We start from the raw sequence: 50,630 nt of genomic DNA, 5'->3' as shown, positions 1-50,630 counted from the left end.
TTTCTCGTATCTTCTATGTAATAAGATTGTCGAAATTCTACCGAAACAAAATCCACATTATCTAGCTAATCTAAACTCAGGGCATTATTAATTAGCCACATGACATGCTAACTGGGACTAATTAACACCTCAGATTTCTGTTTTGGAGTTGAATATTCAAAAGGTCAAGCCCGCAAATATGCCAGCGGTCTCTAGTCTTTGTGCATGACTTCACTGAATAATCTTCTGTTGGTCAAAATTTCTCTTAGCACGCTCGATTAGCGTACTAAAAGGGAAAGGAAGAAACCTTTGGGAAAGTTGTGTCACATTGCTCCAAACGCTAAAAGTCGCTCAAAAGTTGCCGAGCACAATCGGGGCAGACCTACCCCAGGGGCTGGGTATTGACCAAGACGTCTGCTTTCTGAGGCGACATTAGAGGTCTTAGGGATACGGGATACTTAGGTAAAAACGTTAACGGCATGTTGGATACTCAAAACAAACCTTCCGTCCCCCCCCCCCCCGACCCCCTCTACCCACCCCGCTAATATGGCCTTGTTTCTGATTCATCAAGCTAACGAGTGCAACATATTAGATTAGATTACTGTTATTTGTCTTATTTATCCACACTATTAACAAAAGAACACCACTTCGGTTTTTTCACCGACCTCAAAGCCTTGTTTTAGTTATCTCTGACAGACTTATTTAGTCAAAATAAAATCATTTCTCTGCTGAGCTAGTAAAAAGTTTTTTTTTTTCCTTCCGTAAATAGGTTGCTTAAACATCTTGAAATCTATGGAACTATCTCGATCATCGAGCCTCGTTTTCATGAAGTCAGCCGATTGTGGAAAAGCGCTTGTTTTCGTTGCGTGGAAACGAAAAATTGATTTATACATACGTTCTAAAAGCCACACTGGAGCGTAAATCAACAGCCACTCATCGATATCAAATGGGAATTAATTTGTTTCCTCTACACGCATGTTATCACAACTCTGTGATCCTTCGTGACTTACCGTAATCCCACTAAATTTTTATCAATAACTTCGTAATTAGCGAATATTATTTTGAGAGAAAAGAGACGGTTTTTTGAAGTGTTAAATTGCAACAATGCCCGTCTGTCCCGAGGGAATAACTTATGCTAATCAAATATTGATTAGCGTTATTAATTGAAAGGAACGACATGTTGCCAAGGTTATTGAAGTGTTTCCATGGGGCTCTAAATGCAGTCCACAGAGCGTGATGCCCTGTTCATTTTCTCGACGTCTACGGTTTTTTCCAGGTTTACGGCGTGTGTAAGAACAAATCCTCATGAAACGCCGCCTGAGACATGAAGTTGAAGCGACGTTGAAACAACAACGCCTGAAATAGATGAATAAGAAAACAAGAACATCTTCCACTGCGTCTGAAGGAACAACCGTGCGATTGCAGCACTCCACCGCGGCCATTCTAGTCGGATTATTTACCTTGTTGGTTTTCTGTTGTGGTTCCGTCGCTGGTGAAGGCAATGCATCTTCGATCTCCAGCGAGGATAGCTCGGTTTTTCCAGCGTCAATTAGGGCTGTATCGACCGCCATTTCCGGCTATTCGAGTCATTCGGTGGGAGTAAACTCATCCTCCGAAAATGGTAAGTATAAAATTCATTTGAGGTCAACATTGGGTATGATTTTCCCTTGCGAACAAGTTAGCAGTACCTCTTTGTAACTTGCTGACTAAAGATTGTTTGTATCTTTATATAGAGCTCTGTTGTGGCGTTTTAACTTTTAATCAAAGTAGCAAGCGGTCAATAATTTTCTTATCTAACCCGGAGGCCTTGATACGTCGACAGCATATGTTTTACTGAAAAAGTTTCGTTGATTCGTTTAACTGTTTGTGATTGACAAACTTTTGTTGGGATTTTATCCGCTGCTTTCTTTAAAAGTGAATGCTTTAGGGAAGATTAGTGGATAATAACAATCTCATATCGCTCCGTGGACAATACAATGTTTTGATTTCGCAAAGTCAAGTTGATATTAACACGGCGGGTTCTAATTACACTGTCGTCAGTGAGTGCATTTCACTAAGAATTTGCATACGAAATTGATACCCTAAAATGTTCGCATTCAAAATTTAGGAGTAGAGCCACTATAGATGAAATGTTTGGTGTAAGTCATCGCAAGTATTGTCCATTATCTTCTGAAAGTCCCTGGTTTGAAAGGCTCAGGGATGCAAGGCACATTTTGTGTTTGACTTTATATAGGACTGCGCAAATCATATGCCATTTATGTGCAGTATATGATGGCCAATTTCCTACCAGCGACGGAAGAAAATTTAGAACTACAACAGGAGAGACTGATTATTTTAGAAATTACATTGTGTTTTTGTTATAACTACTGTTAATGAGTCACTGGAAACATTGAATATGAATGTCAAGGTGATTGGTTGTCAACGATGTATAGGTCTATTCAAAAGATCAATTTGAATTATTTCAGTGGAACAAATCCACTGCATCATCATTGTATAATTTTACTTCGTACTTATGCATGATCACCTTGGCAACTTGTTTGTCGAAAAAAAAACCCAGAATATTGGGCGTCTAAGCGATCACAAGTGATCGATTTCAGCTTTAATAAACTGGCATGAAATGTACATGAATCTGGCAATGGGCTACATGTTTTTGGCCAAATTCTAGAACCTGTCGATCGTGTATTTACCATAGCCACCGTTGAGTTCCTAAAGTATCAACTCTCGTTCCTGTTGGATTGTGCTGTGTAGTACGGAGTCAACAACCTTCATAGAGTTGTTATTTTCAGTATTAAAGCTCAAGTGTGTTTGTGACTACTGTTTGCTAAATAGATCACAATTTAACATTTGAATATCTCAAGAAATTTAACTGCAGAGCCCAACATGCCTGAATACACATTTGTTCCGATTGAAAATAACTTTAAAAGTTTGTAGAACTTGAAAAACAAGTCGATGTTAAGAACATTTAAGAAGTGATAGCGTGAGGAAAAACTAGAAGGGTCCAGTCTTGGTTCAGCCTTGACTCGAATTTTACATGAGCTTACAAAGGTGTATGTACGTAAAATAATGCTTTGATTAACATTAAAAAAAAAAATAAATGTGTTAACCTAGTGGGTCATCACAATGACCTACCTTTAACGTGCAATAAAAGTTTCTTATATCGTACTAATCGAAACAAATTAAAATTGCATGTACAACCACAGGTCGTCCACGCTCCTGGAGACCCGTGAACATTTTAATTGCTTAACGCAGCGTAAACATAAGAGTTTGTATGAATGATATATGGAAGGAGGACTGAAAACAGTAAAATTAACAAAACTCGCTAAAACCGCGTTGAAACGGCCCAGAAATGCCACGAAAACACAAGTAGCACAGACAGAAGAGTCAAGGCAACTCATCCTTATTGAATTTCTTTGCCATATTTAAAACTGTTTTGAAACGACACAGCTGAGAGTGATATATCAAAACGTCGACGGCTCCCGGGAGACTGGGAGACCTCTGGTACAGCCTATTTACCGCAAGGAAATTCAGTTTTTCTTTAAAAACGATGACTGAAGTTGTATGATACTAGTAATACTGTGGAAAACTCATAACACCGATTTAAGGAAAAATTAACATGACCAGCTGTGTATGTTCAATGAGTTCCTATTTAATTTATCACAATTTTATCATTATTTTTTTCATTTCATTTCATTTCACTTTTTTTTTTTTTTTTTTTTTTGGTCTTTTGCTAAACCAGTCATAGCAATATAATCTGGATTATTAGTCTCCCTTTAATGATGTTGTAGCTTTAAAATTTACACTTCAACGTAAATCTTGATGTTTTCCAGGAGAATCTGTTTAGTACGTGTATGTTTTCGTTTCGTTTCAAGCGAAGGAAAACCTCGACCGCTGTGGTGATGTCTTCTTGGATATCAAATAAGCAAAGGAGCTTCGGCCCTCGCTATGTTTTAATACATTTCGGAACTTTAATAGGACTTTAATTGGGAGGCAGATGTCCCCTGCACAAACAATAAAAAGTGAATGTGCCGGCCTATTTATAGGTGATTCATTCTCTTACCTTTATCTTCTCTTGTCTTGTTTTAAGCACTTGCCTGTCACCCATATGAGTACTGACAATCAATTCTACAGGTTTGTAGGCGCTTCTCTTGCCTACATGATAATTCGCTGCTGATTGTAAGCGATCTTCACTCTAATTTCATTCATTATTTTGTGTTTTGATTGTTATTTTAGAGTAGGTAAATTAATGTCATAATGTAATGTATAAAGTGAAATGCATATTAATAGTTAAGTATTACTACTTAATATTATCATTAGTCTTACCCACTTTAATTACTAATTAGAACACCTGGTGTGTAAAGCAACTCGTTATAATGGACGTTCGTTGTTGTAAGTATAGCAACAATGGACAACTAGTGGACCTACTACAAAATTGGATTAATTTAGGTTCACGTTCTTTACACAAATCCCCGATTTGTGTGAATATTTAATCGACAATGTGACTAAAAATGTGACTGAGCAGCACGGCTAATGCAATTGTGTTGTGACCATGTGCAAAGTGGGGATCATCAATCATTTCGTCGAAACTGTTACAAGCACTCATTGCAAAGCGCGCTTTTTTTCGTAACGAAGTGCTTCACACAGTTACCCTACACGAACAAGTTATACACCTATCTGACTCTTTATGTAGACTAACCTCAAACTAATGTGTAAAATAAAATACTAATGCAATTGTTCTAACCATCTCATTTCAGTCAATAGCACCAGCACAACCACACCCACTTCACTTCTGAACAAGACCTACATTCTCACCATTCTTCGATCTTCAAACTTTCCTATCGTTGGTTCAACGGAGCCGATTACAATGGCGCTATCATTCGTTACCACCGCGGCACCCATTACTCAAAGCGTTGGGGGGAGTGTGCGTTCGCTGTTAGAAGCTTCGTCGCTTTCGATCACCGGATTTACCGAACCGCTTACATTAGCGTTGTTTACGAGTAGTTCATTATCTGGGAATCAAAGCAACGCTTCCTCATCAAGTAGTAGTGACAGGAGTTCTGCCACCATAGTGCAGTTAAGTTCCAAGGACACAAACCCTTCGAGTTCCTTGCAAATCATATCGCCTGTAACGCAAGATGTTGTTGGGAGTTCGGCAGGAGATATCAGCGCAACAAAAAGCATACTTTCGAATTCTACAACAATTTCGGGTGGCTTATCTAGCAATTTATTTACTTTGACTTTGTCTATAACCAATTCGTTGTCAGGGCATCGAAGCAACTCTTCCTCTATGTCACCGCGTAGCAATGGCATTGCTTCACCTCATTCCTTTCAGTCAAGTATTCAAGAAGCAAGCATATCAACTTATTTTCAAGTTCGAACGACAATAATGCAAACGATTTCCACGGCAACTGGGAATTTCGTAGGTACTATAGATTCTACGGAACTGATACTTTCGAAATCTGTGACAGTAGCCAGTTCTTTAGTTCATAACTCACATACAAGGACATCTTTCGTTGTCAATAATTCTTCGGCGTTTGTCCACGAAGGTGATTCCACCGAAACACTCCTTAGCACTGAGCACGAAGGGAGCTTTCATTCCAATGCAACTCCTGGAACAACCAGTGGATCATACTCAGGTAGCCAATTGGAAACTTCAAACGAAAGCCACCCGCTAACCTTGCGTACAGACTTGGCGTCGTATATCTCCTCAACTATGTCTACGCTCATGACAACTGTTCATGGATCTAAAGCTCCCGCGTCGGATGAGACGGCTACTCACAGTTTATCACCATCCATCTCAGTCTCCGAGCCGAGCCGCATTGGTGTTCACTCATCTTTTGCCACGGCCGTCAGTAATTCACCTCTTGGAAAGGGCAGTATAAAAACTCTACAGCTTAATCAAACGATGCATAGCACATTCAGAAACTCCAGATCCTCAGAAACCAGACAAAGTTCCGAGTCCATGTCATCGTCCAATCGAGTTTCAGTTACGGAGATATCCACCTCCGACTCATCCAAACAGACACCTGATGTCTCCTCCGTTGTGACGTCGTATCCAACTGGATTTTCACCTAACACTTCTGTCAAAGACAAAGGGCAGAGTTCAACTGCATTATCTTCATTTACTGGACTAGAGACGTCAATAAAGCAAGCAAGCCTATCGCAAGCGGAAAGTACTGTAAATAATTATTATGTGTCATTTCCAAGTTCACCTGGCATTGCCAATTCATTACAACCACTTTCAACATCTAAAACTCTATTCGTGTCAAATGGGTCTCTTACATACAGTAGAAATTCGATGTCCACCTCAGTTCTCATGGCAACGAAATCACTCTCTGCTTCATTGAATGTCCCGCAGGAAACAGCTGGAAGATCTAGCATTTCGCCTGACTCAAGTCAACCAATGAAGACTACGCCTCATTCTAGTCAAGTACTACCCAGTTTGTTTTTTCAATCAGCTACGGCAACGAGACAGTCCCCTTACGCGTCCATTGCGTCAATCTCGTCTTCTATTGTGAACACTTCTTCGTTAAACTCCACTTCAAATTTTACGACGACTGCCGTACGTCCTTTGCCGTCGTCCGAGTATAAGAACATTTCTACTATGGGAGTTTCACTTCTGAGAGCATCTACAACTCTAGAGAATACAAAAGGTTCCGCGTTCACGTCATCCTCTTTTAATGTGACCGCCACCACCATCGATTTCACGACCCAAGTATTCGTGACAGCAACTATTACTCCTTCAGGCAGCAGCTCGGTTGCCTATACACTCGGACTATCTCTGAAAATATCGGAATTCCAAACTTCCACGTCCTATATTTCATCAAAATCACCAGAAGATAAAAGCATCGCCACTGTATCAGATCTTACGCCATCTGTTCTGCCCACGAGTTCTCCATACCTGGTCTCCTCTACACATTCAACCGGGCCTCCTTTGAAAAATTGGACAGCTTCGTTTTCCCAGCCTGACAGCAGGGAAGGTTCTGTTACAGCCACGTTTATCAAGAGGCCATCGACGTCGTTTACATCAATTACACCAATATTTAAGACATCTTTCTCAGCAGAAAAGATTACATCCGATTTCATACCTACGTTAACGCTACCAACAGTGACCATGGCAACCTCGAAGTCAGATTCGGCTGCCTCCCAACTGGTTTCTACGAATGCATCGCGAATGATTCCCTATTTGCGAAACTCATCGAAGACTGAATCATTCTCTGTCATTAGTAGTTCGGTTACTATCAAAACGGTGTCTTCATTCTCTGTCGTAAATACAGCTTCATCCCGGTCAGATCAAAACCAAACGCACACTTCCAGTACGCTTCAGAGGTTTTCACTGGCGACATTTGCAGAAACTGCCTCAAGGACAGCAAGCCATTCAGTTTCAGTGCATGGAAGGTCTTCTTTTTTGCATGAGAAGTCTAGTAAGTTTCACAAATCCGAAACAAGTAACTTTAAATGAATAAATGTAAAAAAAATGTAAAATGTAAACAATGAATAACAGTAATTTTAAACCTTAAGTATTTTATTGTTAATCACTACTTGAAGAGTGCATGTTAGACATATTAAAACTGACTTTATGGGTCAATACTGCAACAACAGTTTAAAAACAGCGCTAAAAATGTTCTAATTTGGTACGCTCTTCTTCAAAATCAAAAAAAAAAAAAAATACTCTGAAATAGTTAACCACTGGGGATTTGCTAAATGCAAAAAGGAAGCAAAGTTTTCAGTGATGATTGGCTTTGTTGCAACCCTCTTACATGAAGCACGTTGCAGACCCTATTACCCGTATCACGAGTCATCATTGACTTATTAATTAAAGTGAACCATTATGTGAAACGGGCTCTTATCTACGGTGATTCCATAAACATCATTGTTGGGTCGCTGGAAGTAGGTCTATCGGTTACCATGTTCTTGTGTGAGACTCTTAAGTGAAAGTGTCCGCCGTTCAAGATCTGGCAATGGGTTATTCTATTAACTTTGTTTTATTATCGGATTCTATAGGCTTGGCTTCAACCTCGAGAACTGAATCTTCATCTGAAAACCAGAGAACAACAGCGACAGTTTCATTGATAATTACCACAGCAACTCATTCGTCTCAACCTCATTCATCAAGTTATGTTCCGGCTCTTCAGACCACAGTTCAGTCCCTGTCGTTGACGACTTCATCACTCTCTTCACCTTTCACTCTGCTATCGCGAAATTATTCCATAACCACAGCTGTGGATTTATCACTTAGTCGGACGCTTCTGTCAGAAGTTGGATCTGTTAATGTGTCAACAGCTTCGTCCCTGGAGCTGACACGTATCAGCAAGGAAACGTCAAGAAGACCTTCCGTAAACTCTACACAGCAATCAAGAGTTTTGTCCACAGCTGCCAACTCCTTTCAAAGTAAGTTTCAACAAACAATGCATACACTTCGCGTAATGTTGTCTCCTTTTAGTATATATGGCGAGAAAGAAGCGATGAAGTTTTGTTGCAGAATTTTAACATAAGAGGGGGCTAGAGTATAACTAAACTCTGACACTCGCGATCCCTTGTAATCGAGTGTGTTAACTTCAGAAATGTCAGGAAAGTAAAGTCGGTACTAATTACTTCTTACTCGCAGCTGTAGAGAATAAAAAAGAGTTATCAGTTGAAGTTAATGAAAGTGGAAGGTTCTTGTAGTGTTTGTTTCTTCGCGTCAAATCTTGCAGGTTCGCTCTCTACGTTGGCCACAAACTCTTTGTCAGGGAGTCAGGAAGTGACAGCCACCTTGCTCCTCACCTCTTTACCTACAGAATCTTCACCAGAACGGCCGAACTTTACAGCAACAGTAGCATCCTTAAATGTGTCAGCAACATCTTTGTTCCAAACACACCAATCAGCAGTGCCAACCTTACCAAGACCATCCTCTACAGAATTAGTCAATACCACTTTGTTATTCAATCGTACTTCAAGTGTGAACATGCCACAAAGCCAGAGTTATCTGGCAACAACACTTTCATCTCGAACTTATTCACCAAGTGATATTCCTGTAGTTACCACAGGTTATACGGTGGTTTCGTCTTCACTTCAACAATCCACTCCAGAACATAGTAAATTATCGACGCTTGCCACAGCTGTGAAAGGTTCACAAAACCAAAGTTTCAGAAAAACGGTGCTATCTGTGAATATGTCTGCAACGTCTTCAGTCCTAGTCCAATCATTGAGTAAAGTCCCAGTCGTTACCACAAGTTACATGGCGTTATCTGTTACACCAAGATCATCCACCCTAGGACAGAGCGATTTACTGACACTGAGTGCGGTCAGTTCACAAAGTCCGAGATTCACAGCAACGGCAGCAAGTGGAAATGCATCAAGGCCACTGTCGTCCCAAATCCTTTCGTCAAGTGAAGTTTCAGTTGAGCCCACAAGTTACATGACACCCTCATCTACTCTGTCATCCATACCGTTTAGAAGCGCTCTGGAGGAAAGTAACTCATTAATGCAAACAACAAGTGTGGCTAGCGGGACGACACCCACACCCTCATCGCGAGTCTATCCATCATTGACGGCAAATACAAGTGTAGAAACATCGCCAAGCCAGAGCTACACCACAGTGGCATCAGTGAATGTGTCTGTAACACTTTCATCCAAGATGATTCAATCTAGTGAGTTTACCGCTCTTACTAAAATCTCGTCTACAATAAAATCATCCGTTTCAGGCCGAAGTGTTGTGGTAACGCAAATCTCAAGATTAGGAATATCACAAAGCCAAACATTTACAGCTGGATCAGTACTAGCAACAACAACAACAACAGCAACTTCATCTGTAAATTTATCAACGAAAGCCTCGTCCCAAATGGCTTTTTCAAGTGATGTTACTATAAGCGCGACAGGCTCTTCCCCAATAACAAAATCCAGTTCGGTCGCCGTTGTACCTCCAGGCACCTTCGTACGCTTCGTAATCAGCGTTCCTTTGAATCAAAACTTGAGTGATACAGCGAACCTGACGAGAGGAATTCTTACTGTATATCAGAACGGCACTTTGGATGGAATAACAGGGAATGTTTCTGTAAACGTAAGTAAAAGAAAAAAAATTGTGAAGTACTTTCTGCAGTCTACTGAGTCAATTTTGCGGATATTTTGCGCTACTGCTTTGTTACATATTGAAAAAATGATTCCTCTCAGCGTTTTGGCTAGCAGTGGACATTATTATATATCCACCACTAGCAGCCTGCGTCCGGGAACAATTTGTTTAATGTCTGTTATGTGCGGATGACAGATAAGGACGCTTTTCTAAGCATGCTTGGGCATCGCCATAAATTTCTTTAAAATAGTAATTACAAGTTGTGTTACGTATTATTACTTTAAATCTCATTTCCAGGTAGTTTACCAGTTTCATCGAAATTTTAATTAATATATTTATTCAACTTTTAATCTGTACAAATACATCAGTATGCATTGCGTTCCAATGTAATGCAATGCAATTCAATGTATTGTAATTAAGGCAAAAATCATGAAACCACTGCAGGAATTGTTGTGTGTTAATCTCAATTGTATTGCTTTTGTTACGTTTAGATCATCAGCATCGACAGGTCGTCTGCTCCGAACGCTACGATGTCCAGCGTGAATATAACGTTTCAAGTTCTCAATGCTACGGAACCAGTTCTTTCTTATTATGTTATTCAAACTATTAAGCAGGCGGATATCACATTGAATCAAACCCTTGGATACACGGTACTACTTCTTTGTCTGTAAGAAAAGGCATAATCTCACTAGGATCAAACTAGTCAACAGATTACCAGGGATGCGTTTACAGTTCGCCCGTTGCGATTTATATCAATGGGTAAAGAATAGGCACTGCGAGGATTAAGAGACCACGAACAGAACACGGTGATCCCTGTCAGCACTCAATACCGAGTCCAAGTTACTGCTAATTTATTAGGCCAACCAGTAGCTCGTTAATCAATGTTGAAGTGATATATCAAAAACGAGTTTTATCATATTTTCTAACAGCGAGATGAAAGTTGAAATTATTTTTGGCGAACTTCGAGGTCGTGGAACTGTGATGAAACAATCTGTTTTGTTTTTATTCATCTTCTCAGTAGAAACTAAAACTGATGAGAAAACTGAGAAAAAATTGTAGAGTACTAAGCTAATTCGATATCTAAACCGCAGGTCATGGTTATGATTTTGTGTGTAACAACTTTATTTTTTCTGGGTGATTTTTTTTATAAAGCTATTTATTGTTATTGTTTTAGGTTGTACAGGAACCTTTCATCGTTTACCTTTCCCTGACCTCGTCCTTTTCTACAATGCTGGTGACCTCTTCGATCTCATCATCATTCAGTTTAACAAACGCCACTTCGGCGGTGAAGGACTCGAGCATTCTGGTAACGGTTACCTCTAGTTTACCTGCAACCGTCAAGGCCACAGCTGTTGTCTATACGACATTATCTCAACCTGACCTAGTAACATCAACACGCGTTCAGCGAAGTTCGTTTTCACAATCGAACGCTATATCTTCGTCCGGTTACCTTTCCCATACTCCGCAGACGTTGCATTCTAGCAGTATGTTGTCTCCAATTTCAAGTTCTGTCGCAACAGAGGAGAACAAAACAGGTATTACAAGTCATTTCCCGTCAACAGTAGTGAGCCGTTCATCTGTAGTTGAGAGCCCTTCTACCTTAGTAATTTCCACTGGAAATTTCACATTTGCATCAAGACGCTCGTCACATTTTGTTTTATCGACTACATTATTGAACGAAACGGCATTTACAATACCGTCGCTGTCATTGCAGTCGATCAGTTCAAGTGAAACACTGCATCTGCCAAGTGGAAGTGCGGTTCAGCAAAACTCGACGTTAATGCTGACACCAAGTCAAAGAGTGTCCTTGGCCCCATCGAGTGTTTCGATATTGCCGTCGACGGGAGTGAGCGTTAGTACCCTGTCACCAAGTTACATGTCAGGACAATCTGTTTCGTTGGTCACATTGAATTTCACCGTTGCAGCAAGCAAAACTTCAACTCTGATTTCCTTGACTGAAGCGAGAAACGGTTCCGAATCAGCCAGCTCTGTAGCCCTAAATGGTACTGTGGTAACATCAACCCAAGGAAGCTCTGCCTTCAGGAGCATGGGTTTGAACGTTACTTCACTGGAGTTGTCTGCTTCATCGATGTCCAGAAGTAGTGCTTTTGCGTCGGTAATACCTACGCGGTCATCAATATTGTACAGCGTCACTTCAACAATCGATTCCGTGCCATTCAGCTCGTCGTCGCTGAGTACAAGTATAGTTTCACAGTCCTTCATTTTACAAAACACGTCTGTTGGTATTTCAATGCTGCCAACTACTTCCACGCCTATTAAAAGCTCACGAACTTCAATTATCTTTCCCAGCACTTTGTCTTTAAGTCTTTCACAGCCGAGTAGAAATTCGACAATGTCATTTGGACATTCTGCGTCGATATTGAGGAGTAGTTTCGCTGTAATTAGCCAATCATCTCCCGTAATTAGCACTGATGGGATCGACGATTCCAAGACGACCATATCCCTTTCAACATCACCGGCCTCGAATGTTAGCCAAATGACAACATTTACGATGGACATGAGTGAAATATCCACATACACGCCGAGTTCAAATAGGTCTTCCCCGCATTCAACACCTTATTCGACTGTGTTGAGGCCGAGTCAAACTACAAGCTCTGTCTACAGTGGGTCGTTGCTGACACCAGGCGTATCTAGTATGGAGTCATTGCAAAGCATCACACCAAGCGGCTCTACCCTAGGTACCTCTCTGAGTGTGGCTAGTATAGGCAGTGCCCCTTCATCATCTATGAGCATGATTCAAACCTCAGGCGTTACGACAAATTTGTCTCGACCACTAGAAACGCAAACTTTAGTTGTTGACGGGTCCCCATCTGTAACGTCTCTTGAAACTACAATACGTTTTTCAGAGGCATTCACACCAAGTCTACCACAAACAATAGTCACCACTTCTGGTAAAAGTATGAAACGTAGCATTACCTCTTCACCTGATCTGAGACCAAGTGTATCAGTGGCAAATGTTTCTACTAAAGAAGGAGTCTCGATTTTCCCGATTTCTACAGTAATCCATACAACGCCAATTACAGTGACGACGATTAAAGTGACACCAACACGACAAGTGACTTCACCTCCGAGCTCTGTCGAATACCGTACAAGCAGCCTTACAGCTATTGCCACCCAGGAAAGTTTATCCAGTCGTCGGTCTGTAGATGCAATCAGCTCCTCCCTAGCGAGAGGTTCAATGAACTCGACATCTTTCGTCAGCAGTGCCAAATCTGTGAGGACTATTTCTAGTAGAATTGATGTACTTAATTCGTCATCTGCATTATTTTCAAGCAAAGATCGTTCAAAGATCATTTCATTAAATATTACTCAAGGGACCACCCAGAAGGTCTCTGATACGACTCTAGCGATCACATCTTCGCTCCTGAAATCAACCACAGTAACTCCATTAATCGCAAGTTCGTCTGTAACTCTCTTAACGCCAGTTACCAGATTGAGGACTACAGTTTCAACAGCTCAAAGTTCGGCTGGGTCCACAGTAATTTCGTCGGTTACTCCTTCAAGCTCGAATTTTTCTGTTCAGATGCCAAGGTCTACTAAGCGTATCCATCCAAGTAGTAGCTCCCTTTCAACAAGAACAGTTTCTGAAAGCTTGTCGGTAACTGAGAGTAGCAAGATTTTACTTCATACCTCTGTACTGCACGTTAAATCTTCGTCGATTGATTTGAGGTCGTCATCACTTAAAACGCCCCCTACGTTGTCGACGGTGAGGGGTGTGATTACTTCTTGCCAAGTTTTAAAACCTACCAGTGTAACGGGGACCCTATTAAAAGTGTCAGATGTATCAACTTCGATTATCTCCACTTCGAAAACGACGACAATGTCGTCTGACCAGTTGTCGCCCAGCACTGTTGAAGATGTTTCAACGCTGACACCAGCAAGAAGCTCTTTATCCTCGAAAACGTCGTCTGTAGTAAGCCCATCAACAGGACCACCCACCGAGCCTGTTCGTCCGACGGCGAATACGAATAGCAGTGAAGGACTTGTCGGTTTACAAATACTTGTACCCGAGACCGAGGATGAAGGTAATGCTTCTTTCCGTCAGGTAATTGAGGTGAGACTTGCAGCAGCGTATAGGTGGGGACAGGAAAAGGGAAGTGAGCGGAGAAAACGGGACCTAACGTGGTACTGGAGAAGATCTACGGTTAATTTAGATACCACGCGCGAGTTTGAGTCGTGGAAGAAAAGTGCTTTATACCAAGTGCACGAAAAAAGAGGCAGGCGATTTAAAAGACAAGAAGACAACATTACTGTACTGGTAAGAAACAAGCATATAATATATTTCAATTCTTCCAGTATTTTAGCACTGCGTTGACTTTATCCTGTTTCGGTTTTTCAACCAGAATTACCGAAAACTGAATCAAACAATACGTATTTATCTTTTTATCTAATAATAAATATATTAGATTTAAAATACTGTACTCAATCTTGTTAATTCATTTAAAAATAAAGGTTGTCTTCTCTTGTATTGTAACGGCATTATTAAATAATTATCATTTGTTTGTCTCGATGTTAGGGGTTGTGGTTGAAAATTATGTTAGGGAAGCTTAGTAGAGAAATCTTGAAAAATCACTCCCTTCCTTTTGAATACAAAAGTTCCTTATCACTTAAATGGAGTGCCCTATAGACTGATATAGCCCTCCATGGTGCATCGATAAGTAAGACGCGTTGTAATTTACATATGATGATCAGACTTCAATGAAACCCAACAGACTCTACTCACTCTGGTTCTAATCTCTCATTTTATGTTGCGTATTTTTTTATTTTGTCTGGAACGTTACTCAACGTGCTTTGTTTGTTTATCACCACAGGCAGAAACCATAAGGCGGGCCAAGCCAATCGTAGGAGAGGAAGTTGTCGACATAGAATACCGGGTTTTCGAAGGACTTGAAATGGTATCTGCCGAAGATGTTGTGGACACAATGAACAGGCTGAGTGAGGCTGAATTGGTCGTTGCCTTGAAATATGCGGTGGGTGTCATACATTTGTTAGCGTTTTTGTTTAATTGCAATCTTTGTTTCTCGTAGATACATATGTTGCCTATAGTTTTTGTTTGTGTTGCTTGTGTTTTTATGTTGTTTATTTTTTGTTTTGTTTTGTTTTTTTTTTTAGGGCGGGGGGCAATGTTAATCGCAATATATTGCTCCGCCCTCTTGTAGTGGTAGCATCAGAGTAGATGTCTTGTGTAGGAATCTAATCGAACTTAAGTTTTCAAACATTCTAGGTGGAAATGTCCACGACAATTTCACAAAACGTCGCTATTCATCCCTATTTTGATCATTCCTAAAGGCGTTCCATAATTTGATCTCCGTTAGAAAAAATAGAATCCATAAAATTCATCTTAGTTGAAACCATAGTATTGTTTTATTCTTTCTTTCAGATCACGTTGAGACCGTATGTCGTGAAAGAGGCACCTGTAGAGCCTACAAACGCTCCAAGGAGAGACTCAAAATGGGCCACTCTTATCCCAGCTATTGCTGTTCCTGTAGTGGTGGTCCTGTTTCTTATCTGTGCCTTTGTATGGACCAGATTTGCTGCCAAGAGAAAGAGGGAACAGAAAAAAGTCGAGCCGTTAAAGGTCATTCTCTTTATCAGTTTGTTTTAAGTTATTAGAAGCAGGAGGTAGCGTTGCGTTGTGGTTAGTGCGCTGTAATCTGCTAGGTTCCATATTGAAGCCTGCACTCAGCTACTAGATGGATTTGTTGTGGGTTAAGCATTGTTTTTACATCGCCTCCCTCGCGCTTTCTAAATAACGAACTGGTCTGCCTTCTGCCTCATTATGTTCATTTGTAATTGTTTCTTTTATTGAGTGGCTTGCCTGAGAGCCGACTCTTTGTGGCTCTTCATGTAGGCCTGTTCACTACTAGAATCCTAATTTTAGTAATAATTTTAGTTCATGTGTTAAAATGCCGGAGATGCTACCGTAATGAAGTGGTTTTCAGCGGTTAAATTTTGATCTAACCCGGTGAAACAGCAGTTCATGCCGCACAACAATATGGAATTTTAAACATGGTTTGTAATTCTGGAGACCCATCGTTTAACTTTTATTTATGTTTTTTTGCTTATTGTTGATATTTTTGATGTTGTCGTTGTTTGAATACAGGAGCAGCATTATGAAAGCCTCGAGGTGAAGGTTACGTCCTCCCATGATGTTATTCCGCCTAAAAATCTCCAAAGAGCTCCAAGGAAGAAAAGATCAAGGTTTGTATATCTGATAGTCTAGTGTACAGTACTATATGTGTAAAACGCACCGGCAATGGGACAAACAGTTAACCCCTACTATGCGTTTCCAAAGAGTGCTAATGGTTACCTAAGGTTTGTCATTTGTTTGTTTGCTCATTACTAACGTTTCAAACGTTGGTATCATTTTTCTTTACCTTGCCTGTAATCAGCATTTCCAGCACAAGCAGCAGTGATGTTCCCTCCAAGCGTCCCAAAGTGCCCCATCCAGATTACTCTCCGCTTGGGGGTCCAGTCAAACATAATCATCAATACAGAAGAAGAACAGACATTAAAGATGCCGATCACAAACCTGCCAAGAGTAAAACCCCTCCTAAAGACGACAAAATTGTGAATGGACACATCAGACACGAACATCATGTCAAAACGTCTGACGACGCGCGGAATAGTATTGAGGTACTTGAAAATATTTTCTACGCAACAACCAGATGTGATTTTAATACGAAAAATTAGGAACTAATTGGCTGGCTATTTTTTTTTTTCTTGTTGTTGTTGTTGTTTTTTAGCTAAGTGATAAAAGCAAAGGTATAATAGAACAGTAGCACAATTTGTGGTACTCAATGGTACTCCGCTTTCCTTCAGCGTGAAACGATTAGGAGTATTACTACGCTCCCCTACCTTCCCCCTCCTCCACTTTGCCTGGATGCAATGATATTTCGCCGTAAGGTTACCTCGAACACTCAAACTTAAAATTCGCCGGTACGCATTTATACACCTGGGTGAAGAGGCAATTTGGGATTAAAGTGACCTGCCCAAGATCACAACATCACGAACCCGACCAGAACCCGAAACACGAGAGCTCGATACGGAGTCTGGCGCACAAACCATTTGCCACTCCGTTTCCCGCATTAAAAGAAATACCTTTTTCAATTCTTTTATTCAAGATGGGGCACTTAGCAGGCGTGGTAGAGAACTCTCCGCAAATGAGAGACGAAAAACTGGCCACCAGTCATGGTCGCGAAGAGTTACCAGTACGTTTTGCAAAGCTGCCACCGCTTATAGAGACTTCTCTAGTTGGACGAAAATCGTCGATCCCGGAGAAAGTAGTACAGGAGAACAAAGAAAAAGAAAGAATCATTGCTGAATCGGGCGTCCCGCAGGTAAAGTGCTTTCATTGCGTTACAACCATTGGTTTATGTGTTGATTATTGGTTTATGTGTTGACATGTTAATTTTTCCTGGTTGTTTGTTAAAGAGTTTTAACTTTTTCAGGCAAAGTTTTAAGTAACTAACTCATTCAATATGAAAAAGTAAACTTGATTGCTTCGTATATAACGAAACAATTACATAACCTAATCTACAAAATTATACTGACGTTCGATTCTTCAAATATGAAAGACAAAGTTACAAAAATTATATCTTTTGAAAACTGCTTTTAGTTTCATCAATCCGTAAAAAATTGATCAACTCGTACATGAACCTTAAAAATATATATATATTTATGACCACTCCCCCATTAAGGCTTTTCAGGGTCAATGGAAATAAATAAATAAAAAAAGACTGAAACGAATAACGTAAATAAACGTAACATGGTTAAAACTCCCAATTGGCAGGTGGGAGGCCACTTGGCTAATTACACGTGTGGCCGAGGTGCTGCTGAGAACAGCACCAGCTAGTAATCAGAGCGGGACTTACAGCCACTATCTCCGGATTTCATGTCCGGCGTCCTAACAACTCAGCCACGCCGCCTCTTATCTCTGCCCCGGCGATTCACTTTAAAGAAGCTGATCTTAAATAAACATAAATGCCGTATTAAATTACAAATACATCGTGCCATGCTAAAACAAGGGATTACGTTAACGCAGGCAATGAGCTCATAAATTAAATTAGTTTATATACAAAACGATGGGAGACCTTGTATATCTATCTACAGGCATGGTTGGATAAAATGAAAATGATTGAACTTCAAAATATAGTCGCTGCTAACGATGCGGAACTAAATGATGACGGAGATACTCTTAATCTCAAGGTAAACTTAATAGTTTGAGTTTATGTCTTAAAATCATTGAACTAAGGTAATAACGGATGTGTGGTTAACTGAATGTGATGGTAATTTAAAAGGATTGCGGATTACTAAATCCTTATTTTGCTCTAAAAAAGTGGAACGCTTCTCGTGTTATTTCCTCTCTCTCTATCATGTAACTAAACTGATTAAGAACTCCCATATTAATCAGGAAATAGATAATAGCGCGCGTGCTTGCCCAGCCTGACACGAGCGCAACGGAAAATTTAAGGGAATTCAAAATTTTGCCTTCATTTGATCCACAGGTAAGTGTTTACTTAAGAGTTAAGTACTTTCGAATTCTCCTTGACCTTCTTGAGATGTATGAAAGCAGAAAGCGTTTATGTAGCCTTTTGCAAAACTAGTACCTGACTTAGCCAATCAGTACGCACGTTATTTGGTCAAAAATTTATAAAAAGTAATGCTACATGCAGCGAATGCCTCTACAATATGCCGCTTTCTTTATAACGTTAGGCCAATGTTGAAAGATGGAGGAACAAGATGCGGCATCGAGAAAAACTGCGACAGGACATGAGGGAGAGGGAGAGGGAGAGAGAGAAGAAGTTGAAGAAACTCGAAAACGATGAAAAGGGAGACAACAAAGCAAAGAGAGAAGACATCGACAAATCAGAGGTAAACTCGATCATATTTGAACAATAAACCAGTTCCGAGTTCACGTTTTCTCTTGATCGAAATAATGAAGTTCATTTTGTAAGGTGATAGATATGTGATTTACATGAAAGTGGGCGTGTCTACTGTCAGTATTGAGCTCATTTCCAGGCAAAACCTCTAAAACGGCCAATAGACAAAACCTTGCAAACGAAAATAAGTTTGATTTGCATGAAAGTGAACATGTAGGCGGAACACATTTCATATGAATGGTTTCGCACGAAAATTCGTTTTGTTACGGAGGCAAAAGGTAACTCAGAAATAGCCTATTTGATCATGCATTTCGAAAACTAATGAGACAAGCATGCAGTTTAATTTACGTATGCAAACAGTCAGTTACGCATTTCTCCTCCTTTGTTAATTTAGCTTCCTTCCTCTTGTAATCATTGAAAACTTTTTAAGTTCAAGAAGATATACAAGAGAAATAAACCTCTACTCAATAGTTTATAATAGTTTTAACCAATATGCACAGTCAAGCATATAAGTATCGAAGTGTTCATTAAAGGAAATCATCGCCAAAAGGAAATTATCCAACGCTCGAAACCGTGTACGGCAAAAGGAAACAGAACTGTAATGATGAGAGGGTTTCTTTATCCCTTGCAGGGTATGTCAACTATTTCACAGCGAAGCCTTACAGCAGAGTAAGTCACTATTTCAATTCATGTTGTTGATAGAAGTATTTTTTTTTTGTTTGTTTGTTTTTTCCTGTTGTTGTTGTTGTTGTTTTATTTGATGAATTTAGTAAAAATCCGTCCATCCATCCACATGTACAACCATCTTTGTGGCCCATCCATCCATCCATCCATCCATCTCTCCATCCACTTAGCCACCCACCGCTTTCTTTCTCTCTGCCAAACTGCTTGAATAATCAATCATTTGAATAATTTAAACAGCACTGTTGCGCCTCAGCAGTACTATTACATGATGAGTGATGCATTTTGTTTATGTTTTATTAATTCCGGTTGCTTTATTTTTGTCTTACCAGGCGTAAACGAAGGTCTCGGTTAGACCGCTGGAGAAAACATCGGGTAGGAACTTCCAGTTCAAAGGGCACGAGTAGCAGTAACAGCAGTAGCAGCAGCAGCTCGGAGAGTGACTCGGAAGGAAAGGAGAGGACCGAGAAAGGAGAAAAAGAGAAAAGAAAACGAAGAAAGAAAGAGAAAAGGAAAAAGGCAAAGGTACGTGTATCGAAAATTCAACCTTGTTCAAACTTTGCATAGTCTACCCTAGTTTAAAAGCCTCTACTTATTGATAGTCTGTTGACAAAACCTCCATTTACTTTGTAGGTTCCACCCCTCGCAGCAGGCCAGTCCGCGAGAGCTACTGCGGACGAAGCATTACGGGAAACAGCTTGGACGATCAGAGAGACGCCTGGTGTACGTCTTGTATCTGTCAAACCACACAATGAGGTAAACAAGCTACTTAATTGTGTACTTATTTACTCGTAGACAGGGTACGTAATTCCCTGAGTTGCCATTAAGTTTGTGAGGCTTTTCTCCTCGCATACACGTACCTTGCTTTAGAGAAAAATATAAAGTAGATGGAGAGGACGTTTGTATACAACTGATTTAATGACCTCACTCACTACCTCTCGGCTACGGCTTTTTCCTTTCGTCAGGGCTGGGAGCAACAGCAGACGGAGCCTGCGTACATACCGAATGGCGTGCCAGCTCACAGAGTTCAACAGCCACGTCCGGTAAGCGGGCTAAAATAAACTTTCGTAAAATATGTAATTGAGTATTAAAAGGGAGTGATTGTCAGAATTACTCTTCTAAGGGTACGTCGCCTAAAAGAAGCTTTTTCTCCTTCAACCACCACATCGCGTTGGCAGAAGCTGAATAGCAATTTTGAAGAGTTCGTGAAAAACTAGGATCGGTCGACATAGAAAAACGAAAAAACATATTTTATGTCAAGTCAGTTCAAGTCAGGATCTTGACAGAATTGTTTTTTTTGAACAGGTTTCCTCACGATCAAAGCAAAGAGAACGAGTTCATTACCTGTTGGAAACTGGTTATCCTGTTTATCCTGTAAGGTCCACTCCCATTGTAGAACCGACTGCAACAAAATACCCTGAGGAAGAGGTTCAGTACGAGGATATGGAAGGTACGGTGTACATTGCTTGTGAAGCCAAGAAGTAATGGCAAGGATAGGAATCGTTTTAATTCGATCCCCTTCCTTTTTTGTTTTAAATCGTTAGCGTAGTTAGCTTTGGTGCCCGAATTCGTTTTGAGAAGATGGTCTCTTATAACGACCATTGACTGGCTGAGCAAGAGTAATTTACTGCGTATTGGCTTTGAACGATACTTTTAAATCTTTTTCCACTTTGAGATTCGTTTGCAGCGATGGACGTGGCAGCTTTTGAATCTTGTACATGTAAAAGGCCTAACTGTCTTGCAAACGTGGTACTCTGCACACAACATTAACGCTCGCCGTAGTGGACACTAGGCAGCGAAAAAGACCCCCCCAGGAACACTATAACTGTCCCGGGGCCCGTTTCTCGAAAGCCCCGGAAACCTTTCGGGCCCGTAAAGCCATTCTTAGTTCATCCGTATCTAAACACGGAGAAGTGTATACCCCTGAAGCTTCTTGTATGAAGGAAACCTATGTTCATGTTAAGAAAATGTGAATAAAACAGCTCTGTAATCGTAGGGTTCGAGGTTTTACTATGGCTTTCCGGGCCCGAAAAGTTTCCGGGGCTTTCGAGAAACGGGGCCCCAGACCTCTATCTATATTGGCCTCTTTAACGCGCAGCTAGCTCCTGCTGCTTTTTCTGTTGTTTACCTCGTTTATTTAATGTCTAGCGACGATGCTCCAGGTTTGCTTCAAAGATAAACATGTTTCGTTCTCGTTCTGTGTAAATTAGGTTTGGATCCCTACATACCTCAGTACGAGCAAGACATATATCTTAAAGACGATAGCATTCCAAATGGTCCTCCACCAGAACCAAGGCAAGCGTTCGTTGGCCCGACATACTACGAAGACGACCACATCTATGAAGAGCCTGTTTACACCCCTGCGTCACTTCCTCAAACCCGCCTCGTAACATCTCGACAAAACCAAACGCGAGCGCTGATTCCAACGCATTATGCCACTGGATATGTAGGAAGGCCTAAAGGCCGACCTACCTCGGCATCACAGCACCCCGGGACAGCCAGGCCAGCTAGAACCAGACCAATCTCTGCTAGGACGGAGTCAATGCCACGGTATACTCCCTCGCCTGTTCGCTCTTCGCCTCCGGACCGAAGTGCTGCGCCACCATCTTTGCCGGTAAGAGTCATCTCGCCTCTTTTTCGTCACGTGGCAAATTAGCTTGCCACGCGAGCAACTGTTTTCTTCTTCATCTTCAGGTAGCTCTTTCCTAGTCCTTGCCTTTCTTTGAATTTTGATTGTATTTTCCGGGTTTTTCAGGGTTCCCGTTACATGATAAGTAATCGTCCTACCGTAGCTACCGCTCCACAACCAAGCATTGGTACTTCTCCGCGTTATATGGTAGATCCTGAGCGGAGACAAGAACCCCCCAGCTCCTTTGACGGTGCTCGAGTTATTTTATCTCGTGCTCAAGCCAACGTAGATCGCTTTGAACAAGACAGCAGGCTCCACGCCCCGGATGAACCCGACGCACCACCAGCATCAGAACCTCTGTACGCCACGCCACAAAAGAAGACTCAGCCACACACACAGCCCACCATACGACATGCTCGAGCTCCACTGCAAAAAGGGAACTTGCAAACTAACAATTCCCGATTAGATATGTCGGCAATGGAACGTCAGGAGTTAGAGGCACAACTGCTGGTATCGCGCGCCTTGGCTCGCGCCAGAACAAACGTAAGAACATAGTATTCCTTACATTACTCCGATTAATTGGTGTTTTTGATTCTGCTAAAGAAAAGCAAATGTAAAAAAAAAACGAAGGGTGGCTAGAGTGCTAAGACCCATTGTTTCAATTTTCACAAATTAAATTCGACGTTTACAGCCCGAGAGAACTAGTGCCTTGATTGGTCGGGGGCGTTTATTTCCCAGAAAATTGTCAGACTCTCCGAACCTCGGTGGCTATGTTGACAAACAGCAAAGTGGTGCGATCACAACATGTTGACGAGGCATGTGTTGAAGCCATGCTACTTCTGATCTGAAAGTACGATCGGAAACCCTCCGGTTGCTAATGTTCTTCAACCGTTTATCGCGCCAAACGGTTGTAGCGCTTTGACTAAAGAAAACCTTTTTATTGTTGTCTGTTTTTATCCTAACGTTCTGTTTTCGTACAAATCGTTTTGTTTCTCTTTGTTTTATGACATCGCCACACGCTATTTTTGTTATCTTTTTGTTGTCTATCTCCCAATTGTAATGATGTATCTTTAGTTGTTTAGGATAAGGCAAAAAAAAAAAAAAGAGTAGAACAGTTACATATTAGTTTACAATTTTAGATATAGTTCATACACATTTAACGGCTGTAAAAATACGAATCGTGTTGGCTGCCTGTAAATATCAAGAATTAGCAAAGATGAAAGTTATAAAGAGAATATTTGAGCTTCTTTTATACATGAAAAGATCTGCTTATTTGATGAAAGATATTTTAATAACATTAATGTATGAAATGATTAATTTATGACTGAGACGTTAAAGATAATTAAAGCAGAATAATAAAACAGGTGATGGAAATAGATTAAAGATGTGAATAAAATTTCTTCAATGATATATAGTTTCTTGTGTTTCTGACATTCCTTTTTTGCTTCATTGAAAAAGAGAGAAGTGAGTTTAAGCCTGGAAAGAGGTCTCGTTGTAAAACACTGCACGGATAAAATTGCGTTATGTATTAACCAGCTAATAATCATCGTAACCTTACTAATTGAAGATGTTTCTTTAACTTCAGTGTAACTAGTGCAAACTTTCTAATCATTAAAAGATATAATAATTTGATATTAATGATATTAATCATTCAAATCTATTGTGATCTAACTTAGCATTTAACAGCGGAGAAAGGTGTAACGTGCTAATACCAGAAGCCCTTAACTAGAGACTAATGCTAATGAATAAGTTAAATGATCACGAGAGATGATCAGCTGAACAGAGTATTCTCTACAGCCTTTAAGGTAAGACAACATGTACGTCTATGTTTTGCATAATAATCAAATATCAAATATCGCATATAAATTTCGTTGATACATTTAGAGTGTAGTTCTCTGTAATGTTAAGGTTTTATTTGCGTTTTACAGCAGTACGTAGTTTTGCCATCGAAGTCAAGCTATCGATTTATTTTGCGACAAAGCAATGTCTAACTATTCAACCATCAATTAGAGACAAACGGATACCTTAAGACAAAATTTAGGTTTTAAAATGGGCAAAAATATTTCCTAGTTTACTAACTGTCTGACTGACTGACTGACTGACTGACCGACCGATTGATTGATTGATTGATTGATTGATGGATTGATTGACTGACTGACTGATCCTGATTGAACGATCGATCGATCGATCGATCGATTGATTGATTGATCATTTCTGATGTGACCTTGTTTTCTAAATTTCTGCAGAAGACGAAGGACACGAAACAGCAGGATACTACTTTGTAAGTGGCTTTTTAGTTCCATTACCATGTCAATTCATTTTTTGGTGATGTTAAGTTAAAAAAAAAAAAAAAAGTACACGATCAAAGACTGTTCTACAACAACTAAGAACTGCCAAAATGAACTAATTTTGTGAAGCTTCTGAAGGAACCATGACAAAATATCATCTTTCTGGTGTCCTTTGCTTCACCCAACCGCTTCCTTGAAGCTACATTTTTCTGAGATGGAAGCTAGGTAAACGATCGGCCCTTTTGGGCAACTGTTATTTATCATGTTTATGCTTCCTATGCAGGAAAACCCTCCAACTTGTCAAGAAGAGAATTGTGCAACATGCACTTAAGAAGGAAAACAAGAAAAAAACAAGCAGCAAAAGTAGTAGCAGCAGCAGCTCAAGCTCCAGTACAGACGAAAGCAAAAAGGAAGTAAAGAAATCAAAGAATCAATTAAAAACGAAATCACCAGGCAAACAAGCGGTTGTACGCCCTCTTCCAAGCCCGCCGCGTGTTTCTAAAACATGAGATGTGGCTGTTAATTTGTCAGGTTATTTACCATGAGTGAAATTCAAAATATAAAGTAAAAAATACAATATAAATATATATATATAAGAGCTGTTATTTATTACCAATTGTACTCAGGACGAGAAATAAATATTTTAAAATAATCAAATCTGTCTCAGGCATGCATTTACTGGGATCATGCGAGAGCCGAATTCAAAAAGTTCAGATAACGCACAGATAACATATTTAGACTCGAAGTATTTGCATCGTTTTTCAAGGGAGCTTTTGCTGTTGCACGATTCTTAAGTTTTTCGGACCTTTGTGGTTTGCAAAGTTCTTCTGAGTGGTGGTTGGCTAATGGGTGCGTGTAAAAAATAAAAAGAAAAAACACTGTATGGATGAAGTGGCTTAAAAGAACAGCTACCCGAGCCACTAAGCATGCCGATAACCGACCCGCTAAACTGAAATCCCTCGCTTTGGCCTCAGTTCAAACTTTAGGCAGGCATATCGCACATTCTTTTATTTGCAGAAAAAAACGGAAAATTGAATAATGCTGGTGGGTTTTTGGTCGAAAGTTAAAGGGTTAAGGCTGGGTAAAAAGAGAACAAAATTGGAATCAAAAACTGGTAGACGCTATGGATTCAACGACTCTTTTTAAACGGTTATGTCGGGTAGTAGAGTGATATATGAACCAAACTAAGTCTCCCACAATTTAGTCAAAAACATATTACAAAAACGATATTTCCCGCGTAGCACTCGGTATAAAGGATAACAAATGCTGAGGAATTTGCCAGAGTGCTCAAATGCTGTAACGACAGACAGAGGCTTCTCTTAAAGTTCATCAGTGTTTGTTTCTCAAAAATTAAGTATTTGAGGACTCTTTACACATTTCTGAGTATTCTCTAAGATGTTTCAACATTTTCTAAATCTATGTTTTCCAACATAGATTAGGAGAATAATGAAGTTGAGAACAATTGGAAGGTGATGTGCGAATCCAGCTCAAGTTCAGACAGCAATATATATCAAAACAAAATATGAAACTGATGGAAACTTTTATTTATAATAGAGGCAAACTATACAATAATATTTCATCAAGTCTTCATACAAAAAGCTAGAACCATCCTAGATCAGATAAGTGGTGAACGTAATAAATGCTATCAATGAGATCTCTTTTTACCCGGCTAAATTAAACTAGACTTTGTCTTCATGACTAAAAATACACAGCAGGTTAATCTTCTGGCATCTTCTGATCCATGTTTTTCCATTGCATTGGAGTAAAGACGCTTTTCCCTTTGATCATTGAAGCGAACCAATCCCCAAAGACCCAGCCCCTCCAGACTTGGGCGGCACCTCCCGATCGTCCACAGCACAGCACCATGAATACACTCTCTGAAAAGCAAAACGTACATTGGGTAAGAAAAGAATAACAGACAAACCTCGAGTGCCATTTGTAATTACTCTTTATAGACTCGAAGAATGGAAGTTTACCAGGTTTGTCGTTATTGACAGTTCGCCAGTGTAAAGGACCGATCAATTTGCCAAAATAATTAAAACACACGCTAGAGTTTTTTAGGGTCGATACTCAACTCATATTAGAATTCTAAATTAGTTCTGGTGTTTAGGGGGATAAAGCAAAATAAATTTCTTTTTCATTATTTTGACCATCGGCGCCAAGTTAACGTTTGGCCTAAATGTATGTTCCTTGAACAGGGGCTGGAGAACCTCAAAATTGCGAGTCAGCTGGAAAAATGCTAATAAAAGCACTGATGGATAAGATTACATACTCACAATTTCATTGAAAAAAGCATGTAGTATCTATCACATTTTGAATGTCGCACGGTCTAGGGAACAATGCTGGATGGTTGGCCTGAACGCAGACACACACACACATTCGTTCATGTTAACAAAACAAAATATAACGAGATTAAAAAGGTAAGCGTACTGTTAACATTGTAAGGCTTCATGGCTTTTCCTTCATGTTTAAGTTTCAAGTTGTCAGCGACGTATTTTCCCTGAGTTTCAGCACCGTAAGCGAGCTTGATTTCAGGTACATCATTACAGTCACCAATAGCATAAACATCTGGTACGTCTTTTACTTGAAGGAATTCGTCAACACTGAGACGACCTAGCCGGTTCATTTTATCCCCTGTAAGAGAAACCAAAACCGACATACTGTATGTGATGGTATAACTACACTGTACTCTCTCAAACTATTGCCGGATTACAATAACGAATAGAATGTTTAACTCATGAGAATAAACACTAACCCAAATTGTTCTTGTATGCTTCAGTGTTGACTTTTAACCCAGTACAAGGAATGACTAGGTCTACTTTCATCTTGGTTCCTTTGTCTGTTACAAGCATGACGTTCTGAAAACCCTTTTCTTTCACTTCGTCCATGTTCACCACTCGTTCTCCTGCATAAATAAGAGAAATGCATAAATGAGCTAAAAAAAAATGTCAAGAACTACAGTTGTCTACAGCTTGGTGATCTGAGGTGGAAAAGACGAATGCTTAGTCAGTTAGAACCACTTTATGCCAATTCACGCCGGTATCAACATTTAACGCTTTAGCGTTCGTGAATGAAAAGAAAAAGTCACCTGAAAAGTTTGAGAGGAATTTGGGGGAAACTAGCCTGGTGATTATTTTTCATTGGAAATAGGTGCCAATTGTTCAAGATATGTGAAGGAAAAATCACAGTCCATCTTATAGATATCTTTTGGAGTATATAACAAGGTGGGATATGTAATCAGTAACACAAGAGTACTTTTTTAAAAGACTCCCAAACTTCTCTTCTATATTCTACAACGTACCGAGAACCATGTTGACGCCTAAACTGGTAAGCTTGGCCTTTATTGTGGACTGGAAGGACTCATTAACCTCATCGTTGACCAAGTTTTCCCTGGGATGAATCAGATAGACGTCAGCCTTGTCTTTATAGTCCTCCATGATGTCTCCCGCTATTTCCACGCCGACAGCTCCACCACCTACCACGCCTATTTTCATGGCGTCTTTAACCTGGGTGAAAGATTAGAAAAAACGACGAAGATCGCAACTCGTTTGGAGTGAAACAGACTCTGTTAAGCTCATTAGTGATACTTCAAGTTAAAAGTGAAAACCTCAACATCATAACAGTGTCTGGAAATATGTTCTTGCGTAATAATATGGATTTTAATTTTATGATTTCATATCTCCGTTTCCCTCTTAAGGTAGAGTTGAAAGTGTGTTTCATCACATTTGGAAACATCTCGAATGTCTTCCATCAATCAAGGTCCTAAGGTCCTAGAGGTTTTCTTTCTACTTTTCCTACTGAAGAGCTGTGGGTATCTTAAACATGCATTCAAAATTTGCAACATTTACCGTGTGACAGATCGTGAGCCATACAAAACGTCTGCAAAATTGAAATCACTTACAAGCTTCACGTAATCCTCGTATCTTTGCACAGCCTTCTCCTTGTTTACATCTAGTGGAAGTTTGGCAGGAAATGGCCCCCCTGTGCCAGTCGCAATAATGAGATCGTCATAGGCAAGTTTCTCGCCACTTTCCAGCGTAATCACCTTAATGGATGGATTGACGTCTACAACTTTCCCTCGCTTGAAGTTCTCACCAAATGTCGGTTTGTAGGGAATTAAACATTTCTTGGCAAAACCTGTGATTTCCAAACAAATAAATAAAATATATACATATAATAACCTCAATTAGAGTTCAGGCAAGAAGAATCGGTGCATTTTATATGTTGTTAAGTATTCTCTAAGCTTATTTTATAACCGTTTCCTTAAAATAACAATACAGAGGACAGATATCGTCGCCTATTTTAGACCAAGTTCCGGATAGCAAGCTTCATATGCCGGTGAACTTAATGCAAATGACCAAAAGCTATTGTTTTTGCTCATTTACTCGTGACGTCTGACACCACCACATTTTGTCCCTCTTTAAAGTGCACCTAACACCAAACATTTTTTTTTCCGCTAAAATAATGAAGCTTATTTTTTGGAGTAATTTGCCGCAAAAATTTTTTGATTTGGTTAAATCCTCGATTTTCCATGGCTCGTCAAAGTACGTCAAAATGCCGCCATCTTGGTTCGCGACCGAGGGTCAACGGGGCATGGGCCGAGCGCCGGATGTGACGTAAAATCGAGAACACGATGATTCTGTATTTCGCACATTTACTTGTTTTTGCGGGAAGGGCTGCGAATGTAGTTCGAAAAAAATTCCAGCTAGGTGTGTTGTAGGGGGATGTAACAACACAAGAAACATACAGGAAGGTATTGCGCTTCATACCATACCGTTTTATGGCGATGATCGTCCTGAAGCGAAGAAACGGAGAAAGCGATGGGCCGATTTCGTGAAGGCGAAACGTGCGAAGTGGGAGCCGTCTAAGAGTTCGGTGATTTGCTCTAAGCATTTCAAACCAGACGATTTCGCTCGACGCCTGGACGTTCAGGAAGAGAATGGGTTCTTGCTGACTCCATGGCTTCAGCGAGACGAGTTTCGGATGAGCGCTTTTCCATCGCTTCATGCAGCCGTTGTTGCATCTGAGAAACAGCAGTCAGTCAGTGGAGCCGAGAGAGACAGAAGAATGGTGAGATATTTTACTGAGCAAATGTTCTCTGCCTTGATATATCAGTTTCCTTTCTTGTTCAACTTTTTAAAAAAGAAGTATTTTTTGTAGACTGTGAAAGCGGCAGTTAAGCGAAATGTTGGATCAGCAGCGACATCAGATGAACCGCAGTCGAAAATGGCAAAGGTTTGTCAACGTGAAACACCGGAAGCTATTGCTAGCACAAGTGGAGTTTCGTCCGAAGTACAACAGGAACCACTGGCCGAACCACCAGTGATCTTAAATGATTTGTCTGATCCATCTGAAGCTCAGAATAACATCAGAGTGTCAAAATTGTGCCCTTCTAAAGGTGGAGAATAGGAAACTGCGAAATCGAGTGAGGGCATTGGAAGAAAGTCTAGCAAAGCGGAAGTCAGAAAGTAGGAAAGCTTCACAGAAAAGGTAAATTCGATTCGAAATGGAAGTTTAATATTTGAACATATACACTCTATATTATTCAAGTGCGCCTTAGCGATTGAAGTTTGAGGCTCTTTAAATAATAGTTAAGTGCGGATTTTTGTGACCAAAGTATCAAGTTTGGGGAGCTGTTTTCGTCTGTTTTGCCTACTATTGTACTAAATCACCAAACATGTGGCATGCTGACTGCAAAATGAATTTTTTCAATCACCAAATCACTTTGCTGTTTCCTTCTATCTCTTTAGAGAAATGAAGCTGGAAGCAGTCCAGCCATGGAATTCATGGCTTTCAAGCAATGCATGGATTTCCTGATTGGATATGGACTGCTCATTACCACCTTCATATCAGATAGGCATATGTCCATTGCCAGCCACATGAGAAAAGTCCTTCACAAAATTACGGATTATTTTGATGTCTGGCATCTAAAAAAAAGTGAGACTGATTGCATTATTCTAAAATGACCCTTGCTTCACCCTGGTTTTGTTGTTTCAATAATCATAATAATTTGTGCACTCATGTTACTTGTAGTTGTTAGTACCTATCCAATTGCTGTAAATGGGAAGGTATTTTGTTCTATAGAAACCATTATGATCATCATCATTATAGATATTATGTCATTTTGTTAAAAGTATATGAACTTTCCTTTTCTTGAAACAGAAGTACGCAAAGTATTGTCCAAAATATCAAAAGAGAAAGCTTGCGAGGAATTGGCGGAATGGATAAAGCCGTGCGTTTAACACACTTCCACTGGAGTGCCACCTCGACATTCAGTGGGAATGGAAGGGTAATTTGGGCAAAATTTAAATCCTTTCTAAGTCATGTGGTGAACAAACACACTGGTTTGGAAGACCCATTGTTCAACAAATGTGGCCATGGAGAAATTCAACCAAGGAAATGGCTAAGAATTGGTATGTTTAGAACCCTCTTTATTTGTAGATATTATCAACATTCAGGAACATACAATGGCCTGGCCCAAAACAATTTCTAGCAGTATATGTATCTGTTTCTGCACGAATTCAATTGAACTTGTAATGTATTATAGGTCCATAGAATCAAGAATCAAATTTTAATTATTGATACCTTGGTAACACAGGCATATGAGATTGCATATCTGGTGACTAAATACTCTGGCAAATGGGGACACGTTGTTCTAGAAACATTGATGGGAATAAATATGTTTCCCTCTTTGCCCAGCATGGGAAACATTGTTCTGGCCCCAAAAATGTTTCTGAAAAATATTATTTCTTTCTCTGTTGGATGGTAATGATGATTATTGTTATTGTTTTTACTATCATCATCATCGTCGTCGTCATCATCGTCGCTGTTGTCGTCATCATCATCATCATTATTATTATTATGGTAATGATGATGATTATTATTGTTATTACTATCATCATCATCATCATCATCATCATCATTATTATTATTATTATCTACTTGTCATTGTTTGCCAGGACCTTAGAACCCATAAGAACCAATATTTCCTAACAGTAGATGTTTTATCGTAGTTCAATCAATTTTGTTGCCTCTAGGGACTGTCGTTTATGCAAAATTATGTGCTGCCCTGACAAATAATGCATTGGTTAAAGGGATCAAACAAGCTTCTCCCCTGGATCAAACCAGTTGTTTGGAGGGTTTCCATTCCGTCCTTAACCACTTTGCGCCAAAGATAATTGTTTACTCTTACATTGGGATGTACTGCAGGTAAAATAATGTGTATCCCTCGTTCATGTAAATTATTTAAGTTTTGGTATATGACTGCTGTTGCTTTCATGCACATGCCCTCACTACTCCAGGACCAGTTGGTCACATTGGCTATCTGACTTATGTTTTTTTTTAAATCAGTGATTATGCTATTATTTAACATCGTATAGGCATATTTTAGCTGCTGTCCACTTCAACTTCAACCTGCACAGAGAGGTAAAGCAGAGGGGGGCTATTGGAGATGAGAGGCTTTAAGTGTCTTATCCAAAATTCAAAAATGGAGAGGCAACTGTCCGAGATGTAAAAATTACACAAAACTTTGGTATGTTTTACTTTGGTATGTACAAAAGATCTCTATGTAGTAACAGATACCGAGGGAATGGCAACCAATCTCTTTGTTATGCTATTTTACAGATTATGTTGAGGAAATATACCAGACATTTCTAAATGCAAGCAAGGATGACTTGAGGGATGCTGCCACAAAGCTGAATGAGAAGACTCCTGCTCCCATGAACAGAATGCTGGAGAAACAGCCTCGAGAAGAGGCTATCCAGAAGAGAGTGGAGAGGAAAAAGATGACTGCTAAGGATGTCCCACCCACCACACCAGGTGAATTTTGTTCTTTTTGATTGTTCATTATCACAATACCAAACTTTCCATCACCCAGCTGAACATCTTAATAACATAATTTCTCAGTACAACTGAAAAGTCCTTTGGGTTTGGCCCACACTGACACTACCGGTATTTGTCATACAAAACATTGTTATTAGTACGAAACTAAATGTGTTCCACTAAGTAGATAACAGTTGTTGCCCTTTTCTTTTTCTTCCTATCAGTGTCTCAAGTCCCAGAAGAAACTAGTAGGCGAGGTAAAGAATCTACTAAAGGGAAAGGACGCAAACAAAGTAAAGAAACAAGCAAAGGAAAAGGACGTTGTCAGCAAGGCAGAAAGGCAACAAACGGAAAAGCCAGTAGAAAGCCTACCAAGAGCAGAGAATCATCTAAAGGAAGTAGAGGAAAGAATACAGAATCAATTAAAGGAAAACAAAAAAGAAAAAAGAAAAAAACAATCCACTAAACTACATGATTTTATTTTGTTGTCCAGGTTGGTTGCTATAAGTGGCAAGTGAAGGGACACAAACATTGAATTTTCCACTTGACAGAAAAAATAAAAAAATAAAAAAAGCAACTGCTTCAAGATTGTTACACAGGATTTTATTAAATAGAAACACTTTGTGTAATAATACACAATTCAACTATAATTGACTTTTCCAAGCTTAAGCTCAAAATGGCTTTTTCAAATTTTTTTCTGGGCCATTATAATCAAGCCCAGAGTGTCGTCGTGAAGGCATTTCTCGTATGGTCATAAGGCCTACATGAAGTAAGCTTGCATTGCCTGTGGTTCAGGTGGCCACTTAATACATGGTTTGTTTCCCTAGTGTTCTCAAGAGGACAGGTTTTCAAAATTCACTTTTCTATGCATCAATAATTCAGTTGTTCCAAGACTGAAGACGACTGATATGTTTTTGAAAAAAATGCCATATTTTTGCAGTACTTTACAGCTGTAGATCAGTTTGTGTTGCAGTTTGTCAAAAAAAATAATCAAGTTAATATCAAGCACACTCTAGTCTTCTTCAAATTCCTCATTAAGGTCAAATCCTGCATAGCTTTCGTCCTTTTCAACTGGAAATTCCTTTCCAATTGCTACATAAGCACAAGCAGGTAATGGAATCCTCTTGTTCCCCAACATCCCGTAAACCAGCCTCGAGAATTCTCGATATGAAACACTTCGTAAGAAACTGAAAAAGATTAATGGAACCAATTTTTAAACATAAAGTGCAGCAGTGGGCATTGTACTGGGGTGGGGGGGGGGGGAGGGGTAGGGTGGGCAGGAGGAGGAGTAGAAAACACAAAAAAATAACAGTATTATTTGAGGAATACTAAAGCAAGTTTGTAACAGTGATACAGGACTAAACGGTTGTAACGTTATCATAATTCACACTCGACTAACAAACATTTGCCATGACATAACCCGCCTCTAGCTATCCGCCACCCCACCCCCACCCCCCCCCCCCTCTAACTCAGGAACTTTGCAATGAATTGTTTATAACTGATCGTTTTTACAACTCTTCTTGTACATTGGAAGAATCACTGTCAACAAAATATTCCATGCGTGCATGTTAAGAGGTATTCGAAAACATTTTTATACAGCCTGGCTGACTAACCTTCCTTCGCTGCCAGTTTGACGATAGGTTTGCTTCCCTTTTGTTTTGTATTTGCCCGCTGCTAATCTTAAACTCCATTTCTGAAGGCAAACAGGTTTAAATCCTGGGTGTTCAGTGACACACTTCAAGGTGACATCAGCGCCAATATCTTCAAGAACAAGAGCACTCTTCATTGACTCTTGACAACCTTCTAACTCACTACAACAATAACATTCGCTGATGTTTTGAAGAGAAGCGACGATACAATTTCCACACTTGCACCTAAAGAACACAAACAGTGTGTCAAGGGATCGTCATTTTGATATAGATTGAACGAATGAAGTTAAATTAATTCGAGAAAGTGAACGGACTTGAGTGTTAATACAGAAGTATATTTTAATGCGAGATCGAAGAAGGTGAGAAAATATTAAATAAACACGCGCCACGCGCTAAAGTCTTACCATTCGTTGACTTCTATATTGCCTTCGAGTCTGTCATTCAGAGTTCGTTCGAGTTCTTTGTCAGCATCCACCTCCTTCCGGTATTTGACTGTCCATTCTTCGTTGGCCAGAGGGTCATCAGCATATAAATCAGCTTGGTCGTTATCGCTTGAAGTTTGCGATATTGACAAGCGCGACTCGTCATTCTCTTCGGTTCCTACTTCAGCGATATAACAAATTTCAGAGTCTTCTGAGTCGAAACTCATTTCGGAATCCGACGAAGTAGAAGACATTGTTCGTAAGAACAGAAATCTGTAGACTCTGGACCCCCAGCGAAAGAATTGAGATGGAAAATGTCTTCGACACTCGTGCGATTTAAAAGACCTGACTGAGACAGCTAAAGCGTTTGTTCTCGATTTGACGTCACAGCTTTAACTCTCCCCAGATTTCCCATGCGCGGTCGCGAACCATCCGAGACTCGATTTCGACTGGGCATACAAAATCGAGGAGTTAACCAAATCAAAAAATTTTTGCGGCAAATTACTCCAAAAAATAAGCTTCATTATTTTAGCGAAAAAAAAATTTTGGTGTTAGGTGCACTTTAATTGACGATTTTTCAAAACTTTGCAAGGGGGCGGGGAGTTCAATCTGGAACCGTGCATTTTTTTTCCACTGCAGCCTAGCCTACGTGTAGTTGTACCCGACCGAAGATTTCCATCCATCCCACCCCTTGTTATGTGAAGGGTGTCTTATTCTTCATTAATTTTATGAAAAATTACAAAGAAAAATTCCATCACAAAGTGCTTTATTCTTGCATCTTTCTCTCTTAATGGCGCGAAAATCACTAAAGACTGTACCTGTCTCGACAGATGATCTCTGTGCGCCCATATTATGGTGAAACGCATCTCTGGCATCGATTAGGGTGACCTTGCACTGATCCTTCAACTTTTTGGCAGCACCAATTCCACCATAACCACCTCCGACGATAATAACATGGGTGTCCTTAAAATCTTTCAGGTTTTCATCTCGGGCGTGGACAGCTGATGGTAAGATTAACAAGTATTAAACGACTAATCACGGATGGCAGTAGCAGCATTTATGATTGGTCGTCGTCGACTTCAACAAGATGTTAGATGCAAGAGCAGGAGAAAATGGAAGTTACATGGTTCCCTCTTTTCAGTTAGACTGACAGAAAAGCGAATTGCCAGATAGACACTTAAAAACTAGATTGTTAGTACTTGGAAAATACAAACAGTTATTATGAAATTAATAGTTGTTATGACTGCGAGCGAGGGTCTACTGGTTTTGACCGTTTGGTTTATAACAACAAATCGTGTCACTGACGGCAAAACATGCCCGTCACGGCTACGCAGCTCAATAAAGTTGAAACGTTTTGCTTCACTTTAGCAGCGCAGACAACATTCATGATACCCGCCTGGGATAATGAAATGTGCTAATTTGTAGATGTTATTGTTCACGTAAATATTTTTCGGTACAAAGCCATGCCAAGATCGTTTATATAGTTATGTAATGCAATTAATGGTTCTCTAATATGATTTTACTTGAATCCCTCAAGTACCTTTTATCGTGACTTCGAACGAGCTATTTCGAGTCCCACTACAGACTCATCTGACTTTGTCAATAAATATGCAGTTCCTAGAAAGCGCTATGTAATACAAATGCGCATATTAATTCACGCATGTGTTTGTTGTGTTTTACAGCAAAAGTGAAATTGCATTATGAAGCAAAAGCCTTTTTTTGTCCGCAAGTTTAGCGCAGCCAAAAACATTGCAAGCGGATAATGACCTTCTCTGTCTGCAAATATAACTACAGCAAAAGCTGGGAGTTCAACATCATAAAATGTCGTGAAAATGTTTTTAAAACGGAGAATTTGCTGTTTTGCGTGACAATTTGATATTATTATTATTATAAAGGTGTGCTGAAAAGCCGAGTGACATTGTAGGTCACGAAAAGGTTTATTACTCCCAACGATCACCTTGGCCACAATAAGATTCTAAAAAAAAATTCCAAGTTGACACCTTACAATACAGTTACCAAGACTAACGGATGAGAAGTCTAGCCAGAAAGTCTTTGTAACCTATTCAATGTAGAAGAGCATGTTGTTTACAGCAGGGCCGGTGCCTGTTTACATATATTCACATATTGTGTGAATGTTTAAATATATAGATTGAAACTATTTTATGTAAATGTTGGAATATGTAATAATTTAATTTCTCTTATATACCGAACGAAAGTCTCGTCGATGATCAGCGGCGAGGTAATTCTGTCTGTAAAATAAAGGAACCAAAATCTCACCGATGTTCAGCGGCGAGGTAATTCTGTCTGCATAATAAAGAACCAAAATCTCGCACATGTTCAGCGGCGAGGCAATTCTGTCTGTATAATAAAGGAACCAAAATCGAAAAGAGGTTCTATGTAAGTGTTAATTTTATTTTGCATATGAAAGTAGTATTCATATATTGAGAACATGGCGAAATTTTTGCCGGTCTGTATATTGAAAGAATCACATAATATGTGTTTGTCTGAACGCCGGCGCCGGCCATGACACACGTGATCGATTTAATGCTAAAGCACATGCAAATTACAATCACTTAATTTTGCTGCAATTGATCTGTTTTAGCCCTCTTTCCATTGGTTGACACTACAGCAAAATAAGGTCTGGTCAAAAGAAAACCACCCTGTAATGTAGATATACCAAAGCCAGAAGCTAATTCATGTCTTTACCTGTGGAATAGTGAGCTTGGTATCCCAATAAGGCCGCCGATCCCGCCGCCAAACCTGTAGCTAAAAATGGTGCTGCATTTCTCAGGCAAGCCGCTATCATTCTGTTTTAACCAAGAATGGTGAAACCAGTGAAAGTAAGAATCACGGGCGAAAACAAAACCCGTTCGACACGCGAAGGTGCTACTGTTGAATATTCATAAATATTCAAATTATGCGAAAGTGCCGCTGACAAAGAAAACAAACTTGCGTGCACAAGTCACTGCCAGACGCCGCCAGATTGAACAAAAAGAGAGATAAATCAATGAGGACTGAAATTGTTGGCAGAGATGACAATACAAAAATAAAACGATGGGTGGATTAACACCTCAGACCCGGTTTAAACGTCGCATTTTACATGCACCGAATCTAATTGCTGAATTAACTGCATGTAAAATGCGACGTCTAAATCAACATGACGAGACACAGGGAGCTTCTACTGTAAGTACCGCAGAGAAATGGTATGAAATTTTCCTAGCATTCCTTATATACTCTCACTAGGGTTCTTCATCTTGCAGCCAGGGAAGGCGTCATAATCTGTTTCAGTGACATGTTAATGATATCAAATAAAAAATAAACCAGAAAGGGCCGATGGAATATGAGACAAGCTTTGAAATGAATTCACGGCGATATTAATAGTGTTTAAAAGTAAATAGTGCGTTTGAACCCGGGGGGGAGTACTTCGGAAATTTCTCGGTGGGGATGTGCCGCTGGGACCCTGGAGCCCTTAGCCTATACCAGAGCTAATTGAGCTGAATTTTAATTTGCTACCCTATATTACATATATATTACACAACATGAACCTTCCTCTGCTTCTCCCCCTGAACCAAGTTCAGATCTACGAACTGAACTTAAAGATAACAAAGTGCCTACGAATGGATGTTGGGCGCGGCGAGCAGACGTAAATGTCTTGTTTACCCAATGAAAGCCATCACAATAAACTCTGAACTTGCATCGAGATGCTTGTCCGGACGTAAAGGAGCGTTTGATTAATCAATCTAACACAGATCTTAAGGAATAAAAACCCAGATGATCTGGAATACTTGTCTGAGTATGTCGTTGGCAGTGGGAGCCACGTGCAGTATTATCATGCTCGGCAATTGAAGTTAATGTGTAGAAAATATCGCACAATTACACAGCCGAGGGCAAAAAAAGAAAAAAAAAAAAAGCGCGAGGAGAAACTTAGTACATGGAGCTAAGACAGATTATCAGTGCTTTAGTAGACCATGCACGGCTACCAATCGCTTGGCCAATCGCTTGGCCGATGGCTCGTACACACAACGAATCGTAAAAGTGCGTAAGTAACGACCTCCGAAAGAAGTGAGCCCACCCCCATCCCCTGAAAATAGAGCAACTAAGGTTCAAAAGTGTAATTATTTTTCCAATCAATAACCTGAATAACGGACGATAACCTGATGACGATTCAACTAGGGAAGGTATAGCTTATTCCACGTGGTGTCATGAAGCGCCCTGGTAAAACAAACCCCGCAAAATTTCCATCAAGTAACAAGAAGGTACTAACACGACCTTGTCTTCAAATTGAAATTACTAAAATTGACAACTTTGCATTATTTTAAACAGGAACGCATAAAAAGAACGTTTAATCAAATTGAAATTAAACACTCGACAAGAGCATTTAAATATTTATAAAGCAGACTAACGTAGCAATGCATCATGAAGAATAAAAATAGTTTAAGGTATCTTACATCACGGTCTATATATAAAGTGCCCACCCATGTGCCAGCAACATAAATTTGAAATGGATTGAAGAACATGTAAACGATTTATGAGAGCTCAATGTTTTTACGAATTACACCCACAGACTTCCAGGAACACAGCCCGGTTCTCATAGAATAATAATAATAATAATAATAATAATAATAATAATAACAACAACAACAATAAAACCAGAAAGAGATAATTACAGTAGAAGTCATTTGCGTCCCCTCATGGGGTGAAAGATTCTCGCCCATATCAACTTTCTTTTCTCTTGTAAGTTCTCGCGCGTTTAGAGATGCGCCACACTCGCGTTTTAGGTGCGGGAATCCCAACCAATGCTTACCCAACTTTTTAAAGGTGCTACTTTTAGCCCTCCTCCAAATCTACACACGTGTATTTCACTTGTGGAAATCTGTGGATTAGGACAGTGCTTGGGTGAGTGACTCTCGCCTATATCAACTTTCTTTTCTTTCGTAAGTTCTTGCTCGTGTAGAGCTGCCTCACAGTCCCGTTTTAGATGCGTGGATCTTAACCAATGCTTTCTTAACTTTTTAAAGATACTACTTCCAGCCCCCCTCCAAATCTACACACGTCTATTTTACCTGTGGAAGTCTGTCGCTTTGGACAATGCTTCGGTTAAAGATTCTCGCTCATTTATATCATTTTTTCAATCAAGTGTTTTCGCACCTTTAGCGATAGGGCAAACTCCTTTTATTTTTGTTTTGTTTTGTTTTTTTTTTCTTCTTCTGGGAATCCCAAACTATGCTTACAAGGCCTTTTAAAAATGCTAGTTTTGCCCTCCCCGAAATCTACACAAGTGTATTTTACTTGTAGAAGTCTATCGATTTGGACAGTGCTTGGGTTAGATATATCTTCCCATATCAATTTTCTTTTTTCCCGCGTGTTCTCGTGCGTTTAGAGATGCGCCACACTCGCGTTTTCGGTGCAGGGATCCAAACCAATGCTTACCTAAATTTTTTAAGATGCTACTATTAGCCTTCCCCCAAATCTACCCACGTGTATTTTACCTGTGGAAGTCTGTCGCTTTGGACAATGCTTCGGATAAAGATTCTCGCGCGCTTATATCTTTTTTACACTCGAGCGTTTTCGCGCGTTTAACGATGCGGCACACACGCGTTTTTTGTTTGGGGATCCCAAACTATGCTATGCATAAAACGCCTTTTAAAAATGCTAGTTTTGGCCCTCCCCCAAATCTACACAAGTGTATTTAATTTGTGGAAGTCTATCAATTTGGACAGTGCTTCGGTTAGATATTCCTTCCCATGTCAATTTTCTTTTCTCCTGCGTGTTTTTGCGAGCTTAGAGATGCGCCACACCCCCGTGTGCAGAGGTACCAACTGAATACTTACCTTACTTTTTAAAGATGCTACTTTTCGCCCTCCCCCAAATCTATACACGTTTATTTCACTTGTGGAAAACTATCGATTAGCATAGTGTTTGGTTTGGAGATTCTCGCCAAACTTAACTTTCCTTTCTCTTGTAAGTTCTCGCGCGTTTAGAGATGCTCCACACTCGCGTTTTAGGTGCGGGGATCCCAACCAATGCTTACCTGATGTTTTAAAGACGCTACTTTTAAATCTAGACACGTGTATTTCACTTGTGGAAGTCTATCGATTTGGACATTCCTTGGGTGAGAGATTCTTGCCACTATAGCTATCAACTTTCTTTTCTCTTGTAAATGTTTTGCGCGTTTACCGATCCGTCACACTCGCGTTTTAGGTGTGGGGATCCCAACCAATGCTTACCTAACTTTTTAAAGGTGCTACCTTTAGCCCTCCTCCAAATCTACACACGTGTGTTTCACTTGTGGAAGCCTATGGATTTGGACAGTGCTTGGGTGAGAGATTCTCGCCTATATCAACTTTCTTTTCTGTCGTAAGTTTTCGCGCGTTTAGAGATGCGCCACACTCACGTTTAAAGTGCGGGGATCTTAACCAATGCTATCTTAACTTTTTAAAGATGCTAGTTTTATCTCTGCCTTAAATCTACACACGCGCATTTTACTTGTGGAAGTCTGTCGCTTTGGACAATGCGTGGGTTAGAGATTCTCGCCCATTTAAATCTTTTTTTTTTTTTTTTTTTTTTTTTTTCCACTCGCGTGCTTTCGTGCGTTTAGCGATGCGGCACACACGCGTTTTTTGTGTTGGGATCCCAAACTATGCTTACAAGACCTTTTAAAAATGCTAGTTTCGCCCTCTCCCAAATCTATACAAGTGCATTTCACTTGTGGAAGTCTATCGATTTGCGGAGTGCTTTGGTTGGATATTCTCGCCCATATTAACTTTCTTTTCTGTCGTAAGTTCTCGCGCGTTTAGAGATGCGCCACAATCGCGTTTTAGGTGTGGAGATTTTAACCAATGCTCACCTAACTTTTTAAAAGTGCTACTTTTAGCCCTACCCCAAATCTACACACATGTTTTTTACTTGTGGAAGTTTATCGATTTGGACAGTGCTTGTGTGAGAGATTCTCGCCACTATTAAATTTCTTTTGTTTCGTAAGTTCTCGCGTGTTTAGATATGCGCCACACTCGCGTTTTAGGTGCGAGAATCTCAACCAATGCTTAGGTAACTTTTTAAAGTTGCTACTTTTACCCCTACCCTATATCTACACACGTGTATTTCACTTGTGGAAGTCTGTTGATTTGGACAGTGCTTGGGTAAGAGATTATCGCTTATATCAATTTTTTTTTTCGCTGGGAAGGTCTTGCGCGTTTAGTTATGTGCCATACTCGCGGTTTTGGTGTCGCGATCTTTAACTATAATTACTGAACGTTTTAATGATGCTAGGATTTGGCCCATTCTCAAATCTACACACGTGCATTTTACTTGTGGAAGGCTGTCGCTTTGGACAATGCCTGGGTTAAAGATTCTTGCCCATTTATATCTTGTTTTACTCGCATGTTTCCTCGAATTAGTTTAGAGTCCCTTGGACTCTGAAATATCGCCCAAGTTCCTGGAAATCGACTCAAAGTAGGTCAATATCATGCTGCACGCAGCCCGGTCTCGGCGACTTTCTAGAAACTAAGAGGCTATATTTCGGCCAGACTGCTCATAACGAAGCGTTCAAAAATATTTCATCTGTCCATTTCACTAAAAACCAAAGTCTTTTCGAGTTAGTTTAGAGTCCCTGGGACTCGGCAATATTGCCCAAGTTTCTGGACATCGGCCTAAAATTGGTCAAAATCACGCTGCGCGTAGCCCAGTCTCGGCGAGTTTCTAGTCATTAAGTGAGTTAAGGAGGGGATATATTACGGCCAGACTTCTCATAACCAAGCGTCCAAAGACTTTTCTTCTGTCCCTTTTACTGAAAACCAAAGTCTTTCGAATTAGTTTATAGTCCCTGGGACTCGGAAATATCGCACAAGTTCCTGGAAGTCGATTCAAAGTAGGTCAAAATCACGCTTCGCATAGCCCGGTCTCGGCGACTTTCTAGTCACAAAGTGGCTATATTTCGGCCAGACTTCTCAAAACCAAGCGTTAAAAAGTTTTTCCTTTATCCTTTTCACTAAAAATCAAAGTCTTCGCGAATTAGTTTAGAGTCCCTGGGACACGGAAAAACCGCCCAAGTTCCTGGAAATTCACCCAGAGTTGGTCAAAATCATGCTCCACGTAGCCTGGTCTCGGCGACTTGAAGCACTCTCCAAATCGATAGACTTTCACAAATGAAATACACGTGTGTACATTTCGGGCAGAGCTAAAAGTAGCATCTTTAAAAGGTTAGGTAAGCATTGATTGGGATCCCCGCACCTAAAACGCGCGTGTGGCGCATCTCTAAACGCGCGAGAACTTACGAAAGAAAAAAAGTGTATATGGGCGAGAATCTTAAACCAAAAGGTGTGGAAATCGATAGTTTTATCGACAAATGAAGTACACGTGTGTAGATTTGAAGCAGGGCTAAAAGTAGCATCTTTAAAAGGTTAGGTAAGCATTCGTTAGGATCTCCGCACCTAAAACACGAGTGTGGCGCATCTCTAAACGCGTAAGAACTTCCGAGAAAAACGAAAGTTGATATGGGCGAGAATCTCTGACCCAAGCACTGTCCACATCGAAAGACTTCCACAACTGAAATACAAATGTGTAGATTTGGGGGAGGGCTAAAAGTAGAATCTTTAAAAAGTTAGGTAAGCATTGGTTCGGATCCCTGCACCTAAAAGATAAGAAAATTGATAGTGGCGAGAATTTCTCACCCAGAGCACTGTCCAATTCGATAGACTCCTACAAGTTAAACGCACGTGTGTAGATCTGGGGGAGGGCTAAAAGCAGCATCTTTAAAAGGTTAGGTAACCATTAGTTGGGATCTCTGCACATGAAATGCAAGTGTGGCGCATCTCTAAACGAGCGAGAACTTACGAGAGAAAAGAAAGTTGATATGGGGAAAAATGGCCAACCCAAGCACTGTCCAAATCCACAGACTTCCACAAGTAAAATACACGTGTGTAGATTTGGGGGACGGCTAAAAGTAAAATCTTTAAAAAGTTAGGTAAGCATTGGTTGGGATCACTGCACCTAAAACGCGAGTGTGGCGCATATCTAAACGCGCGAGAACTTACGAGAGAAAAGAAAGTTGATATGGGCAAGTATGTCCAATCCAAGCATTGTCCAAATTGATAGACTTCCACAAGTGACATACGCGTGTGTAGATTTGGGGAAGGGAAAAATTTGCATCGTTAAAAAGTTAGGTAAGCATTGGTTGCGATCCCTGCACCTAAAACGCGAGTGTGCGCATCTCTAAACGCACGAGAACTTACGAGAGCAGAAAAAGTTGAATGAGCAAGAATGTCCAACCCAAAGACTGTCCAAATCGATAGACATCTACAAGTGAATCACAAGTGTGTAGATTTAGGGGAGGGCTAAAATTAGCATTTTAAAAAAGTTAGGAAAGCATTAATTTGGATCCTCGCACTTAAAATGTGAGGGTGGCGCATCTCTAAACGCGCGAGAACTTTCGAGAGAAAAGAAAGTTGGTATGGGCAAGAATCTTAAACCAAACAGTGTGCAAATCGATAGTTTTCCACAAGTGAAATACACGTTTGTAGATTTGGGGGGGGGGGGGGGGGGGTCTAAAAGTAGCATTACGTAAGCATTGGCTTGGATCCCCGCACCTAAAATGCGAGTGTGGAGCATCTCTAAGCGCGCGAGAACTTACGAGAAGAAAGAAAGTCGACATGGGAAGGAATGTCCAACCCAAACACTGCGCAAATCAATATTTTTTTACAAGTGAAATACACGTTTGTAGATTTGGGTAGGGCTAAAATTAGAATCTTTAAAAAGTTAGGTAAGCATTGGTTGGGATCCCTACACCTAAAACGAGAGTGTGGCTTATCTCTGAGCGCGCGAAACCTTACGAGAGAAAAGACAATTGATAGTGGAGAGAATCTCTCACCCAAGCACTGTCCAAATCGGTAGACTTTCACATGTTAAATACACCTGTGTAGATTTGGGGGAGGGCTAAAAGCAGCATCTTTGAAAGGTTAGGTAATCATTAGTTGGCATCTCTGCACATAAAATGTAAGTGTGGCGCATCTCTAAACCCGCGAGAACTTACGAGAGAAAACAAAGTTGATATGGGTAAAACTGTCCAACCCAAGCTCTGTCCAAATCCATAGACTTTTACAAGTGAAATACACTTGTGTAGATTTGGGGTAGGGCTAAAAGTAGCATTTTTAAAAGGTTAAGTAAGCATTGTTTGGGATGCCTGCACCTAAAACGCGAGTGTGGCCCATCTCTAAACGCGCGAGAACTTCCGAGAGGAAAGAAAGTTGATATGGGCTGGAATCTCCAACCCAAATACTGTGCAAATCGATAGTTTTCCACAAGTGAAAAACACGTGTGTAGATTTGGGGCAGGGCTAAAAGTAGCATCTTTAAAAAGTTAGGTAAGCATTGGTTGGGATCCCGGGACCTAAAACGCGAGTTTGTCGCATCTCTAAACGTGCGACAACTTACCAGAGAAAAGAAAGTTGATATGGGCGAGAATCTCTCTCCCCATGAGGGAACGCAAATGACTTCTACCGTAGGCATCTGTTCCTGGTGTTTTTTTTTTTTTTTCGTTTTTTTTTTTTCTTTTGAATTCTATGAGAATAGGGCTGTATTCCTCTAAGGCCGTGGGTGTAATTCGTAAAAACACTGAGGTCTTATAAATCGCTTAGAAACTCTTCCATCCAGTTCAAATTTATGTTGCTGGCAAATGGGTGGGGACTTTATATGTAGACCGTGATGTAAGACACCTTAAACTATTTTTACTGTTCATGATGCACTGCTGCGTTAGTCTACTTTATAAATATTTAATTGCTCTGGTCGAGTTTTTAATTTCAATATGATTAATGCGTTCCTGATAATAATGATGCAAAGTTGTCAATTTTAGGAATTTAAATTTGAAGACAAGGTCCTGTTAGTACCTTCTTGTTACTTGATGAAATTTTGCGGGGTTTGTTTTACCAAGGCGCTTTATGACGCCTCCTGGAATAAGCTATACCTTCCCTAGTTGAATCGTCATCAGTTTATCGTACGTTATTCAGGTTATTGATTGGAAAAATAATTACACATTTGAACCTTAGTTCCTCTACTTTCAGGAGATGGGGTGTGCGCTCACTTCTTTCGAAGGTCGTTATTTACGGACTTGTAGGATTTGCTGCGTACACGAGCCATTGGCCAAGCGATTGGTCAAGCCATTGGTAGCCGTGCATGGTCTACTAAAGCATTGACAATCTATCTTAGCTCCGTGTACTAAGTTTCTCCTCGCGGTTTTTTTTTTTTTTTTTTTTTTTTTTTTTCCGCCCTCGGCTGTGTAGTTGTGCGATATTTTCTACACAATAACTTCAATTGCCGTGCATGATAATACTGCACGTGGCTCCCACTGCCAACGACAAACTCAGACAATTATTCCAGATCATCTGGGTTTTTATTCCTTAAGATCTGTGTTCAGTAGATTGATTACTCAAACGCTCCTTTACACCCAGACAAGCATCTTGCTGCAAGCTCAGAGTTTATTGTGATGGCTTTCATTGCGTAAACAAGACATTTACTTCTGCTCGCCGCGCTCAACATCCATTCGTAGGCACTTTGGTATCTTTAAGTTTAGTTTGCAGATCTGAACTTGGTTCAGGGGGAGAAGCAGAGGAAGGTTCATGTTGTGTAATTCGTTCATTATTGGGGGATTACTTGATTTATTGGCATTCCCCGGTTTTGTCCGCTCACGTTTTTTTCCTGCCCTTTTTTTTTCTTCAAGTCTTTCTTCACGTGTGTTTAGACGTGATCTGATGTATAATGACCTTGTTTTGTTCCAGATTATTAACGTCGGTGGGGTCCGCCATCATTTGAAAGCATCGGGAATGACTCGAACTTACTATTTACTTTTAAAGCATTATTAATATCGGGACTTTATTTTAAAGCTTGTCTCATATTCCATCGGCCCTTTTCTGGTTTATTTTTTATTTAATATCATCGACATGTCACTGAAACAGATTATGACGCCTTCCCTGGCCGCAAGACGCAGAACCCTAATGAGAGTATGTAAGGAATGCTAGGAAAATTTCCTACCATTTCTCTGCGGTACTTACAGTAGAAGCCCCGTGCGTCCCGTCATGTAAATGCGACACATGTCAATTAAATGCGAGTTCAGTCGAGTATTCGACTGATCCAGTCGAATATACGACTGAAGTTCGACAGTTGATTTAAACGCCGCATTTTACATGTGCCGATAGGCTTTTGTGCATTTTACTTTTATTTCCCCACTAAAATGCTCTATCTAAATGCTCCGTTTTTTCCACTAAAATGCTTGGTTTCCCCCAAGTAAGTCACTAAAATGCTCGGTTAATGCTCATTTATAGGGCTTTTTAAATTTTAATGATTTTAACGCTTCAACACAATTAACAGTTCAGAGTGCTTAACAAAAACGTAACAAGTTAACAACAACGTATGTAATAGTTTTAATGCACCAAAAGATGAATGAATATAATTCTCTAAATGATCTGTTGTTCTTTTAATCCTTTGCCCTCTTTCAGTGATACTAAAGGGAAGAGGCTGAGTTAAAAGTCTTCATTTTCTCGTAAAAAAAATAATTGTTATTTCTATTTTCTGCGGAAAAAATACTAATTTTCCGGGAAATGCCGCTAAAATGCTCGAATAATGCTTAATGCTTTTGCCTCACTAAAATGCTCGAAAAAAATGCTAGCATAATGCACAAAAGCCTATGTGCCGAATCTAATTCATAAATTATGTTAAATTATATTTTACCATAATATCATGGGTGACAAATTGCTCCTTAATTTTGGCGCGAAATTTCAGCGTTAATTCATAATTTCACATGTGAAATTACAAAATTGCTATGGCAACATCGCTTGTATCTCGATCACTGCCAAGATGGCGCCGAGATTTAAGACGGTGACCATTGAAGAAGTTACGGAATTAAAAGAGGCGGTAGAAAACTTAAATTCGTGAAAGAGCACAGTTAACTGGGTGAGGGTTTTTGAGAAGTGGTGAGACGAAAATAGACTTGAGAGAAACCTAGAGATGAATCTTCCTGAGCAGTTGGATGACTGAAGTACTCGAGCGGTTTCACGCCTTCGTGTGTAAACAAGACGGAACCGATTACGAACCTGGGTCCCTAAAACTGATTATCTAACCACTCAGTCCGGAAAACGGTGGTCAGAAAGCTGAAGACCAAGGGAGTTCCAAACTCAGTGGCCACGTTTACAATTTCCACAGCTGTAATGTGGTGATAAACCAAGGACATGCCGGGCAGGCTAACGATTCGTGCACAACAAGCCGCGATGTATAATTTGTCCGCAACCATGCTCCTTGCCAGCTCTGAAGGTTTTTCAACTTTGTACATTTTCGCTTGACTTTCATTTAGGCAAGTTTTCTTAGACCATAAAGTAAATTTTAGTGATAATTTCACTTCAAAACAAACTGTCAAAACTTTATACGGCATCGGGCAAAATTTTAGTTTCAGCTCATTTCAACGAGCGCCGTTGTCATTTCATTCATCAGTTCATGACGAATTAGAGCCAATCATTTAAGAAAGATTTGACAGTTGCCTTAATTTTGAAACATTATGAACAAGCACGAAGAATTCGAAAGGTCTTTTTTCTAGAAGAAACTCAGAAAAATGACGAACTTTAGCAATAATGTGTGCTTTAAACTAAAACTATATTCTTCTTTATGTTCTCGGTTTTCTGGCGATAGAATAAACCAGTAAAAAAGTTATGGTTGTGAGCGTAATTTTTCACCCACGATATTAAAAGGTAATCAAATGGTTTTCTCGTAAAATTAGGAAATAATTTCACTTGCGTTTTGTCAAAATTCTGATAATTTCCCGAGCCTAAAATGGCTCGGGAAATTATCAGAATTTTGACAAAACAAGTGAAATTATTCCTAATTTCACTCGTCACCATTTGATTACACATTCTAACTCCACAGTTTTGTGCTGCATGACATAAGCACAACAAGCTGAAGGGAATTTTTGGCGGCAAATTTCAATAGAAAGAGTGGCGGCTGTTGAGGATACCAGTATGTGTGTTTCTTGCTTTGCTTCAACAAAGTAGGCTGGGAAAAGTGTAGCGTATTGTGAAGCCTGCTTTCGGGGGAAGATGGAAAAGGAAGCCGAGAACGAAGTCAGTGGACAAGAAAGTGAAACAAGTATCAGTTTGTCTTCTCGCTCAATGTGTGGTGGTAAATCATTGCAAAGCACGGCAAAGTGCAAGAATCTACGAAAAAGGTATGTAGTGGCCTTGCAAGCGAGACCGAGATGTCAAATTCGTGGCTTTTTGTTTTATACTGTTTGTTTTCTTGTTTCCTTATGTTTCCTTCACTCTGGACTGATAGCATAAGCTTAAAGCTTTCCTGTATTTTAAACCATACACACCTGGATTGTACAGAAGGATCAGAAGGTGTTTTTTCGTTAATTTCATGAATAACATGAATGAAGTTTAAGAAATAGATTTTATCGTAAATAGTGTTGAGTTATTTTCTAAAAATTCATACGCACTAACTTTATTCTGAAAAGGCAAAAATATTGGCAGCTCCAGGCTGATTTGGATCACAGCTACAGCAATAGTTACAAATAAATAAATAAATGAATGAATGAATGAATGGATGAATAAATAAATAACATGCTACTTTCTTATTTGGTAGAGTGGAAGATGATAAATTGGAAAATGATGACATAGCCGAGAAATCCAGTGTGATGATGAGGTTGAGGAAGGAGGGTCACTAAGAATTTTTGTTAAGAAGTCTAAGGGAAAGAAAGAGATATCTGGACGTAAATCACCTTGGAGCTCTGAGGACATTGACGACTTCAATGAAATTGTAGTGAGCAGTGCTTACTACAAGAGAAAGCTCATTTTTACTACCACCAAGTGTCAAAGGAGCGGTAAAATTTATGCGGAAATTTTGACCGAATTGAAAAAAAGGGCTTCTGCAAGGGGTAAAGAGTTTAAATTCAGCGTGAACCAACTGTGGACAAAGTTCAAAAAATGTGTTAGTGACTGCAAACAAGCAGCACTCACCATACGAATACCCACGGGGATCAAGAGATTCCAGGAAGACCGAGGGCATGGAAACTGGTTTAAGCCTCTTTTTGAAGTGGTTCAGACAAGGGATTCTTGTCAACCAGATCAAGCCATACAGCCTTCTTCGTTAGAGCAGTCCACGAGTTCAGAGAAGTCTTGCAAATCAGCTGATTCAGATAAATCTTCTCAAGATCATCTGGAAAATAATGAGGATTCTGAAGGGGGACTTTTTGTTCCTATCAAGAAAAGGAAGAAAGGAAAACCGAAGGAAAAACTCGAAGCTGCTATTATGGAAACCACGGAGCTAGTTAAAGAGGTTGTTAATAATGATCCAACGAAAGAGCTGATTAACTTCTTGCGAGAAGAAATGAATAGATCCCGTGAACATGAATTTAAAATGATCCAGCTTCTAACTCAACCACATTTAGGGTCTGATAGCTTTCACTCTGGAAGTACACATGCTGATTACAGAGCATTTTTTCCAAATGTGTCGAATGGGCCAGGATTGCCAGAAGGGTCCTTCAGGTCTCTCACCCCAACATATAACATGCCATCGGCTTCAAATGAAAACTTCCAATTTGGTGGTGGCAATGTGTTTCAAAATTTGTAAGGCAGAAACATACTACATTTATTTAACTGCTAGGCAAAGTTGCAGTTTAGGGTTATCATTTCACAATCAGATTCTTGTTTTATTTGTTGCTGTCTGCGATTATAAAATGCATGGGTCTATAAACCCTTAAAAGTCCCATTACTGATCAGGCTACTTGAAAAATCAAGGTCTTTAACAAAGACACAGGTCATGAGAACACAAGGATGATGACTAGAGAAGACTGTTTTGACAACGTCTGAATACAACAAGATATATTTGGAGACCATTCAGGAGAAATTGTTTGTTGATGTTCAGCCTTGGGGGATAAACAATATTGTTTTAATGGGAGGGGGGGTGGGGGGAAGGGGCAATTTTCTGAGCAAGAAATTTTGTCCAGCATCAGGTTGTGCAAGATTGCTATGTTTGTTTTGCATGGCTCCCTTTGAACCATATTTTTTACATTATTTCTTTTGCCAGAATGTTATATTTGGTGATTGCTTAAACCCCACCCTTCCGCTTCCCCTTCCCCCGTCAAAAATATAATGGTTTATCCCTACCATTTAGAAAGGCATGCACTATGGACACTGAAATTTTTCCATTTCTCACATATTGTGAACTAAAAACCCTTT

The 50,630-nt window shown here is 40.0% G+C and overlaps 3 protein-coding genes across 5 annotated transcripts; 1 reads left to right on the top strand and 2 right to left on the bottom strand.

The window, feature by feature from the left end:
• Positions 1–1,166: 1,166 nt before the first annotated feature.
• Positions 1,167–25,130, top strand: LOC145491109 (uncharacterized). 3 transcript variants are annotated; one of them, XM_081470250.1, is made up of 22 exons: positions 1,167–1,600; positions 4,731–7,400; positions 7,981–8,367; positions 8,673–10,018; positions 10,519–10,677; positions 11,202–14,306; positions 14,860–15,018; positions 15,429–15,626; positions 16,152–16,249; positions 16,441–16,684; positions 17,173–17,388; positions 18,161–18,256; positions 18,764–18,922; positions 19,562–19,599; positions 19,944–20,136; positions 20,245–20,367; positions 20,577–20,654; positions 20,917–21,061; positions 21,822–22,225; positions 22,367–22,783; positions 24,487–24,521; positions 24,812–25,130. In XM_081470250.1, exons 1-22 carry the CDS (start codon positions 1,345–1,347, stop codon positions 25,035–25,037), a joined length of 10,752 nt encoding a protein of 3,583 aa, XP_081326376.1. In that variant the 5' UTR covers positions 1,167–1,344; the 3' UTR covers positions 25,038–25,130. The 3 variants fall into 3 exon arrangements, with proteins under 3 accessions (XP_081326376.1, XP_081326377.1, XP_081326378.1); XM_081470251.1 differs by lacking the exon at positions 18,161–18,256 and having other exon boundaries at positions 1,169–1,600; XM_081470252.1 differs by lacking the exon at positions 4,731–7,400 and having other exon boundaries at positions 1,177–1,600.
• A 114-nt stretch (positions 25,131–25,244) lies between these two features.
• Positions 25,245–37,890, bottom strand: LOC145491128 (ferroptosis suppressor protein 1-like). The gene is made up of 7 exons (XM_081470278.1): positions 37,127–37,890; positions 35,239–35,421; positions 28,430–28,665; positions 27,830–28,034; positions 27,284–27,433; positions 26,959–27,162; positions 25,245–26,405 (listed from the first exon to the last, which is right to left on the bottom strand). Exons 1-7 carry the CDS (start codon positions 37,224–37,226, stop codon positions 26,245–26,247), a joined length of 1,239 nt encoding a protein of 412 aa, XP_081326404.1. The 5' UTR covers positions 37,227–37,890; the 3' UTR covers positions 25,245–26,244.
• Positions 32,386–34,984, bottom strand: LOC145491146 (uncharacterized). The gene is made up of 3 exons (XM_081470304.1): positions 34,403–34,984; positions 33,963–34,223; positions 32,386–33,536 (listed from the first exon to the last, which is right to left on the bottom strand). Exons 1-3 carry the CDS (start codon positions 34,672–34,674, stop codon positions 33,362–33,364), a joined length of 708 nt encoding a protein of 235 aa, XP_081326430.1. The 5' UTR covers positions 34,675–34,984; the 3' UTR covers positions 32,386–33,361.
• Positions 37,891–50,630: the final 12,740 nt, after the last annotated feature.

The sequence above is a fragment of the Orbicella franksi genome, chromosome 6, assembly GCF_964199315.1.
Source record: "Orbicella franksi chromosome 6, jaOrbFran1.1, whole genome shotgun sequence".
NCBI lineage: Eukaryota > Metazoa > Cnidaria > Anthozoa > Scleractinia > Merulinidae > Orbicella > Orbicella franksi.
The sequence above is the reverse complement of the archived record's forward strand: the minus strand, read 5'-3'. Positions and strand labels throughout refer to the sequence as shown.

What these genes read in the sequence shown, in the direction of transcription:
- LOC145491128 (XM_081470278.1), bottom strand. Translation starts at nt 37,226, where the DNA reads ATGATAGCGGCTTGCCTGAGAAATGCAGCACCATTTTTAGCTACAGGT. An exon ending in GAGATCATCTGTCGAGACAG is followed by an intron (nt 28,666 to 35,238) that starts GTACAGTCTTTA and finishes TGGAAATCACAG; the next exon opens with GTTTTGCCAAGAAATGTTTA. An exon ending in AGGCGTCAACATGGTTCTCG is followed by an intron (nt 27,434 to 27,829) that starts GTACGTTGTAGA and finishes TTATTTATGCAG; the next exon opens with GAGAACGAGTGGTGAACATG.
- LOC145491146 (XM_081470304.1), bottom strand. Translation starts at nt 34,674, where the DNA reads ATGTCTTCTACTTCGTCGGATTCCGAAATGAGTTTCGACTCAGAAGAC. An exon ending in AATATAGAAGTCAACGAATG is followed by an intron (nt 34,224 to 34,402) that starts GTAAGACTTTAG and finishes TGTGTTCTTTAG; the next exon opens with GTGCAAGTGTGGAAATTGTA. An exon ending in CAAACTGGCAGCGAAGGAAG is followed by an intron (nt 33,537 to 33,962) that starts GTTAGTCAGCCA and finishes AATCTTTTTCAG; the next exon opens with TTTCTTACGAAGTGTTTCAT.
- LOC145491109 (XM_081470250.1), top strand. Translation starts at nt 1,345, where the DNA reads ATGAATAAGAAAACAAGAACATCTTCCACTGCGTCTGAAGGAACAACC. An exon ending in AGCTGCCAACTCCTTTCAAA is followed by an intron (nt 8,368 to 8,672) that starts GTAAGTTTCAAC and finishes CAAATCTTGCAG; the next exon opens with GTTCGCTCTCTACGTTGGCC. An exon ending in AAGACAACATTACTGTACTG is followed by an intron (nt 14,307 to 14,859) that starts GTAAGAAACAAG and finishes TTATCACCACAG; the next exon opens with GCAGAAACCATAAGGCGGGC.